The sequence below is a fragment of the Carcharodon carcharias genome, chromosome 3 (genome assembly GCF_017639515.1).
Source record: "Carcharodon carcharias isolate sCarCar2 chromosome 3, sCarCar2.pri, whole genome shotgun sequence".
Taxonomy (NCBI): domain Eukaryota; kingdom Metazoa; phylum Chordata; class Chondrichthyes; order Lamniformes; family Lamnidae; genus Carcharodon; species Carcharodon carcharias.
Window position 1 is genome coordinate 111,852,478 of NC_054469.1, and position 72,089 is coordinate 111,924,566.

The following is a 72,089-nucleotide window of genomic DNA, read 5'->3' on the forward strand; positions in this document are numbered from 1 at the left end:
GAATAATTCATGGTGAAGGGGACACAGGTGAGATGGGAGAAAAACAATGCTGTATGGGTATGTTGTTAAATAAGGCAAAGAGAAGGAAATTCTGCACACAATCCAGTCACAGTCTGTAAACAAATTATATGGTATCCCAATGTTTGTAAGAATCAGATAGGCCTCATCTTAGCCATATTCCTTGCCTGATTTGTTGCATGTTAGATGCCATTCTGTACATTGTACAACCAGCCCACAAGTTTTCCTCTGGAACTGCAAGCTTTGGGTTGGCCAGCAGGGGGAACAAGCAAGCTATGAGATAGACGTGGGTCAAGGGGTGAATTTCCTTGAAGAGTTTTGCATCACTATTGCACATTTGAAATCATTTTTGCACATGTCATTGCCATGCCGAGGGAGTCACAGGTACATCTGATGAGACTGCATATTCGCATACCAATTGGTTTAATCATTGGCTTAAATTTATGTAAAATGCGTGCAAGCAACTAAACAGCCGGAAACTTCTGTTCAGGCTTTAAAAAGAGAGATCGACCTGCACTCTTCAGTAGCAAATGTAGGACAGACAGGAACAATATTTGGCTCTTACATTTCACTCTCAAAAAGCTTCAATATACAACTTATCAGTAATGTAGAATTCTGAACACTCAAGGACCTCGTGAGCCCAAAGGGCACAGCGTGGTACCTAGAGAAGGAACAGGAACTTTAAAGGCACAAACCTCCAAGTCCTTCTTGAGGAAATTGCAGGAAGGATATATGATAAGTTACAGGTGGTTGCCACAAAGCCTTCCAGGAAGCTAACTTGTACTGCTGTGGCTCAGTGGGTAGCATTCTTGCCTCTAAGTTTAAAGGTTGTGGGTTCAAGCTCTGTTCTAGTGACTTTAACATAAAACTGTAGGCTGACACTCCAGCACTATACTAAGGCAGTAGGTGCTGTTGTTAGGATGAGATGTAAAACAGAGGCTACATTTGCCATGTCAAGTAGATGTCAAAGATCCCATGGTGTTATATCCTAGATCAGCACCTGAAGTATTGTAATCTGCAAGGCTATGGACCAGGTGCTGGAAAGTGGAATTAGTACAGGCAACTTTTTTTTTTCTTTTTGGCGAGGGCAGACACAATGGGCCGAATGGCCTCTTTCTGTGCCATAACTTTTCTGTGGTCCTATGGGTCATTTTAAAGAAGAGCAGGGAGTTATCTCTGTTGTCCTGGCTAATATTTATCCCTCAAGCAACATTATTAAAACAGATCATCTGGTCATCATTGTAGTTTGTGGGACCTTTTTATGTGCAAATTAGCTATTATGTTTTCTATATTACAACAGTGACTACACTTCAAAATTACTTCATTGGCTGCAAAGTGATTTGGGATGTCTTGAGGCTGTAAAAGGTGCTATAAAAATGTAAGTTCTTTCTTTCTTTGTAGATGTAGGTAACGTTGCCACTGACTGCCAACTCCTTCACCCCCAGCACTGCACAGCACAGCTACAAAAAGTTCAACAACCTCACCAGAGCTGGCAAGGTAACATGGAGCAATCTCTCCTTTCTTCCTTGCCCACCCTGGACACCAAAATTTTCTGCACCTTCTTATAGCAGCACTTTCACAGTGCCGTCTGGTCAAAGGGCAAGGAGGAGGGTTTTAATTTAGGATCCTGGACCATGGCTAGACAGCTGTCCTGAAGCCAATTACATGGATTAACAATCCTGAAGTCCCTTCCTTCAATTTAAAAGCCTCAGACACCTGAAATACCTTACTTCAGCGCTTTCATGCTATTTTACACACACTTCTGAACTGTTAGATTCAATCTTCATGCAGGACAAAATGACCTTCAGCCAGAGGCAGGCTGCAGGAAGGGGCACCCCCACCGTTAAACTTCTCACCCTAGTCAAGGAAAGGCTATGGAGGAAGTGGGGTCTTACTCAGTTCTTGCGGTAAGAGATGACTAAATTGGCAGCAGCTTGTGAAACACTTCGCAGACATAACCTCATAATGCTGACTGATTTTTAGCTTTCTCTCTCCTTCACTGCAGGTCCACCACAGCAGTGGTGGGCTGAAGAGAAGGAGGAACTGAAGTATTATTTTGCCTTTGTCACATTTAGCACATAACGTGAATCAAAACACCTTCTCCAAATAGCACCATGATCCTGCCTCATCTTTCTCTGCCTGAATCCTTGCCAAATCACTCCCTGTTTCATTTGTTCCTTTACTCCCTGGTGTCAGTTCAGATATTTCCACCTGGAGACAATTAGGTATCATTAATGAAGATGTAGCATCAGGTATTTTCCGAGGCACAAGGGACTGCGAGAAGTGGGAAATCAGTGAAGATGTGCCACCTTCCCAGTCTAAGCTGGTACGAAGGCTGCCAAATTGTTCAGCGCATTGAGACTCAGAATTTATGGGTACTCACTTGAAAAGGATATTTAAGGAATTTTGTAGTGGGCTCTGAGGTTAATCCCAGCTTTTTCAACACTGATTCACCATCAGTAATGCAACTGAGCTGGTGTGTGGCATTTATGGTGAAAAATAAAAATCTAATTGACTTACAAGAACATAAGAAATAGGAGCAGGAGTAGGTCATTTGGCCCCTCAAGGCTGCTCTGCTATTCAATAAGGCCAGGGCTGATCTGATTGTGGCCTTTAGTTCACTTTCCTGTCTGCACCCTCAAAACCCTTGACTTCCTTGTAGATCAAAAATTTGTCTAACTCAGCCTTGAATGAATGACCCAGCCTCCACTGTTCTCTGGGCCAAATAATTCCAAAGACTAATAACTCACTCAGAAGAAATTCCTCCTCATCGCTGTCTTAAATAGGAGACCCAATTGTGAAACTGTTGTCCCCTGATTCCCTCATGCCAAGGCCCCTCATAATTTTCTATGTTTGAATATGATCATGAGAACATAAGAACTAGGAGCAGGAGTAGGCAATTCAGCCCCTTGAGCCTGCCCCGCCATTCAATACGATTATGGCTGATCTTATTTCAGCCTCAGCTCCAATTTCCTGCCCTCTCCTCATAACCTTTCAACCCGTTACTAATTAAAAATCTGTCTATCTATCTCCTTAAATTTATTCAGCATCCCGGCATCCATTGCACTCTGAGGTAGTGAATTCCACAGATTCACGACCCTTTGAGAAAAGTAATTCCTCCTCATCTCTGATTTAGCCTAAAACTGTGGTCTCTTGTTCTAGAATGCCCCACAAGGGGAAACATCCACTCCACGTTTACTTTGTCTATCCCCTTTAGCATCTTATATACCTCAATTAGATCTCCTCTCATCTTTCTAAACTCTAGCGAGTATAGACCTAAACTGCTCAATCTCTCCTCATAAAACAAGCCCCACACCTCTGGAATCAATCTAGTGAACCTCCTCTGAACTGCCTCCAGTGCAACTACATCCTTCCTCAAGAAAGGGGACCAAAACTGTGCACAGTACTCCAGGTGCAGTCTCACCAATGCCTTGTACAGTTGCAACAACACTTCCCTATTTTTATACTCTATTCCTTTAGCAATAAATGCCAAAATTCCACTTGCCTTCCTTTTTACCTGCTGTACCTGCATACTAGCTTTCAGCGATTCATGCATGAGGACCCCAGATCCCTCTGCACTGAAGCATTCTGAAGTTTCTCTCCATTTAAATAATAAGTCGTCTTTTTATTCTTCCAACAAAATGGATAACCTCACACTTTTCCACATTAAACTCCACCTGCCAAATTTTGGCTCATTCACCTATCCTGTCCATATCCATTTTTTAATTTCTTATTTCTTCATTGCAACTTACTTTCCCAACTATTTTGGCATCATCTGCAAATTTAGCTATAGTACCTTTTATCCCTGAATCCAAGTCATTGATATAAATTGTAAATAGTTGGGGCCCAAGGACCAAACCCTGTGGCACGCCACTAGTTATAGCTTGCCATCCAGAATAAGACCCATTTATCCCAACTCTCTGCTTTCTGTTGGTTAGCCAATCCTCTATCCAGGCTAATATATTACCCCTAACTCCGTGTGATCTTATCTTGTGTATTAATCTTTTGTGCAGCACCTTATCAAAGGCCTTCTGGAAGTCCAGATATACTACATCTACAGGATCCCCATTATCCACTTTGCTTGTCACATCTTCAAAGAGCTCTAGCAAATTAGTCAAATCTCTCATTCTTCTAAACTCCAATGATTATAGGTCCAACCTGCTCAACCTTTCATCATCAGAATCAACCTCGTGAACCTCGTCTGAACTTCTTCAAGTGCAAGTATATCCCTCTGAAAATAAGGAGACCAAAACCATAAGCAGTACTTGAGAGTAGTCAACAGCCTGACATAGTCATACGCAAGGAATCAGAACTTACAGAAAATGTTCCTGACGCCACTGTCCTGCCAGAGTAGTATACAGTCAGGAAGGAGCTCCCCTGGGAGTCCTCAATATTGACTCCGGACCCCATGAACTCTCATGGCATCAGGTCAAACATGGGCAAGGAAACCTCCTGATTGCCAATGACAACACGCCCGCCCCCTCAGTTGATAAAGCACTGAGGATGGCAATGGCACAGAGTTTTCTCTTAGTTAGGGTCTTAAATGTCCATCAATAATCGTGGCTCAGCAATATGGCTACTGGCTGAGCTGGCCGAGTCCTGGAGGATGTAGCCATTAGACTGGGTCTTCGGCAGATGGTGAGAGAACCAACAAAAGTGACAAACCTACTAATTCTTACCAATCTACCTGTTGCAGATGCATCTGTCCATGGCAGTATCAGTAGGAGTAACAACCACAGGGTCCTTTTGGCGACAAAGGCCCGTCTTTACTTTAAGGATATCATCCTTGTGTGGCAGTAACACCATGCTAATGGAGTTGATTTAGAACAGATATAGCAACACAAAACTGGGTATCCATGAGGTTCTGTGGGTCATCAGCAGCAACGGAATTGTACTCAACCACAATCTGTAACCTCATGACCCGGCATATCCCCCACTCTACCATTACAACCAAGCCAGGGGATCAACACTGGTTCGATGAAGAGTGCAGAAGTGCATGCCAGGAGCAGTACCAGGCATACCTAAAAATTAGGTGTCAGCCTGGTGAAGCTACAACACAGAACTATATGCTTGCCAAACAGCGTAAGCAGCATGCAATAGAGAGAGCTAAGTGATCCCACATCCAAAAGATCAAATCTAAGCTCTGCAGTCCTGCCACAGCCAGTCATGAATGGTGGTGGACAATTAAACAATTAACCAGAGGAGGAGGCTCCACAAAAACTCTCATCCTAAATGATGGGAGATCCTAGCACATCAGTGCAAAAGGCAAGGCTGAAGCAATTGCAACCATCTTCAGCCAGAAGTGCTGAGTGGATGATCCATCCCAGCCTCTTACTGAGGTCCCCAGCATCACAGATGCCAGTCTCCTCCCAATACAATTCACTCCACATAATATCAAGAAACAGCACTGGAAACTGCAAAGGCTATGGGCCCTGACAACATTCCAGAAATAATACTGAAGACTTGTGTTCCATAAATAACCATGCACCTTAATAATGGTGTTCCAGTGCAGCTATAACACAGGTACCAACCCGGCAATGTGTAAAATTGCCCAATTATGCCCTGTCCACAAACAACAGGACAAATGCAACCCATCCAATTACCGCCCCCTCATCTACTGTCAATCATCAGCAATGTGATGGAATACGTCATCGACAGTGCTATCAGGTGGCAATTACTGAGCTATAACCTGCTCACTGATGCTCAGTTTGGGCTCCACCATGACCACTCAGCTCCTGAATTCATTACAGCCTTAGTCCAAACATGGACAAAAGAGCTGAACTCCAGAGGTGAGTTGAGCATGACTGCGCTTGATATCAAGGCAGCACTTGACTGAATGTGGCATCAAGGAGCCCTAGCAAAACTGGAGTCAATGGGAATCGAGGGAAAACTCTCAACTGGTTGGAGTCATACCTAGCACAAAGTAATATGGCTGTGGATGTTGGAGGTCAGTCATCTCGGTCCCAGGATATCTCTGTAGGTTACAAACATATGAACAGGTAGCAGGAGTAGACCACTCAGCCCTTCAGGCCTGCTCCACCATTCAATATTATCATGGCTGATCTGATTGTAACCTCCCGCCCACCCCTGATAACCTTTCACCCCCTTTGTTAATCAAGAATCTACCTAGATTTGCCATAGAAATACTCAAAGACTCTGCATCCTCTGCCTTTTGAGGAAAAGAATTCCCAAGACCCACGACCCTCTGAGGGAAAAAAATTCTCCTAACCTCTGTCTTAAATGAGTGACCCCTTATTTTTAAAGTGACCCTTAGTTCTAGATCCTCCGACAAGAGGAAACATCCTCTCCATATCCACTCTTTCAAGACCCCTCAGGATCTTAAAGGTTTCAATCAAGTCACCTCTTATTCTTCTAAACTCCAGTAGGTACAAGCCTTACCTGTCCAACCTTTCTTCATAAGACAACCTGCTCATTTCTGGTATTTGCCCAATAAACCTTCTCTGAATTGCTTCTAACACATCTTTCTTTAAATAAGGAGACCAATACTGTACACAGTATTCCAGATGTGGTCTCCCCAGCGCCCTGTACAACTAAAGCATAACCTCCCAACTTTTGCATTCATTTCCCCTTGCAATAAATGATAACATTCTTTAAGCTTTCCTAATTACTTGCTGTACCTGCTAATATGCCTTTTGTTATTCATGCGCTAGGACCCAGATCCCTCTGAATCTCAGAGCTCTGTAATCTCTCACCATTTAGATAATATGCTTATTTTTTATTCTTCCTGCCAAAAGAACAATTTCACATTTGCACACTTTACATTCTATTAGCCAGGTCTTTGCCTACTCACTTAACCAATCTATGTGCTTTTGTAACCTCCTTATGCCCACTTCACAACTTACTTACTTACCTATCTATCTTTGTGTCATCAGCAAATTTAGCAACCATACCATCTATCCCTTCATTGAAGTCCTCAAGTTAATGCCCTTCAATGGATTCATCAATTACCTTCCCTCCATACTAAGATCAGAAGTGAGGATGTTCGGTGATGATTCCTTAACAAGAATTTTCTTATTCTGTGGTTTAGTATAGGGTCCAAATCCATACATTTTGTGGTGCCTGTGCTAGTACGGGGTTAAGAAAAGGGCAACCTTTTTGGGCAAGTCAAGGAATAAAAAGGACAACTTTTTCCGAGTTTTGTCATATTGGCCCATAACTTCTGGTGGAGTGACAACTGAGTCGGGTTGCCACTCCAATCCTAGTTTCTTACCTTAAAATGAAGCTGCTCCAACTTGCCCAACCTTCTGACTCAAGCCAGGCGAGGCCAGTCCAGCGCATTGAGTTCCTGAGGCCTACATTCGAGCTCTAGCTGCCGTAAAACAAGTAAGTTTAAAGGTCTAGCCACTTTGACAAGCCAGGGAAAAGCTAAGTATATAAGGTAAGTGGGTAGGGAGTCAGGTCAGGTCAGGTCAAGGGGGGTGGGGTGGTTAGGGGACAGTAGTGGAGGGGTGGGGAGTCCCGTGGGGAGTCTGGGGAGTAGTCAAGGGAGTAGTAGTGGGGGAGTGGGGGTGTCCTCCTGGATGTAGTCAGTAGCGGATAGTCGGGGGGTTGGGGGAGGCCTGTGGGAGGTAGGGGTGGTTCAGGGCTATAGTTACCCAGGAGCTACAAGTGGTTTTAATTCTTTTAACTTTTTTCTGGGTAACTATTGATGTAACACAGTTGGAACCATCCGAAGCTTGTGATTTAAATTGCATTTTCGGATGGTTCCCAGTGCAGGGCAATTGCCCAAAGGAAGTTTGAACTTCTCAGGCAATTGCTATGCAATCCTTACCTGGGAACATCTGGCAGTAAAGAATGAAATGCAGAGTGGAGGGGTGGAAGAGGAGAATGAAAAACTAAAAAAAAAGATACAGATTTTAGAATGGGATTGTCAGCAGTGTTACAGCATCAGAACATTATGACTTTACAAGCAGGGAATGTTATGCATGAGTTGCAGGAGTTAAAGCAATCATTAAAATGGTGTCTGCAGGAAAACATGGGTCTCAGTCAGGAATAGGAAGATGTATGTGGGCACTATGAGAATTGAGTAAACGGTCTCACAGCGAGACAGATAATAGCTCATGTAAAGTAAAGATTGAGCTGTTGAAAAAAAACAGAAAAACAACAGGTGATAGTTTCAGCAGACTACTAGGTCCCAGAGATAAAAACAAAACAACTGCGGATGCTGGAAATCCAAAACAAAAACGGAATTACCTGGAAAAACTCAGCAGGTCTGACAGCATCGGCAGAGAAGAAAAGAGTTGACGTTTCGAGTCCTCATGACCCGTTCTGTCGAAGGGTCATGAGGACTCGAAACGTCAACTCTTTTCTTCTCCGCCGATGCTGCCAGACCTGCTGAGTTTTTCCAGGTAATTCTGTTTTTGACTAGGTCCCAGGGTTCAGCTGGTGAGACAAGTGATTTGGAAGATAGTGCAGATAGTATGGAGATAGAGTCCTTCTCCTTCAATGGCTTCAGCTCCAATAGCAGTTGTACAGACGCAGCATGAGATGAATCCTCATGGAGGAATAGTGGAATGTCAGATGACTTTGAACAGTTTGACACCTAAAGCATTTCAGGCTTATGTTCAGGAGATAGGAACTATTAAGTCAGGGACTTGTCCGATAGTGTTTTATACTCAGGATCAGTATTTCAGGCTGAGACACCCAGAGTTAGAGGAAGAGGATTGTAAGAGAATAATTTTTGCAGCTTGCAATTTAGGATTTAAGATGGGACCTCACCCTGAAATATATTGAAGAACAACAAATGAAGTATTGGACACAGTTCTTAAAGGTTTATGTCTTGAGAAGATGGATATTAATGAAAATATGAGGTCTTGTAAACAGACTAAAGGAACATTCAGGAGCATTTGCCCGATGATTCAATGGGTTCTATATCTTATCACAGTGACACCCTCATCCCACACTGGCAGCAGGGCTTGACCAGAGTCCTTTCAAGAGTGCTTTTCTTAAGTAGATCAGGCCAGAGTTAAGGGCAGTTTTAGGCTATGCCATTAGTAGCAGAACTCCATGGGTTACAATTGAGGACTATGTGGAGAGAGCTTGGGATATGGTAAAAGACAATATCGAGGTTAAAAGACCTATCTCTACTGTAGAAGGACTGACAGAAGTTCCAACATTTTCAGGTAAACCTTGGATATCATGTTATATTTGCCAGAGAGCAGTACACATGGCGAGGGAGCGTAGAGAGGTTAAGCAGGCAACAATAGAGAGATCGCCCGAGAGGAGACCATTCCGTGACCTCTTCCATACACTTCACAGTCAGTGTCCGTGCTGAAGGTATAAGCACTGGATCAAAAGTGAATTGATTGGCTAATGAAATTGTTGATTTAAGTGGTAAGGTTAAGAAACTGGTAGCTGTTGTGGCTATGCAGATCCAGACACAAAGGGGCAAAAGCTTTCCAGTGTGTGCAGTTACCACACAGTCCTTGACAGACTCAAAGCAGCAGGCTGTAGGGTTAGAAGTGAGCCTTGCTTGGTTGGAAATGAGGCTCTAACATGATGTGAACAGACGACTGGATAAATTACCCGGGTAATTTTGGCTAAAGTACTAGGGGGTCAAACTCAAATTATACTTGTTGACACCAAGTATATGTTCCGCCATTACCATCGTCCTCACCTCATTCCCTGAACATCTAGCGGGAATGGGAAAGGGCCCAAATTTTCACAGTATTCAGATTAAATTAAACAGGTTTAATAGAGAAGAAGTGAGTGTTTATGAAGGAAATGCCTTGATCCTTAAACTGAATCATCTTACTGAATCATCAATATTTAAGAATACTGTTCATGGAAAAGGGAAAGTGGACAACGATGTGTTAAAGCTATATCAAGCTATTGATGTTAACTAAGGCAGCATTTGGAAAAGTATGGGAACTAAGGAACTGGCTGAGATTTCTGATGTTCATTCAGTTTTTGCAATTTAAAAGGCTTTAGCATGTGAAGTTCCTTGCCATTCAGATAGCCGAGTCCAAGAGGTAATTAAAGAGAACTTGTTAGTTTTTGCTAGGAGTAAACACGATTGTGGGAAGTTGCACGGTGAAGAAATAATTACCAACTTTGTTATTCTTTTCTCATACAGTACCAGAGCAAGTATTCCCTTTTTGGAAGAGGTGATAGAGTCACTCCTTAAGCAGGGCATATTAAGGCAGGGCGCTTTTGTGACCAATTCATCCATAATGGGCAGGGAGAAAGCCAGACAATTCTTGAAGATTGTTGATCGACTACAGAGGGTTAAATAAGGTAATGCCTAAATGCACACCCATTGTTAGAGAGGCATCCACATTGCTTTCTGAAATACCAGCAAGAACTCAAGTATTTTCTATGCTGCATATCACATATGGATTCTAGAGCATACCAGCAGCAAAGGGATTAGCATGAGTTTGAATTCACATTTGAGGATGATAGCAGGACGGTGATCCTGCAAGGGTTTCATAATGTTCCTATCATTTTTCACAAGAGAATGACAGAAATTCTGAGATCCTTTCCACAGCCAAAATGTTTGTTGCAGTAAATGGATGATTTACTCTTAACCATTGAAACAGTTGATGAACATCTTAATAAACGAGTTGTCTTTGTTATTGAAGGCAGGTTTGAAAGCTAACCCCAAGAAGGTTCAGCTGTTGCAGGGAAAAAGTTGTCTTCCTGGGAGTACCGATATTGTCACATGGTCTGAGTCCAAATAGTCACAAGGTAGACGTCATTCAGCAATTGCCTTTGCCAATATCCAAATCTGTACTTGGTTCAGCTTTGGGATTGAGTCACCAATGCTGCTTTATTCTGGGTTTTGCAGAGATGGCCAAACCTCTCTATAGGCTCCTTAAAGGCAAGGAAGACCAGGTATTGTCTTCATGGACAGCAGAATACACTAATGCAGTGGAGAAGTTAAAAGTAGTAATTATTCAGGTTACCAGTTTAATAGTGCCAGATCCAGAGCAGTCATTTCATTTGGAAATAGCTTCCACAGAGGAAAGTATAATGGTAATATTGGGACAGGACTTTGCAGGCAACAGGCATGCAGTAGCTTATGTCTCTCACATCCTACCCCCTGTCCCTACAGAGCAGTCTTATTCGATTTGTGACCAATATTTGTTTGCTATCTTTTGGGCAGTATACTATTCTACTTATATCACTGGCTTACAGAAAGTCCATTCACTTCGTCCTCCTTTGAATTTATTGATAAAGCCAGGAGACATTTTAGTATTGTCATAGAGAATGAGTAAATGAACACTAGAATTACTTCAGAGACTAAGATGTGATCCCACCCTTCTTCCAGTAATGATGGTGTATGAAGGCCATTTTCACAAGTGTCCTTTACCATCAATTAATTTTGAATAGCATCCAGTTCTTCGAACTCCTATTGAAGATGTTTATATCGATGGTTCGTTCTACCATGTCAAGGGAGTTTCTCACACAGGACTTGCTGTGGTATTGCCTGAATCTATCCCAAAGTTCAAGTGTCTTTGTCATTCTTCTCAGTTTGCAGAATTCATGGCTTTACTTAATGTAATTAAAGAAACTGTGGTTAATCTGATAGTGCCTATGTTATTAATGCCATACTGACTCTTCCTCATTTATAATAACATTTTATTGTTCCTCAGAAGGTAAATCTTTGGTCCATGGACCCTGTCTTCATTTCCTTTGGCATGTTTTGAAAGAGAGAAAGATGCTGTGCTACATAGGGAACCTCGCAGCACACAGGCAGGATGGCTCTAAGCATACACAGGGTAACAATGCAGCTGATATATAGGAGCTAAGGAAGCAGCTATATCTGGAGATTTGTTGCCAGAGTTAGAGTATAATAACTCATAGTCATTGAAATGTAGAAGATACAACAACTCTTGTTTCAGTCATTGAGCCTGCAATATATTTGGGGTCTCTTCAGTGTGAAAATGACCCATATCAGGTAGTTATTCATTGGCATTTGCCTGCACTTACTTCATGGGCTCACGAAAGTATTTACTACATTTATCGCTTAAAGCTTTTAAGGTCTTATTTTGTGACTCATCGTTTGTAAGGGCTATATTCTGTAACAACAAGGAGCAGAGAAGAAGGGCCCTAGAGTAATTGATATTATTTGATATTAAGTATCTTCCAAAAGGTTTAATTTAATTTAAAGGAATAAGTCATGGCAGGAGAGCTTAAAGCCGTGGTGTGCTCCTCCTGCTCTATGTGGGAAGCCAGGAACATTTCCAGTGCTTGAGACTAGCATGTGTGCGGGAAGTGTCTTCAGCTGCAGCTCCTGGAAGCCCAGGTTTTGGATTTGGAGCGGCGGCTGGGGACACTGTGGAGCATCTGAGAGGTGGACAGTATCATGGATAGCATGTATAGAGAGGTGGTCACGCCGCAGGCCAAGAGTCCACAGGCACGAAGGGAATGGGTGACCACCAGGCAGAGCAAGAGGACTAAGCAGGCAGTGCAGGAATCTCCTGTGACTATTCCCCTGCAGAACAGATATACCGCTTTGGATACTGTTGGAGGGAATGGCCTCTCAGGGGAAAGTAGGAACAGCCAAATTCATTGCACCATAGTTGGCTCTGCTGCACAGGGGAGGAGTGAAAAGTGTGAGAGTGCAATAGTTATAGGGGATTCAATTGTAAGGGGAATGGATGGGCGTTTCTGTGGTCACAAACGAGACTCCAGGATGGTATGTTGCCTCTCTGGTGCTAGGGCCAAGGATGTCTCAGAGTAGCTACAGGACATTCTGAAGGGGGAGGCTGAACAGCCAGTGGTTGTGGTACACATTGGTACAAATGACATAGGTCAAAAAAGGGATGAGGTCCTAAAAGCAGAATATAGGGAGTTAGGAAGTAAGTTGAAAAGTAGGACCTCAAAGATGATCTCAGGGTTAATACCAGTGCCACGTGCTAGTCAGAGTAGAAATAGCAGGATATATCGGATGAATACGTGGCTGAAGAGATGGTGTGAGGGGAAGGGTTTCAGATTCCTGGGACATTGGGACTGGTTCTGGGGGACCAGTACAAACTGGTCGGGTTACACCTGGGCAGGACTGGGACTGATGTCCTCAAGGGAATATTTGCTAGAATGGTTGGGGAGGGTTTAAACTAAGATGGCAGGGGGATGGGAACCTATGCAAGGAGTCAGAGGAAGGGGAATCAAGGACAAGAACAAAAGACAGAAAGGGGAATAAGAAAAGTGACAGGTAGAGAAATCAAGGGCAAGAAAAATAGTGGGAACGGGACAAGTAATGTTAAAAAGACAAGCCTTAAGGTTTTGTGCATTAACGTGAGGAGCATTCACAATAAAATGGATGAATTAACCACGCAAATAGATGTAAAGAAGTGTGATATAGTCTGGATTACGGAGACATGGCTGCAGGGTGAACAGGGATGGGAACTGAACATCCAGGGATTTTCGTTATTTGGGAAGGAGAGACTAAAAGGAAAAGGCAGTGGAGTTGCATTACTGGTTTAAGAGGAAATTAACACAATAGTGAGGAAAGATATTAGCTCTAATGATGTGGAATCTGTCTGGGTAGAGCTGAGAAACACTAAGGTGCAGAAAACATTAGTGGGGGTTGTATATAGATCCCCAAAATGTTGTGGTGATGTTGGGAGTGGCATTAAACAGGAAATTAGAGATGCATGCTGTAAAGAAACATCTGTAACTTTGGGTGACTTTAATCTGCATATAGATTGGGCAAATCAAATTAGTAATAATACCATAGAGGAGAAATTCCTGGAGTGTATGCAGGATGTTTTTCTGGACCAATCCATTGAGGAACCAACTAGATAACAGGCCAATCTAGACTGGGTATTGTGTAATGAGCAAGGAATAATTGACAATGTAGTTGTGCGAAGCCCCTTGGGGATAAGCGACCATAATATGATAGAATTCTTCATCAAGATGGAGAGTGACATAGTTGATTCTGAGACTAAGGTCCTGAATCTTAATAAAGGAAACTACGATGGTATGAGACGCAAGTTGGCTATGATGGATTGGAAAATGTTACTTAAAGAGATGATGGTGGATAGGCAATGGCAAACATTCAAAGAGCGCATGGGTGAACTGCAACAATTGTTTATTCCTGTCTGGCACAAAACTAAAACAGAAAAGGTGGCCAAACCATAGCTTACAAGGTAAATTAGAGACAGTATTAGATCCAAGGAAGAGGCATACAAATTGGCCAGAAAAAACAACAGATCTGAGGATTGGGAGCAGTTTATAATTCAGCAAAGGAGGACCAAGGGATTGATTAAGAAGGGGAAAATAGAGTATGAGATTAAGCTTGCGGGGAACATAAAAACTGACTGTAAAAGTTTCTATAGGTATGCGAAGAGAAAAAGATTTGTGAAGACAACTGTAGGTCCCTTACAGCCAGAAATAGGGGAATTTATAATGGGGAACAAAGAAATGGCTGACCAACTAAATACATAACAAGAACAAAAATAGCTGGAAAAACTCAGCAGGTCTGACAGCATCTGCGGAGAGGAATACAGTTAATGTTTTGAGCCCATATGAATCTTCATGACTTGAAACGTTAACTGTATTCTTCTCCGCAGATGCTGTCAGACCTGCTGAGTTTTTCCAGCTATTTTTGTTTTTGTTTCAGATTTCCAGCATCCACAGTATTTTCCTTTTAACTAAAGACATACTTTGGTTCTGTCTTGAAGGGTTCTCAAATTTCTCACATTTTTCAGATCATCAACAAGGATATGACTTTTGGATGTTTATGGCAGAGGACCCAACTGCTGAGTTAAGTGTAGAACCCTGCAGACAGGAGGCGAGGCCCATGAAGGCCTAGGACTGGACATGCCCAGGCTTGTTGATTGCAGTGTGGATTGTTGCCTGTAACCAGACAACCAGAGGAGACAGAATACGCATTCTTCCCTTTAAAACAATCAATCCAGAGAAAGACTTCATCTTACACAAAACTAAAGCCCATCAAAATCTTGCATAAATAATTGCTACTAACTACTAAGGCAGGAAGACAGCAATCAATGCAATTATGCAAACCTATCAATACTCCACATATACAATGGCTTTCAATTCAATACTAGTTACGGGGACAGGAAGACAGCGATAAACATCATGCAAGCCCATTAAAAACAACGAGACAACAATCACCTGAAGAAGCCCAGATCAGACAAAGAACTAACCTTGATTTGGTTTCAGATAAGAAATTTGAAAAAACAGTATAACTGGGCCACCAGTTACGAAGGTGAGGCAGACATAGGAGGGTGAGTGGTTTTTGGAGCAGTTGAAGCAGAGTTTAAGCAGGGAGCTGAGCCAAGTAGAGGGAGGAGAGCTGGAGGTTTGCAGGCCCGCAGGCAACATCACAGTGAGGGGCACGGGGTGGCAGGCTCAACGGAAGACAACAAGACTGCAACTGCAGCCCTCCACGAAGATCGACCACCCACAACCGCGTCCACCACCCAACTGAAGAACCTTCACTGATTCCACAGACCAGGACCACGTGGGGATGGCATGCCCCAGAGGACACAAAGAGCGTAACCCAAAACTGCAACCGGCTTACCTGGCTGGATTTCAAACGGTCAAGGAACCCTGGTTGGTGAGCATGATCCCTGACCTCTCCTAGTTCAATTTAGTTAGGTTTTAGGGGTGGGACAATGGTAAGGGGATTAGTAGTATGATTTTCCCTCGTTATGCCTTGTGTTCCCCATTCTTAACTAAGTGTACTTTGTAGTTCTGTATAATCTCAGTGTAATCCTAATGTTATAAATTCATTTGTGACTTCAAAAACTCAGATTTTTTCTTGCACCAAAACCAGTTGTCTGCTGCACTTTGTCACAACCCCCAAATAAGTCCAAGGTCTAGAACCCAGGCAGTGGGAGCGATTGGGACCACTCAGAAGTCAGAGGTGAAGCTAACCTCACACCACCACCCCCTAAGTAATGGTGACTGTGGCAGAACCTTGGCAAAAGGGATGCGATGCAGTGGACACTGATTTGGAAGAGAGAAATGTAATGGAAGAGAGGATTTCAAATGTGTTCAGTAAGGTGAATATGGAAAAAAAATGGGTCACTACTCTGTTAAAGGCTTGGCACCCGGTAGATGTTGCAGCTAAATGGACAGAAAGGAAGAATCATAAAAACTCCATAGAAAAGGCAGTTTAGATGATGTGCTTCAAGAGACAGATCCAGCTTTTGGACAGACTCGTTGAAGCACAGGCAGCTGAGATTCGGGAGTCAGCCCTGGAAGTCCAAACAAAGGCCCTAGCAGGGGAGAATTTACTGAGGGCATTGCAGGCTCTGAACCAGGAAAGGGTGCAGTTAGTGGGGGAGCATAAGACCCAGCAGGAATATTTACAGTGTCAGGTCACCGAGGCCAAGAACAATAAGCTGGGGTTGCGGGAAAAGAAAGCCCGCCGAGCAAGACAAGTAAGAGAGCAGGAGGAGAAAATAAAAGGCTTACAGGCAGCCTATAAGATAGTGAGTGCACAGGGGTTTGAGGATGCAGACCATGGCCCCTGCCAGAAGCAGATAGAGAGTCTGAACCTTGCTCTAAGGACGGCAAAAGGCATGGTGTGCCTCATAAGCCCTAATGCAGCCCTGGTCAACTTCACAGGGAACCTAGGAGGAGACTTCAGACACCACAGGTAGTGCCAAGGGACTACCTGGTTGAGGAGCAGGAGGGCCCACGACCACCACCCGAAGCGCCAAGCTTTAGCAAAATCTGGCAAGAGGGGGGAGGGGGGGGCTGGAATTAAGGGCAGAAGCTGAGGAGGAAAACCCCCAGCAAGAAAGGCTGGGACCAGGGCCTATGTACGTAGCCAGACAGCAAAGGTTCGGCCCACGCGCTGATAACGGGGATGAGGGATCCCTCCAAAACCAGTCTGTAGTTCCCCACAGCACCCAACAGCTTAGGGCCATGGTAGGCCATTTAAGTAAACTTGCGGCAAATGGGGATCCCTCGGTCCACTTCAGGGAATTGGAACAAGCAGCAAGCATCAACGAGTGCAATGATGCTGAACAGGCCAAAATGCTGCTATTCTCCCTGGAGAGTAAGCTCCTCCAGTCCCTCCCTGACCAATGTAAGATGGGACAGTGTGATTATGGGGAGCTCAAGGAGGAAGTTCTTGAGGCCATGGGGATGAATGAGGGAAGTCCTTTCTCCTGAGTGGAAAAAACAGTGCAGCTCATAGGAGAACCCCCACAGGCTTTTGCAGACAGGTTGTGGCCGGAATATAGGAGTGTGTGCAGTGGGATGCCTGACCGGGCTAACCTGGACTAGGATCAGTGGGCCCACTAGCTCCGTTGCCTGGTGGCAAACAGCTTGTCACAGGTCAGGGCCGCGGCAGGAATGTGGTTTGACCCAAAGAACCCCCTGACTCACAGTGATCAGACAATTGACCATAGCTCACCGTAATGGTAAAGGAACTGATGCATACCCACCTAAAGGGAAAGTGCATGAAATGAAACCCGGCCAGGGTAGGAAGGAGTGGCAACAGGAAGGGAATAACCCTTCCAGCACAAAGCTCAACTGTTATGGGTGTGGGAAGAATGGACACTAGAGGGATGAGTGTAAGAATCCTTGGAAACATAACAAGGGAAAGAATTCCTCAATCCCAGCCTAAAAGGCAGAGACCGAAATCCCTCCCGCCACGGTCGAGTCATTTTTGGATGCCATGAGAACCCTATTGATTAGCCCAGGGAAGGTAGCAGCCACCACCGGCACGCTGACCCCCATCAGCCCCATCTAACCCACAACCCTGACTACAGCCATCACAGCCTGTTTACCTGTGTTCCCTTACCTACGACTTATGGAAGAGACCCCTCATTGAGATGGAGGTAGAAGAGGTAAAGGGGACCTATCTGTTGGACACGGGAGCATCATGTATCGTGATCCATTCAGCTAACCCCACCACCTCACCTCTATCTAACGGGGTCCCATACAGTCTGTCGGGATTCACAGGTAAAGAACAGACTGGCTCATTTTTCATCCCGCTGTCCATTCGTTTAGGAACACTTCGCTCTAAGTGAACCTGTATCCTAATGAAGTGGGAAGTGGAGGGTGGAAAAGGGGTCCTGGGAGCTGACTTTATTGTAGGCCACGGGATCCTAGTGGATTTGAGGAATCACGGCCTCTGGGGGAAAAACCAGGAAAGGAAGGCGGACTAGTAGTCATCCCAGGGAAACAGGGAAGGGGACCCTGTGCACCATGAAGCCTAAAGAGGGTTATAACCTCTAACTCATGGTCAGTAATACCCCAAGGGAGTTCCAGGCATTTATGTGAGCCCACCTAGCCACATTTGCCACACACAAACATGACTATGGGAGGGTCAATGGGTTCGAGGTCAGTGTAGATGGGGACCCTATGGCCCGACCACAAAAGCAATATAAATTCCCCAGGGAAGCGGAGCCAGATATGGAAGCAGCCATGCCCTCCTGAGTGCAACAGGGGATCCTGAGACCGATAGCCACCCACGTGAACTCTCCACTGTAGCCAGTTAGAAAACCGGACAACTCCTGGAAGGCCACAGTGGATTATCGGACGCTCAATAGTAACATCCCAGCCTGTGCACCCACAGTAGCAGCAGTTGCCAACCTGATAGGAAGTATCCCAGCATCCGTGACCACTTTCACGGTGCTGGATATCTCCAATGGGCTTTGGCCCATCCCTTTAAGGAGAGAAGATCAGTACAAGTTTGCCTTTACCTTTAACGGGCAACAGTGCATCTGGAACTGTCTGCCTCAGGGCTTCCACAATAGCCCCAGCATTTTGCACCAATGCATGGCAAACAGTTTAAAGGGCTTCAGCCAGCCCAGGCGGCTGGTACAATATGTGGATGACCTGCTCCTATTCACCAATTCGAGAGAGGAGCGTGGCCCACTTCTGGCTGAACTGCTGGAACTGCTCGGACAGGCAGGTTTTAAAGTGAACCCAAAGAAAGCGCAGATCGTCCAGCACGAGGTGAAATTCCTGGGCCTGACAATGCGCGCTGGAGAAAGGGCCATAGATAAAGCTAGACGGGAAGTAATACAGGAGTTACCAGTCCCCAACACAGTCACGGGAGTGGGATCGTTTCTAGGGCTAACCGGGTACTGCAGAGACTTCGTTGAGGACTATGCGGCCACAGCAGCCCCTCTGCTCCGACTCCTGCATAAGGGAGTGGAGTGGGTTTGGGATGAGGGGTGCCAGGCAGCATTTGTCAGGTTCAAGAAAGATCTGCAGACCCCTCCAGCTCTTGGGGCCATAGATGGAGGGAAAGAGTTCTTCCTGGAGGCAGCAGCCAGTGGGGACAGCCTGAGTGCTGTGCTGCTCCAAGAGCGGCATGGCAAGCTGAGACTGGTGATCATCTTCAGAGATTCGATAGACTCTGGAACAGTTCCTATAGATTGGAGGGTAGCTAATGAAATCCACTATTTAAAAAGGGAGGCAGAGAGAAAACGGAATTATGAACCAGTCAGCCTGATGTCGGTAGTGGGAAAATTCTACAGTCCGTTATAAAAGATTTAATAGCTGAGCACTTGGAAAACAGTGGCAGAATCGGACAGAGTCAGTATGGATTTACGAAAGGGAAATCATGCTTGACAAATCTACTGGAATTTTTCGAGGATGTGACTAGTAGAGTTGACGAGGGGGAGCCAGTGGATGTGACTTATTTGGACGTTCAGAAGGCTTTCGACAAAGTCCCACATAAGAGATGAGCGTGTAAAATTAAAGTGCATGGGATTGGGGGTAGTGTATTGAGATGGATAGAAAACTGGTTGGCAGACAGGAAACAAAGAATAGGAATAAATGGGTCTTTTTCCAAATGGCAGGCAGTGACTAGTGGGTTACCGCAGGGATCGGTGTTGGGACCCCAGCTGTTCACAATATATATTAATGTTTTAGATGAGGGAACTGAATGTAATATCTCCAAATTTGCAGATGACACAAAGGTGGGTGGGAGGGTGAGCTGTGAGGAGGATGCAGAGATACTTCAATGTGATTTGGACAAGCTGAGTGAGTGGGCAAATGCATGGCAGATGCAATACAATGTGGATAAATGTGAGGTTATCCACTTTGGTAACAAAAACAGGAGGGCAGATTATTATCTGAATGGCTATAAATTGAGAGAGGGGAATATGCAACGAGACCTGGGTGTCCTTGTACACCAGTTGCTGAAGATAAGCATGCAGGTGCAGCAGGCGGTAAAGAAGGCAAATGGTATGTTGACCTTCATAATGAGAGGATTCAAGTAAGGAGCAGGGATTCTTGCTGTAATTATACAGGGCCTTGGTGAGACCACACCTGGAATATTGTGTGCAGTTTTGGTCTCCTTACCTGAGGAAGGATGTTCTTCCATAGAGAGAGTGCAGCAAAGGTTTACTAAACTGATTCCTTTGTTGGCGGGACTGACATAAGAGGAGAGATTGAATCGGTTAGGATTATATTCGCTGGAGTTCAGAAGAATGAGGGGGGATCTCATAGAAAGCTATAAAATTCTAACAGGCCTAAACAGGGTAGATGCAGGAAGGATGTCCCCAAAGGCAAGGGAGTCCAGAACCAGAGGTCACAGTCTGAGGATACGGGGATAGACCATTTAGGACTAAGATGAGGAGAAATTTCTTCATCCAGAGAGTGATGAGCCAGTGGAATTCGCTAGCACAGAAAGCAATTGAGGCCAAAACATTGTATGTTTTCAAGAAGGAGTTAGATATAGCCCTTGGGGCAAACGGGATCAAAGGAAATGGGGAGAAAGCGGGAGCAGGCTATTGAGTTGGATGATCAGCCATGATCATAATGAATGGCGGAGCAGGCTCAAAGGGCCGAAAGGCCCACTCTTGCTCCTATTTTCTATATTTCTATGTCACCCAAGAAATTTTGTTTGCACTTGTGGTTATTGACCAGTTTATTAATTGGATAAAGGTAGTTTCTTGTCATTCAAATAGTGCACTCACTGCTGCAAAGGTATTGTTCCATGATGTGTTGTGCAGGTAGGGACTTCCTGTACAGGTCGACATTGACCATAGGGAACTCACTTTAAAGGGGAAGTATTTTCTAAATTACAAGAATTGATGGGAATTTGTCATAAGTTGCATATATCGCATCACCCACTTCTGGGATTGTTGCATGTAGTAATAGAACATTAAAGAAAATGTTGAAAAAGCTACATGGGACTAATTCCACTCAATGAGTAGACGTATTATCCCTTTGTTTGATGCTGATCAGGTCTCACCTCATAGGACTACACAGCATGTCACCTTATCAGACTATGACTGGCGGGTTAATGAGGTTGCCGAGTCATTTGGCATTGACTGGTACAACTCCTCTTAAGCATCAGTTGTGTGACTCTAAATGGTTGGAACAGACTATAGAGTATATGCGGGATGTTAATGAATTTGTTGCAAGGAATATTGAAAACCTAAAGACCAAGCTAAAAGGTATTTTGATAAAAAGGTCAGGCCTTTTGAATATCAAATTGGAGATAGAATAATGGTTATGAATTACAGTAAGAAAGAAAATGCTTTTGATGCCAAATGGAAGGATCCATTCCCAATAGTTTAAGTTGGATCCAGCAGTATATCTTATAATGGGGAAATAAGAAATTGACAAGAGGGTATCATAAATCAGATCAAAATTGCACTTTGATCTTTTTCATTTGATGTGAAGGTTTCAAGATCCAAAGCTTTGAAGAAACAAAAACAGACTTAGATGTACGTTTGTAATGAGTATTTAAAGGGGGAGGGAATTGTCTCTCAGCCTCGAGGTGTGGAATTCTTCACTTCATTGGCACATTCGTGTAATTAATAAGGCTTAAGTTATCAAATTGTATTGTACATAAGCTCAGTTGATGAAAAGTTTAAATTTATATGTATTATTGGAATAATTTATGACTAATTCCTGACTTTACGGTCAGGAAGGTGGCCAAAGCACCAGCTATTTCAGGACATTCAGTCAAAAGATACAAGCTATTGTCAGCGGTTGGAAGGCTGCAAAGCTGATTGGCTAGGTTGTGGGGAGGCTTGGAGAGCTTTTCCATTGGTCAAGAGTTGCAAATGTTTGGTTAGAGGTTGCTTGTGTTGACAGTTGCACAGACACTTAGGTTAAAAGTGGTAAAAATACCTGCAAAAATGACATAAAGATAGGAGTGCATCACTGAGCACTTTGCACTTGCTAGGGGATAGCATTCCTTACTTGAGGGCATTTTTTGGGAGAGAAAGTTAGGAGTTAGTAATAGAGCAGTTTCTAGGAAGTTAGCACTTGTACAGGATATTGCCAGTCAACCAGTAACTGTCATGGTTTGGGGGTTGCAGTAAGAAACCAGAAGTGATGAAAATAATTGCCACAGGTTGGGGATTGCCCTAATAATCTACTATTTGAGCTAAATGTAATTGCCTTAAGGGAAAGTGAATAGTCTTTGTTCGGAAGTTGCTCTCAGCTTGAGAGAAAAAGAGAGAGGGAGAGAACGTATCAGCATCAGCTGTGAAGTGCGTCGCTTGAGAGAGAGAAACATTCAGCAAGCAGCTGTGAAATGTGCAACTTCAGCAGTTAAGGTAGGCTGAAAGCTACAGCAGTTAAGGTAGACTGGGAAACTAGAGATAAAGTTTTAAAGCTGAAAAGTATTTTATATGTACATTTGAGTTAAGGTGACTCAGTTAAAATCCCAAAGGATGTTGTGAGTCAAGAGACCAGGTTCAAGGGACCAAGATGAGAAGACCCCAGAAGTCTCGGGATCCACGAAAAGACAAACTGACATGCTTTTTGACATGAACTTGTGTAACATGCATTCCTCAACTAGTGGAACGTTAAGTATTAATCTTTGTTCAATAAATCTTGTTAGTTTGCATTCTAAATTAGTGATGGTCCTTTTTGCCAATGAGCTTATTCATTAATAAGAATTTTCCTACTATGGGGTTTAGTGTACAGTCTAAATCCCTACAAAAGTGGATGCTTCAGAGGGTGCAGCATCACATGCTTGCTCTGACCCCAGCACCAGCACAGGTACGCCCACCCCCGTGGGTATGTGCGACGTGACTATAATGGATAGACACAAAAGGTAAGGGCACATCACAGTCACATGAACAGCTGTCAAAGACTGAGATGGAGCAGGTCTTTGGCAGTCGGAGGAGTTTTGAAGGTGACCTGGATGCTGAGCCCCAGACTAATGATGAGCCTCTGGAGTCGTCCGTCAGGCAGCAGATGCTGGACGTCAGTGCGAGGTATGTGGAGATGTGGCAGAGATGCCAGACGGGTTGCATGGTCTGGCACTGACATTAGAGGAGCAATGAGTACTGCGATGATCTGCTCACTATGGCTTCCTCCATAGACAGACTGGTGACAGCCATGGAGGGCCAAACCCAGCAGATCACTGATGTGATACTGGGTATGTGTTCTGACTTGCACTCCACCACCTTGTCTTTGATCTCCCGTTCGAGAGATGAGGAGCCTGGAGTCACAGCCAATTCCTGGTCACTGTCAGGTATTCAGGGAGGGCCAAATGGAACTCATGGCAGAGGAAAAGCTGACAATGCCATCGTGAGACACCTCTCGTTCATCCCTCTGCCATTGGCACAGATGCCTCCGAATGCCATAGCAACTGCTGAAGCACCTGCCATTGCACAGTGCCTCTCTTATTTGTGAGATTTGAACTTTGATATGAGTTATTGTATACAGAAATGATTGTTATTTTTCTGGCTGCATTTGCTCATTATATCTGTGTGAAAGTATGGGCATAGATTTATTTGATGCTGTTATGCGATTCTGGGATTTTTGCACACCCTTCCGAATGATGTTATTTGGCTGAGTAACATTGTACACACGTGGCACTGGTGTTCATGTCATGGAGTACCAGCGCCCCCTGAGTGGAGAAGATGCTAATGGCCATAAAGGTGATATTGAGTTGGAGAAACTTAGCTAATGGAATCTTCTGATGCTCAGATCTTCCCATATTTCATGGGAATCCAGACCCTTCCTTGGGCCGGCTTGGCCAGTTGCTTTCTGGGCTCACCCTTCTCTTCCTCTGACTCCTCATGAGAGGCCCAGGCTGTGTCCCTCAATTCCTCATCTGGCTAGGGCGTATTGGAGTGACCCACCTGATCTATCCAGGCATTGGAATCTCACCTTTATGGTGGACCTGGTTGATGTGTGGCTTTCGTTGTAATGACGTTCAGGCTCTGTCCTTGGATTTATAATGGAGTCATCAGCCATTTCTTCAGGGAGTATCCTCTGCCTCTGAGCAGCCATCCATCCAAAGTGCCTGGGCCCATAAAGATCCCTGGCACCTGGCAACGTTTGAGGATATATGTGTCATGGCTGCTTCCCAGCTACGTTACACACACCTGCATGATTCTTTGTTTGTGGTCACACACAATCTACACATTTATGAAGAAGTATCCCTTGCAGTTGATGGAAGCACCTAGCTGCCCAGCTGTTGTTTTGATGGGTACAATCAATGACCCCTTGTACCAGTGAGAAACCAGCCATGGCTGCAAAGCCTCTGGCTCTTTCCACTTGACTGTATTGCCTGTTGTAAATGGAATATACTGATATGCATGCCTAAGCATGGGGCCCCGAAGATCTTTATGCACTGATGTGCTGCAGGCTGGGTGATTCCATTGAGGTCTCCACAGGCAGCCTGGAATGAGCCAGAGGTGGAGAAGTTCAAAGTGACTGTCGCTTAAGGCCACAAGCATTGGGATGTGACAGTCTCTCGTGAAAGGCAACGTCTCTGGAGACACTGTTGCTCTGTCTTCTACAGGTCGGACATTTGGACCCTGTAAACTCAGTTCCAGAATACGGCCTTCACCTTTGTCTGCTTGCCTGCAGCCTCCCCTCTGCAACCCCTTGCTCCTCAGCAGCTTGTCCACCTTCCTGCAACTCATGTCACTCATGCTGCTGGCCAGCTGGCCCCCTCCTTCCCCATCTTCACTGGAGGAGGTGCCTCCTACAGAACGTACAACACCCATAGGGGGCTCCATTTCACTCAAGGATGAGTGTAGCATAAACATTTTGCACCTTGCCCTGGGGAATAGCCTTGAATCTGATCAGAGGTGTATGTACAGCAAAACTATCCCAAATAACCAACCCTCAGTAGCCTCTCCTGCTGAGACATTGAGTGGAATTGTACGGTCCTGTTGGTGGTGGGCACCATGGCAAGCAGGGGGGACGACAATTCGGCGTGAGGGGCATAAAACAGTTTCACACCGGCATGAAAGCACAGCAGGATCATTTGATGGTGTCCGCCATGTGGAACGTGAATCCCGCTGGAGGCAGGGTGAATCAATCTGCATCCCGGTAATGGGATGCAAAGTAAAGCCCAACTGGACTCGCCCCCACACCCCCAACTGCCCAATTTACCGTTACACCGACGGGAAAACATGCCAGCCTGAAACACACCTGGACAAGCAAGGTGTGCAAAAACCAGGACTCACTTTTAGGGCCTTGCTCAGATCACGGACATCCGTGGAGAAGATGCTGGAGCCCTACAGCTGGTGAAACACGTGCATCGCATGCTGGCGGGCAGATTCTCATGGACATGGCTCCATTGCAAAGCAACTCTCGGAAGGAGCGAGATCTCTGTTGATGCTTCGGGTCTGCTTCAGAATATCATGGTCTTGGTCATGGGCTGTTATGGATGATTGATGAGAGAGGGGAGAGAAAGGTCCAGGTGTGACTGGGAGAGGAACGTGTACCGGGGTGGGTGTAAGGTTGGGAGGTGGGGAGGTGGGAGCATAGGGGGAGGAGGGTGTAACAGGAGAATACAACAAGTCGGGAGGTAGGTGCAAGGGGGAAGGGAGGTACAAGGGAGGGAGTTTGGAGAGGAACAGGTGTCCGGGGAGAGGAGGGAGTAAGGGTGGAGGGGGGAGTAAGGGTGAAGTGGGGAGTAAGGGCAGGGGGGATGTCCAGGAGAACATGTAAGGGAGTGGTCTGTGGAGTCAATGCCTGCCTCCTGGGGAGCAAAGTGAGGGTGGGCGTGGTAGGAAGGAACGTTGAGTATGAGAGGGGGCAGAAAGAGCCGGTAGTGTGGGAGAGTTAGGGTGCATCAGTGCGATAGAAGGGATGGCAAAAGTGGCTGGTGGAGACTTGGAGGCAGACATGGACCCTGGAGGTGGGAAAGAGGAAGTCAGGAGGGGGTGGGATTTTCAGGAAGGTAGGAAATGTGCACCTGGACATCCTGGTTCAGGTTAGTAGGTGACGGAGGGGAGGTGGGAGGTGGTGCCAGGAGGGGTCGACAATAATGGGGAAAACGACATTGGTGACTTGGGGAGGAGAAAGGGTAGACTGTGATCTGTGAGCTTTAAATATGGCGTTTGGAGTGAGGAAGCGCTGATGTCACAGCATGGTGGGCAAATCTGAGCCTGCACGCCAGCGATCTGGAGTGTTTCCCATGAATGAATTGTTAATGAGGCGGGACGTGCCGGGAAGTAGGCAATATGACACAAAAACTCACCATTGTGGCTGGCAGGTAAAATGACTTTTTCATGTCCGCCACCACACTTAATGAAAATCTGGGACACTCCGCCCATAGACCCACCTCCTGCCCTTTCATTAGTCCCTGAAAAAAAAACTTGATTCCCTCTGGCTGAGTTTTCCAAACACTCACATTGTAGCATGGGCAATGTTTTATGGCAGTCAAATACCTTAATTGGGGTTTAAGTATTAGTTTCAAAATGGCAGGCGGGCTGCATGCCGATTTTGGGGTCTGTCTGCCGACTGTTATTGCAGACCAGCGTAATGACATTGGGTTCACAGCCCTATGTCAGCGTGCCAGACTCAATGCTTCTGTGGGACTACGGCAGTACCGCTTTGGCCATGTAAAATTTCACCCATAAAGTTTCCCCTGCCTGCTTGCCTCCGAGTCAAATTCTCTCTTATTATTGAAGTGATTTCATCCTTACTCACAAAAGTTATTCCCTCCCTTTTACCATTTTCCCCATATTCCCTGTAGACCTAATGACCTGTTATATTTAGCTCCCAGTTTTGTCCATTTTGCAGCTCTGTCTCAGTAATGGCTACAGTGTCATACCCTCCAAGCTGAATTTGCACCTGCGATTGATTCAGTCTCTTCCTTATACTCCACGTGTTTGCATAAAGATCACTTATTTCAATGACCTAAATAACCTGATTTGTCCTTCTGCTCTAATGTTTTACTCACACCTTCTTGCTCCTGGTTTAATTACTTAGCTTTCCCTTTACCTGCAATGCCTAAAGCTTAAGTTCTGACTGTTAAGCCAGTCTCTTCCCTTTTAATTTTCAACCTATTGGGCCATAACTTCTGGGCTCCAGGGCAGTGTATCTGGGAGCTACCCCAAAGATGCACTGGGAATGCCCCACCCCCTCCCCCGCACCACCCACCCCCCTGGAGGTTCCCAGGTAAAGGTTGTGTGGCATTAGCCCGAGAAGTCCAAACTTCTGATGGGCAATTGTCCTGCACTGGGAACCACCCAAAAAATGTGATTCAAATCCTACTGTCTTACATCGATAGTTACCCAGAAAATGTTAGAAGAATTAAAACCACTTCTAGCTTTTGGGTAACTAATATGCGCAAACCAACACCAACGGCCCCCACCACCCCCCCACCCGAGGGTCTCCCGCCACCCACACCCCCCAACCCCTCCGACTATCCTTCCATGAGGCACACCCCAGCCCCCCTGACTACACCCCCCACTGGACTTCTCATCCCTACAGGACGCCTCCCCACACCCTGACTACCCACCTTATGGGATTCCTCCCATCCCCCCACCGACTAACCCCTCCACCCCGGCACCCCCCAACTCTCGGCTACACCTGCATGGGACTCTTCCCCTCCCCACATGAACCCACAACTCCAAGGCCGACTCTTGATTGCTGACCTGCCCCCAACCCCGCCACAACCAGACCTGGCTGCTGACCTACCCCCCACGCCGCACCACTTCAACGGCCAAACCTGACTGCTGACCTCACGCCACTGCCAGTCAAGCCCAACTCCCCTCCCCGCACTCCCTGTCACGCCACTAGGCCCAACTGCCGACCTCCCTCCCCACCCCCCAACCAGGTCCAACTCCTCTCCGTCCCCCACCATTGGCCAGGCCCAATTCCCCTCACCCCAGCCAGGCCCGACTCCCCGCCCCACACTACCTCCACCCCTGCCAGGCCCAATTGCCAAATTCCATCCCACCCCATCCCCAATGACTCCTGGCCAGGCCCAACATCCCACGCACGATCAGGTCCAACTTACCCCCTCCGCACCACAAGGCTAGACTGCTGACCTGCTCAGACCTGACTCAACCCAGCCCAACCTCACACCCCAAAGCCCACCCACTTACCTTATCCACTTACCCTCTCTTTAGCTTGTCAAAGATCTTTAAAACTGGCTGGACTTTTAAACTTACTTGTTTATGGCAGGTAATGTAAAAAAGGTGCTTGGCTTACTTGCCTGTGGCTGAGCTGCCCTCGACATTAGGCCCCGGGAGTGAGCTGACTACTCAGATCTCACCCAGCCTGAGTCGTAAGGTTGGGTGAGATAAAATCACCTGGAAATCCATGCAAGTACTTTCGAGTGGAGTGGCAATCTGTGGTAATCTGAGGTGCGATATACCTTTAAGAGAATGTGAGCAGATTGACCACGTGATTGTGTTACCCAATTGCTGTGTAGCGCAGACTACAATGTTAGTCCGTAGTTTAGAATAGGGTCCGGTTGGAGAAGCACACATGTTAATGCTGTCTTACCTGTGTTAATAAACCGCATGTGCTTCATCTTACATTGTCCTCTGCGTCTGAAATATCTTGTTTGCCCACTCACTCACCAGTAGATAGGCGTTTAACTGGTACGCTGAGCAAAGTGACCCGACAAAAGGAACATAACAACTGGCGACGAGTCAAAACATAACCAGTTGACGACACTACAGGAAGACGCAGAAACTCAATAGAAGGAAACCAGCCATACTTTGCAAGGCGATTTTAAGTACAACCTTCATCATAGTCGTCGAAGTTATCTCCCTCCAGTACGCCACATTTGGGCTGTATCGAACCGTTTGATCAGACCACCGATGACTGGTCACATTATATTGAACGACTTTTCGATTTTTAGTCTCTTTGGCCAACGACATATCAGGGAAAGAGAAGCGGCAAGCAGTCTTCTTATCAATATGTGGCAATAAAACATATTTCCTAATTTGTAGTCTAATGCCCCAGATTCGAAGAGCTTTGAGAAGTTGGTAAATCTTGTGTAAAGCTACTTTCAGCTGAAACCATTGGTAACAATGCAGCATTTTAAATTTACTTTGAGGTGTCGCGACCCTGAAGAGATAGTCACTTGCTGTGTAGCAGCCTTGAAACAACTGACAGAGCACTGAGAGTTCGGGACGTCGATTAATGACATGTTAAGAGGCCGATTAGTATGTGGGATTAACAAAGACACCATTCAAAAGAGGTTGTTGTCAGAAATGAATTTAGACTTCAGCGAGGTGCTGGAATTCGGGCTCACAATGGAAAGCGCTGTCAGGGATTCAGAAGCAAACAAGGGAGCACAAAATGGCAACATCCTTCACGTCGGGAGGGAAGGACCAGTTAGAAAAGACACGGAAGTGTAGGGCTCCGCAGAAAGGTGGGAAACAGCCACCATTAACAGACCAGCAAAAAGCAATGGTTTAACAGAGAAAACCCACTTTAGTAATGGCAGAAATGGAACCAGACAGCCTGCAAGCAAATGACAATTTAAAAGAATCGAGTGTTTCTACTGCCATCGTGAAAGGTAGAAATCGTGAAATCCATATAATAGAGGAACCAGAAGAAACAGAGTCAGACATTTGCTCACTACACAACTTAAAAATGGGTAAAACAGCCAATCTACGTAAAAGTGGAAGTCAACGGGAAGCCCATCTGAATGGAGGTGGATACAGGGGCATCCAAGGCAGTTATAGGGGAACATACATTCAAATAGCTGCAGAGATAGTGGATGCACTGGTTGTAATCTTCCAAGATTCTGGAAAATTCCCAGAGGATTGGAAAATCCCCAGTGTAACACCCTTATTCAAAAAGGTAGGGAGACAAAATATAGGTAACAATAAGCCAGTTAGCTTAACATCTATCATTGGGAAAATGTTGGAGTACATTATAGAGGAAGTAATAGCAGAGCATTTAGAAATGCATAATATAATCAAGCAGCGTCAGCATGGCTTCAAGAAGGGAAAAACATGCCTGACAAATTTATTAGAATTCTTTGAGGAAGTAACAAACAGGATAGATAAAGGGGAACCAGTAGATGTAATATATTTGAATTTCTAAAAGGTGTTCAATAAGGTACTGTACATAAGGCTACTTAAGAAAATAAAAGCCCATGGTGTTGGAGGTAGTATATTAGCATGGATAAAGGACTGGCTAACTAATAGAAGTCAGAGAATTGGGATATGAGGTAATTTTCAGGATGGCAACCTATGAATGGTGGAGTGCCATAGGGAGCAGTGTTGTGGTCACAATTATTTACAATATATATTAATGATTTGGATGAGGGAGTTTGCAGATAAAACTAAAATAGCTAGGAAGTCAAGTGGTGAGGATGGCACAAAGAGTCTACAGAATGATATAGACAGGTTAAATGAATGGGCAAAAACATAGCAGATGGAATATATGGGAAAGTGTGAGGTTCTGCATGGAGAATAAAGTTGCTGAATATTACATAAATTTGAGGGATTTTGGGGTCCTCGTGCATGAATCCCAAAAAGCTAGCATACAAGTGCAGCAGATAATAGGGAAGGCAAATGGAATGTTGGCCTTTATTTCAAAGGGAATGGAGTATAAAAATAGGGAAGTCTTGCTAAAACTATACAAGGCACTAATTAGACCACACCTAGAATACTGTAAACAGTTTTAGTCCCCTTATCTAAGGAAAGATGTATTGGCATTGGAGGCAGACCAGAGAAGGTTCACTAGGTAGAACCTGGGGATAGAGGGGTTGAGTAGGTTGGGCCTGTACTCATTGGAGTTTAGGAGGATGAGAGGTGACCTTACTGAAACATATAAGATTCTTAGGGGCTTAACAGAGGTTATTTCCCCTTGTGGGAGAGTCTAGGACCAGAGGGCATAATCTCAGAGTAAGGGGGCGCTCATTTAAAACATAGATGAAGAGGAATTTCTTCTCTCAGAGGGTTGTGAATCTGTGAAATTGTTCACCGCAGAGGTCATTAATTATATTCAAGGTTGAGATGGACATATTTTTAATCAGTATGGGAATCAAGGTTCATGGGGAAAAGGCAGGAAAGTGGAGTTGAGGATTATCAGATCAGCCATGATCTCATTGAATGGTGGAGCAGACCGAATGGCCTACTGCTTCTACGTCTTATGGTCTTATGGGTCCGCCTCCACGACATGGGACCTTTTTTGGGCACAATGTTCCTCTTGATTAGAGACACTCACGCAAAGTGGATGGATGTATATGAAGTGAGATCACCCACATCTGCCACCACCATAGACACATTGCGTCAGAGTTTTACGATACACGGGTTACCAGAGATAATAGTGTCTGATAAAGGAACAACATTCACCAGTGGGGATTTCCAAAGATTTACAAGTCTCAAAGACATCACACATGTTAAGACCTCACCGTACCACTCTGCATCCATTGGTTTGGCCGAGAATGCAGTCCACAATGAAAGTCCAGAATGAAAAAAGACTGTATTGCAACTAGATTATCACATTTCCTACTCAGTTATAAGACTACACCCACATGACCACCAGCATTGCCGCTGCAGAGCCATTGATGAAGAAATGTCTCAGGACAAGTTTGACTCTCATAAGGCAGAATTTAGAGGGGAGGGTAGAGAGGTCAAGAGGCCCAGAAAAATGGACACGATTACCGCAATTGTGAAAGAAGCTTCACTGCTGCAGACATAGTTTTTGCAAAGAACTTTGCAGTTGGGCCTAAATGGCTATCAGATGAAGTTAGTGCTGTGGCAAACCCTTTTCCTATCACCTACTGGTCGAAGGTCGGATGATTAGGAGATATGTAGATCATCTCAGGAAAAGGGAAATAGATCTACAAGAAAGGATGCACCAAGCATTCCTGTTGGAATCTACACCACATGGAAGGAAATCCACTTGGTTTGGAAATGCCTAGAGGATCTGTTGAACCTGAGTCGAAGAGACAAACTTACAGGTTCCTGCTGGAGAGCCTAGTGGACAGATAACTCCCAAGAGGAGGCCTCCGATAAACCATCCAAAGTCGTAAAACTATGAAGTTCGAGACGTTTGAAGAAGCCTCCAGAGAAACTGAAGTTGTAAATGGTTTATTCATGTAAATAGTTGATATATTGTAAATATTGTAAATTGTACTTTTGAGTAAAGGGGGAGGGAAGTGGTAATCTGAGGTGCAATACACCTTTAAGAGAATTTGAGCAGATTGACCATGTGACTGTATTACCCAATTTCTGTTGAGTGCGAGCTAAAACATTAATCAGTTGTTTAGAATAAGGTCTGGTTTGAGAAGCACACAAGTTTTAGTGCTATCTTACATGTGTAAAAAACAGCATGTGCTTCGTCTTACATTGGTCTCTGTGTCTGCAGTATATTGTTTACCAACTCACTCACCAGGGGATAGGCATGCAACCGTGTTTGCTGATCGAAGTGACTCGACAGAAGGAACATAACACAATCCGACTCAATTGCCACTCCATTGGAAGTTACAGCCAATTGTCTATGCTACCTTTTCCACTAAGCCCTCCTCCCAATTATAAATATAAAGTCCTTGTGACTGCCCTGTTTACCCTTTCCACCAGTAGCCTGGTCCCAGCCTGGTTCAATGGGGGCCTATCCCAGCCATATAGGTCCTTCCTGTCCCAGTACTGATGCCAGGGGTTCCATTTCATCGGACATTCTTTCCCACACCACTCCTTCTGGCACTTTTCATCTCCTTAATTTGCTTATCCCAAGCAAATTTGCATGTGATTCAGATAATAATGCAGAGATTTGAAGTCCTGTCTTTTAATTTAGCTCCTAATTCCGGGTCCTCTCCAAGATCTCTTGCCTACTCTTTCCTATGTTGTTGTCTGAACATGGATCATAATGACTGGACCTTCCTCCTCTCCAATATCCTTTCACGATGGTTTGAAATGTCCCTCAGCCTGAAACCAGGTAGGCTGCAATCTCTTAATCCTGCTTACAAAGGATGCTACTATCCTTCTAATAACTGAACCCTCTACTATAACATCGTTACACTTCTCCTTCTCCTTCTCTCACCTTTGGACAGCCTCTTGCTCCAAGTACCATGGTCCACATTCTGGCTGTCCTTCCAATGGATTTTATCCTTATGCTAACAAGTACCAAATACATTGAACCTGTTAGATGGGATTGGTTTCTGAGGTTCTTCAGTCTCTATCACACCTGTGTTCCCCTTACTTTTCACACTGTGGGTCATGCCAATGCCATTCTGAACCTGTACTTCTCCACAAGATATGACCGAAGTCCATAACAAGCTGTCCAGATATTGCTCCCCCTCCCATACGAGTCGGACAGCCTCCAACTCATGTAGCAGCTCAATGAGCGAGTCCAAGAAATTCGACGTGGAGTATCAACGGCAGTTGTGTTCACTCAGGACAAAGTCCCATGTATTGCAATCCAGAAATACGACCTACTCTGCCATATCTTAGTCTAAATTATTTCGATTATTTATTTCTAGTTTTTATTTTGTCAGTTTTTTTTCTTTTTTTACACACTAATTTGTAAACAAAGAACGAGTGATTGTGCACTTAATTTAAACAAAGAGCGAGTGAACGTAGGCTTAATTTAAAACAGAGAACAGGGTGAGCGTGGACTTCATTTAAAACAAAGAGTGGGAGAGCGTGGACTTTATTTAAAACAGAGAGTGGGTGAGGGTGTGGACTCCAATTAAAACAGAGAATGGGTGAGTATGTGGGCTTTATTTAAAACAGAGAGTGGGTGAGCGTGTCGACTTTACTTAAAACAGAGAGTGGGTGAGTGTGTGGGCTTTATTTAAAACAGGGAGTAGGTGAGCATGTGGACTTTATTTAAAACAGAGAGTGGGTGAGGGTGTGGACTCCAATTAAAACAGAGAATGGGTGAGTATGTGGACTTTATTTAAAACAGAGAGTAGGTGAGCGTGTCGACTTTACTTAAAACAGAGAATGGGTGAGTGTGTGGGCTTTATTTAAAACAGGGAGTAGGTGAGCATGTGGACTTTATTTAAAACAGAGAGTGGGTGAGCGTGTGGACACCAATTAAAACAGAGTGGGTGAGCATGTGGGTTTTACTTAAAACAGAAATTGTGTGAGTGTGTGGACTTTATTTAAACAGCGAGTGGGTGAGCGTGTGGACTTTATTTAAAACAGCGAGTGGGTGAGCTTGTAGACTCTATTTAAAACAGAGTGGGGAGATTTCATTTAAAAAGAACTTGGAAAGCAGCTGATTAGTGAGTTGGATTGATGAGTATTTCTAGCCTTTAGATTAAAATTAAGGTCTATGGTCAGTGCTTAGATCTCTAGTTTTTATTTTCTCTTTCATAAAAATAGTTTGTTAAATAAAAGATCGATACTAGTGTAAATAATTAATTTCAATAAAGTGTAAAGAGCAGGGATACTACAGCAATTAATTAATTAATTAATTAAATAAGATCACGATGACAGGATGGGTGATGTGTTGCTGCTGCAGCATGTGGGTAGTGTTGGACACCAAGGTGATCCAGAGCAAACACATCTGTAGTAAATGTTTGTAGCTCGAGGAACTTTGGGTCCAAGTTAAGGAGCTGGAGTCTGAGCTGCAGACATTGCGTGGCATCAGGGAAAGGGAAAATTCCCTGGACACTTTTGCTCCAGGAGGCGGCACACCCCACAGGTTAGATAATTTGACCTTGGTCTGTGATCAGGGACAGGAGGGTGTGCCTGCAGGTGAGGCAGGTATGGGGACCCAGGGGGTAATGTTCAAGGAGACTTAGCCCCTGAAATTACCCAGTAGTTATGAGGTTCTTGCAAGCTCTGTGGACGAGAGCAGGGACTGCAGGGAGGATGAATGAACTGACCACGGCACCGTGGTACAGAGAGCCATTGATGTGGGGGAAGGAAATAGGAACATAGTAGTGGTGGGGTCAGTATAATTAGGTGGATAGATACTGTTCTCTGCAGCCATGAGCATGAGTCCCAAAGGCTGTGTTGCCTGCCCGGTGCCAGGGTTAAGGACATCTCCTCAGGGCTGGAGAGGAACTTGTATTGGGAGGGGAGGGATCTAGTTGTCATTGTCCACATTCGTACCAATGACCTTGATATGACTAGAAAGAAGGTTCTGCTGAAAGACTTTGAACAGTTAGGAGCTAAATTAAAAAGCAGAACCTCCAAGCTAATAATCTTGGGATTACTACCTGAACCACGGGCAAACTGGCATAGGGTAAAGAAAGTCAAGGAGTTATAAGCGTGGCTCAAAGATTGGTGTGGGAGGAATGGGTTTCAGTTCATGGGGCACTAGTACCAGTACTGGGGTAGAAGGGAGCTGTTCCGTGGGATGGGCTTCATTTGAACCATGCTGGGACCAGTGTCCTGGTGGATCGAATAACTAGGGCTGTAGAGAGGGCTTTAAACTAAATACTGAGGGGGAGAGGGTTCTGAAGAGGGGGTAAGTAGGCTTACAAAGCAAAAGGATATGGCAGTATTGCAGGGCAGCTACTTAGGTAATGATCCCCAGAATGTGACAGGTAGAAACAAAGCAACAAATAGGATCAAAGGGGGAAAAAATGGTAAAAAAGCAAAAATTAATGGCTCTTTACTTAAATGCACGTAGTACTCAGAACAAAATAAATTAACTAATGGCTCAAATGGAGGTTAATGGGTATGATATTATAGCCATTACCCAGACATGGTTACCAGGAGGTCAAAGTTGGGAACTAAATATTCAGGGGTATGTGACTTTTCGAAAGGACAGGCAAGAAGGAAAGGATGGTGGGGTAGCTTTGTTAGTATGAGATGGAATAAGTACTATAAAAAAGCAATATATTAATCATGGGTGACTTTAATCTTCATGTAAATTGGGAAAATCAAATTGGCAGAGATACCCACGAGCAAGAATTCATAGAATGCATTCAGGACTGTTTCCCAGAAAAATATGTTATGGATCCAACCAGGTGTCAGGCTATTTTGGATCTGGTAATGTGTAATGAGGCAAGTTTAATAAATGATCTCTGAGTAAAAGATCCCCTAGGAAACAGCGACCATAACATGGTTGAATTTAGCATTCCGTTTGAGAATGAGAAACTTAGTTCAGAAACAACTGTGCTAAACTTAAATAAGGGTAATTACAAAGGAATGAGGGCAGAGTTGGCTGGGGACTGGGAAAGGAGTTTAGCAGAAAAGGCAGTTGATGAACAATGGCAGACGTTTAAGAAAATAATTCATGACTCACAACAAAGATATAGCCCAATGAGGAAGAAGGATTATAGGAAGGGGATAAACCAACCAAGGAAGTTAAGGATAGTATCAAAGTGAAAGAAAAAACATACAATGTGGCAAAGATTAGTGGCAAGCCAGAGGATTGGGAAAGTCTTAAAAGACAACAGAAGATGAACAAAAAAAATAAAGAGGGAGAAAAGAAACAATGAGGGTAAACTAGCAAGTAATATAAAAATGGACAATAAGAGCTTCTTTAAATATACAAAAAGGAAGAGAGAGGCCAAAGTCAAGATAGGCCCCTTAGAGAATGAAGCTGGGGAAATAATAATGGGGAATCAGGAAATGGCAGAGGAATCCATGAAGATTTTGTCAAATTAATAAATAAATTTTGTTCATTTTATAAACATGTCCCAGCTCATGTGACACTGTCACATGAGGGGACATGCTTAAATGATTAAACCCTTCATGAAACCTCATCCCGCCCTTGGATGAAGTTTCTTGAAAAATGTGAAGGCCGCTTGGGCTCTTCGCCTGCTGCCAACCTTAAGGTTAGACGGGCCACGTTGAGTATTTATTTAATTTGTTTATTAATGGCCTTAACAGGCCTTTGACAGTTCGGCAGGTGCGCAGCCGCCCCCAGCGCATGCCTGCCAAGCGAAAGATCTGAATGATGTGCGGTAACATCTGGACTCATGCCCGACGTCACCGCACGTCATTTTATGAATCAGCATGTTGGGCCCGCCCCCGCACACCGAGCTGAAAGTTCTCATGGTCTTACTAAGCAGTGAACAAAAAATTTAAATAAAAACTCCCTCAACTTCCACTCCAGGCACTGAAAGTTAAAAAAAATCCAACCTTCTTCTCACTCTCCAGAAAATTCCCACTTGCACCCCATTCCTAAATTTAGCACTCTTTTCACCACCTATCTCTCCAATGGCAGATACAGTTTACATATGTAGACCTTTATGAGTCACACCCAAGAGACAACTGCTAACTCAGATTCCTACTTTCCGTAATTAACACCCACAGTTTACTGCTGATTTTCAGTTAACTGCCACTGACAGGAAAATATCTGTTAACTTAGATTGCTTAGCTAGCTTGCAGGTATTTTTTCACAGTCAAATTCTTTATGTCAAATTCTAAATGTTTAACTAAATTTTAGTTTGTGAAATACTTCACAGAGAATTCCCACTTGCATGATATTCCTAATTTTAGCAGTTTGAATGTAATGGAGTTAAACTAAATTAGTGCAGGTCAATATCCACTGATAGACTGAGAAGACTTTAATTTTCCGTGTCTACCTGGCCTATTTTCAGTGATAGTGTTTGAAGTGGGTGCTGTTGACAAGATTTCCTGACAACATAAACCCAATCTGGTATGTCTAGTGATAATTGTCTCATTTGATAATTGACATAGGACAATTTTAGCAAGTGATAATATCTCAGGGGCACTATCTTAAACAATAAACATCCTGTCATATCCACTTTACATCTCTCAGTGAGGCAGGAAGTACTTGGTAGAAACTGTAATTTAAACATCAAACGTCTTTAAACAGATTCTGGCATTGTGCCACATGAAAGGATTTGAAGAGAAGTCATGGCAATAACCTATTCCCCCTCACCTCTGTTATCTTTGATGAGTTAATAAGATAAACCAAAAACATTAAATGGTGACTCAGATTTCTTTGGCATTCTGAGGAATTTATTTTACATTTTTTGCAGTGCATATTCTAATTTATACAAGATCAGAAATTCTTTTTATTCATTTATTGGATGTGGGCTTCGCTGCCTGGGCCAGCATTTATTGCCCATCCCTAATTGCCCTTGAGAAGGTGGTGGTGAGCTGCCATCTTGAACAGCTGCAGTCCATGTGATGTAGGTACACCCACAGTGCTGTTAGAGAGGGAACTCCAGGATTTTGACCCAGCAACAGTGAAGGAACGACGATATATTTCCAAGTCAGGCTGGTGAGTGACTTGAAGGGGAACTTCCAGGTGGTGGCATTCCCATCTACCTGCTGTTCTTGTCCTTCTAGATGGTAGTAGTTATGGATTTGGAAGATGCTGTCTAAGGAGACTTGGTGAATTCCTGCAATGCATCTTGTAGATGATACACACTGCTGCTACTTTGCGTTGGTGGTGTTTGTGGATGTGGTTCCAATGAAGTGGGCTGTTTTGTTCTGGACAGTCTCAAGCTTCTTGAGTGTTTTGGGAGATCCACTCATCCAGGCAAGTGGGGAGTATTCCATCACACTCCTGACTTGTGCCTTGTAGATTGTAGACAGGCTTTGGGGAGTCAGGAGGTGAGTTACTCATCACAGGATTCCTAGCCTCTGACATGTATTTTTACCTCTGTGGAATCATTTAGTGCTCTGTGTATAAGCAAAAGCTTTCCAGGTAGGATATCTCAGTCTGAGTTCTGATGAAAGATAATTGACCTGAAATGTTAACTCTGTTTCTCTCTCCACAGATGCTGTCAGGCTTGCTAAGTATTTCCAGCATTCTCTGTTTGTATTTCAGTGGCCAAATCTTCCGGTCTCCAGGTCATCAAAGGCTGGACATACAACTGGGATGCGCATTGGAACCCTTTGGAATTCCTAATGTGCAAATTTTTGTAGGAATTGCCCAAGAAGCTTCAACTTCCTATGGACAATTCACCTGCTCCTCATGACCCTCTGCGAATGTCCCTGACTCTGAGTTACAGTCAGAGACTTGGGACAGTTCGCTGTACTTACTTGAATAATTACCCAGGAAATGTTTAACAGAGTAAAACCTGGTCTAATACCTGGGTAACTTTACAACTGACACCCCAATCACCCACACCAATATCCCCCCCCCAACTACCCTCCTGACCTCCCAGCTACCCTTCTGAACAGCCAACTACCCTCCCAACCCAAAATGACTACCCTCTGACCTGAAGCGACTACCCCCTGACCTGACTACCCACTTACCGACCTCATCCACCTACCTCCTTCACCCCCTCACCCCCTTTCATTCACTCGCTTACTCACTCACATTCATTCACTCTGCTTCAGGTTGGACATTTAAACTCACCATATGGCAGCTCATAAAAAGAGGGTGTATCTTGTCTTCCCCCGACTACTACGATCTGATGGAGTTCTCCAGGAGAAGGCATCCTCTGGGATATCCAAGTTCAGAAGACCCTGGTAGAAACGCAGAGCAGTGTCGAGTCGGGCAAATTTCCTGATGCAGTGGCATTCCGACAATGATTACTGCTCCTCAGAAGATCCAAACCCAGATATCCAGCATCTGCAGTCTATTGCTTTAGAGAAACCATTTATAAATATATGACTGTTGATTGATGGTTTCTTAACTATTTGACGAGTGGGGCTTTTGATATTCTTATATTCATCATTGTTTAGGGCAAAGTTGGAGATCTATTTGTGTAATCAGCAAAGATGTTCATTATGCCACCTACAAGGACAAGTTTATTAAGTTCTCAGATAAATAATGTCAATTAACCTGGGCAGTGATTTATAGTTTAAGACAGAATATACTTCTGTGTAAAGATCTGGACAATAGATCACATGAATGGTTTCTCTCACAGCTCTAGTCTGTTGGTCTCCTCTCTCTCTTTCTCTTTCTCTCTTGTTTATTGTCTTGTTCCCTGTTCTTGTTTCTGGATAGTCTTTCTCTCCACCACATGCAAAACAGACTGATGATGTCTTTTATTCTGGCTGATTTCCAATTAACCCCTCCCTCAGCTTAATCATCTTCAGCCCTGTGTGCAAGGACACCTTCCTTTACCAACCAGGAACAGTTTATGTGACTGCTACCACATATTTACCGAAGTAATGTCCCACCATATCTCAATGCTTTTATATGTAGTGATTCCTTATCTGGTAGAGAGAGAGACATCTACATTCCATTCTCACACAAACAGTTCCTCACAGGCAACCTTCAAGGCCTTGTCCCTTTGCTGTGAGTAAGCTCTTTTATAACTTGACATAATTTTCCCTAAATCCCTCTACCTTGGTGTCTTTTCTATACTGTGCCCGACTTCTAAGTTTTCCCACTTTACTAATCTACTTAAAATAGTATCTAATAAATTCAAATGTTAGTAAACTACAAGGTTAGATATTAGATAATAAAGTTATATTTGAACAATTAATATTCTTTTAAGCGACCTAATAATCTTGCAAAGATATTTGAGGGAGGCTTAATTCCTGAAACTTTGGGAGCTGCCTCTGAAACCCAGTTCAATGTTGAAACAGATGCTATGTCCTCCATTTATAGAATTTTTTATTTTAGGATTTGGAGGGAGACGTCAATTTTCATCTGCCCTCCTACCTTAAATCCCAGGCAGGATAACTCAACTGAACTGTATTAATACTGGTTCTCATTTCCTGATATAAGTGTAAAATAATGATAAAACCTTACCACAAATAGATCAAAAATTTCATTGATCCAATTGTTTTTCCTTCTTTTAATCTTACCTATTTTCACACTTTGTGAAACTTATACTGTTGAGTGTTAGAGAACAGGAAGCCAGGAATTAAACTGGGAAAGAGAGAGCAGAGAGAAGACTTAAATTGCGAAAGAGCTTTTTTAAAAATTAATTCATGGGAACTTGGCATCCCTAATTGCCCTTATGAAAGTGTGGTGAACTGTCATCTTGAACTGCTGCTGTTGGTGTGGTGAAAGTACTCCCAAAGTAGCTTTACATAGGAAGTCTGAGGATTTTGACCCAGCAATGATTAATAAACGTAATATTTTGGTGTCAAATTTGGAGGGGAGCTTGCCGGTTTTGTGTCCCTAAATGCCAGCTACCCTTGTTTTTCTAGGCAGTAGAGGCCATGGGTTTGGGAGGTGCTGTTGAGGAAGCTTGGTGAATTGCTGCAGTGCATCTTGTAAATGTTACACACTTCAGCCTTGGTGCATTGGTGGTGGAGGGAGTGAATGTTTAAGGTGGTGACTGGGATGTCAATAAAGAGGGCTGTTATATCCTGGATTGTTGAGCACCTTGAATGTGGTTAGAGCTGCACTCATCCAGACAAATGGAAAGTATTCCATAATAAGACTGACTGGTGCCTTAGAGGAGACAATGGATTTTGCACTGAATGTGAGCTGTAAGGCAGAGCATTAACAGATTGGGCTGAATTTGAGAAGGTCAGGGCGCACTGTGTTATTTAACATTAATCCCATGTCAAACTTAAACAAAAGGCTGTCATATTAGAATCAAAGATAATAGCTAATTTTTTCATGTTTTTGTTGTTTTATACATTTTCAGCTATTGTGTGATGGGAAATTTTATTGTATTTTTTGAACACAAATGATCCAGTTGTTTTGAAAGAACTGTAGATTTTGTACATAAGTAAACTTTCAGTTAAATTTCAAATTTTACTCAGTTTCTTTTCCAATTAAGTTTCCTGCCACGCTTTCCTGGAGGAGATGACTTATGTTGGATTGTAGTTGTATGGTCAGCAAGTGCCATCAACACCATTCACAAGTGGCTCTCCATCTGTGAGGCTACAAGATGCCTGTCATCAGTATGGGGGCTCATTGCAGCCAAGTCCAATCCTTTCCTCATGCAACACCTAGAAATACACACTTTCCTTCAAGGCTCACCAGATAGAAACCAGGTGCAGAAATTCCTTCTAGTGGTCTCTAGTGGAGACCAACTTCCATGCCCCCAACTGCCACTCCTGCTGAAATGAACCAGCGCAACACAGACTTGGAACCAGGCCTAAGTCTCTCTGGTTTATATAGCTCGGTAACAAACGGAGTCCGCCATTAAATTCAGATGCTTCTGATAGCTGAACATGCACGAACTTACACAACAAATGCTGCAAGTTATTTTGTTACAAGCACAAAATCTGTCAGTAACAAAATGATTAAGATCTTGGAGATATAGTATGAAACCTGTGTTACCATATTACGGAGGATGTGCTTACAGGCCAACTGACACAGGTAGGTGCCCACCTAGCTTGTTTTAAGGCCTCATAGTTCCCTGCTGGCTTACATCAAGGTGCTTGTCACAAGCTAAAAAGATCATTTTGTCGGTTCTTTAAATTAGGCGTCTTAACAGAAAGCCACAGTAAGGGTGATTGCATGTAGGTCAAAAGAGGGATTGTTTTTCTACAAGTAGCTTTCATTGTGATTTATGTGTGTAGACAGAGGTGTTGCGGTTTTCATCTGCTTTTGCTTGTGGAAGGTATGACCAATAGAAAGGAAACTATTTCAATGACCCATTGGTAAAGGCACCTGGTGCAGTGCTGAGACAGTTCAATATTTGTTTTGAACGTACGAACATACAAGCAAGGAGCAGGAGTAGGCCATTCACCCCCTTGAACCTTCTCTGCCATTTAGTAAGATCATGACTAATGTGGTTTGTATCATCTGAGCTGAGGCATTGATTGGGTGCTACAATTGACACTAGTCCCATGGACTATTGAAGAGATAAAAGTCAGAAAGAGACAAGGTCAGTCAAGAAACCTGCTCTTAATTCCATCAAAGTATGTCTGTGTGGACATCAGTTGAGAGAACAATCGTACTCAGCTGCGTTGTATTCTGTGATTGAATAGCCTCTAAGCACTCACCATCTAAGTTAAGACATAAAATATCACCACTTGAGCAAGTTACAAAATGCCTACTGGCATCCTTGGTACCATCTGCCAGCAAGGTCAGTGTCTTTGGGAGAGGAGGGAAATGAAAATCGAATAGAAGGAAAGAGAGGCTGCAGAAGGTGACAATGCCAGATTGTAGGATAGCAAACAAATTACAATGTTAGTATGAGCTAAATATGAGCTTATGAAGTATAAATCCAAAATGGGAACTTTCTTGTTAAACAAAATGGAATTGAGAGGTCAGGTAACCTTTTCTTTCCTGCCAATACACATGGAACTGCAAAGACCCTGAGCTAATCTGGACAAGTCTTGACTAATCATCAAAATAAAAATGACCCTTCCTGTGGTTAATGGCTGCAAATCTCCACATTGAAGTCTCTGTTTGCATAGGCGGGACCAGAAGACCCCACCGGTGTGAGGGGCCAGAAAATTCCAGCCTTTGACTTGAAAGTTGAAATCCAGAAAATGGGTGCAAAAAGCTCTATTTTATCAAGGTGGTATCTGGATGAGCAATATTCGAATTCCATTGTCTGACAATGGCCCAGCCATCAGAAACTATGAGGACAATGGAAAGAGATGCTTTGGTTACATGACAGAAGATTAGGAGATTTAATAAGGCATTTTATTCTCCAGCAGGGATAGAAACGTATAGACCAGTGAAGGAAAATGACCCTGCCTAAGAAACACCAGTAGGCAGAGACTTGGGTTAACCTTGACCTCTCTACCTGAGGAACTGCACCAGGGTTTCACTATAGGATTTTGCTATTGCAGCTTGACTGGAATGCAACAAGAGGTATTTGCTACCGCGAACTTAAAACAACACTAAATCTGCCTCCATAAACCTCCAAACTATTTTCTTAAGGAGTCAATAAGATAGATTACAGGCCTACATCATTTCAAGCCTTCACCCCAAGGAAAAGCAAGTGTTACAGAACATGTGTTTAGGTCTTAGGATTTCAAGAGGTTTCTACTTTTGTAACCACAATCATTTCTTGAGTGTGTGTGTATCTGATGGCTATGAGAGTGGGTGTAGTCACATATATATTTGGATGTTGAATAATAAACATTTATCTTTTTTTTAAAAACTACAAGAAAACCTATCATTCATCTGTTGCTGTCAGTTACAACACTCAGGGATTAAAACGTTTTTTAAAAACATGCTGTCTTCAGTCAGTTGAAAGGTGGAAAAAAATGAGTACTATCCCTATTATCTCTCACCTGTCTGTAACAGTGTCAACATTGCATCAGGCCTGCCAGTGTGTCATTGAACACTTAGTTCCATCTCAGACCCAACCTTCCAGAAACATAGTGTTTTATTAGATAAATATAAACAGCTCAGAGGACATAAAATGCATTAACTCAAACTGCCAGATGTACTATAGGAATATTAGTCATCATCTCAATTATTGCAGCTTTTTCCTTCCAAAATAGTTGAATTATAGTGAAGTATCATCATAGACAGTCCCAAGTGTGTTTAACAGAGGTTACTAGAAACAAGGCATACAAGAACTTCCAAACATTTATTAATTATATTCAAACATATACAGGGATAGATAAGCACGAGGCCCTTTCCAGAAGTATTTCTCTCCGAGTTCCAGTGACAAACAATCTGACACCACTGATGTATATTAGCTACTAGTATAATAGATATTAACCTTTTATACAACATCTCACCTACCAAGTTTTCCATTCTACTCATTAAATATTTAGACATTTACATATCCTACTCTCCCCTCACCATCCCCACCCCTCACAATCACTTGTGCCGGTGGCTTTAATCTCCAACTATGTTCTTGGCTCTCCTGGAGGACATGTCGAAGAGTGTTTTCCATATTCATCCTGGAACACCCTTGAACCAGTAGACAGAGATTCCTGTTTCTGGTGTGCAGTACAAAGGTGATGAACAGATGTTCTCTTTATCTTCTTTCTTCTTGTAATTCCTTTATAGGTTGTGCTGCTGGCTGCTTTTCCATGAAGGAATGAGGTTTGGTCAGCTTCTGTTAAGGTTTGTATAGCCTTAGTGGGTCTACAATCTTCTGATCCAGTTGTTTTGTTGCCTGGCAAAAGTATCTGTTGCTTAAATACATTCAATGGTCCCTGTGCCTAAAATGAAATGATGTGCAATCTCAACGTCACATTCAAGAATGAATCTGATAGACAAACAGAAGAATGAAAATTATTCTCAGGCAGAGTTGGTGCTACCTTTGTTAATCCTGTGAGATTTGTCTTTCTGCTTGTGGTTCTTTAGTATCTACACACTCTGCTTTCACATCATTGTGAGTTTGCTGTTCACCAGGTATCAGCATTTTGAGAGCTTCAGCCAACAGGGCAACATCTGGAATAGAGCTGAATATCACTTTGGGTTCTGTAATGATACAGAGTTTTACGAAATTAGGTTGTCCTGCTTCCTCTGCTAGATTCAGAGAATTTTACACTTCCTTGTAAATATGAATTGTGTGTGAGGTCAGTAGGTAATATATCAGGAGTTTCAATCACTTCCTCTTCAACCTTGACATCAGGGTTTGGGAAGTCAGCTTTGTGTAGTGCAATTGTCTCACAGGCCATTATCAGAGCTTCTGTTCCTGGTTGCTCTTCATTCAGTGCCTGCACCAGGTTGTTCTGTGTCATCGACGCCCTTACCAGAATAGTCAAGTGGATTGGCACATCTTGGTCACATTCATCAGTAATGTTCTGGTCACACTCGATAGTGGGAGCTTGGTTATCGTCCTCATTCACAGTCTCTTGAATAGTGCAAGGTCTAGAATTTCCTCCTCTGGATGGTCACCGTGGCCAGTCATGGTCTGGTCTCCTTCATCCACCCTCTCATCAAAGGGTAATGCAATTTCCAGAATGTCCTCCTGTGGCTGCAGATTTGGAGATTCCTCTATGGAGACTAGTTCAAACCATTCTGGATTGACTGCAATTGGTGAATGAAGAATTTGCAAAGCTATACGAGATTCTTTGCTTAATAAAGAGCAACCTCGATTATAAATAACGTAGAGAATGTCGGTAAGTTCTCTTCCATTGTCATGAAATGTGGCAGTCATCTGCACTTGGACCTTGAATGATGTGCCCCCGGAACCATGGAGATGAATGGTAGATCGTTTGAGAAACTCAGGCTTCAGCCATTGTACTGCATCAGAAAAAATGGACGCTCCTAATCCGGTGTCTAATTTAAAGATGTTTTTGTGGCTATTGACGATGATATCTGCTCTCTAAAATATCCCTTTGGATTTTGCAACTTCATCCAAGAATGGCACAGGTTCCTCTGTATCTCCTATTTCCTGGACACTGCTTGATCTGATCAGTCTCTCTTTAAATTTTGGAGTGGAAGGCTTTCTGTTGCGGTGTACTGCAGGAATGACACTCTGCGTTTATGGCAGGACACCTTCGCGGCATTCAGGGGAAATGGGAGCACTGGATTATGGAGACGACTGCCCCCTCTTGATTCTATGTGTGCTTTTTAGTAGGTGTACTGGTACCTCTATTGCTCACAAACTAGACTGAGTTAATGGTCTGACTCCAAAAAGGTTCTCTATCACCCCAGAATAAAACTCGGTTCTGCTCCTGTAGCTCAGACTGTCTCGTTAATTGCACTGCCTTGGGTAATGTTAGCTCTTCTCTGGACTGCAGAAAGTCAGATAAGGACATCAAGCACAGACAGTCACTGATGAGTTCATCCTTTAGGATCCCGTTCTCACAAAACTCAGCCAAATGATACATTTATGAAAAGAAATCAATACTCTCTCTGGATCCTTGAGGGCGTCTATTAAATTTCACCTTTTTAAATTCATTTTATAGGATGTGGGCATCGCTGGCTAGACCAGCATTTATTACCCATCCCTAATTGCCCTTGGGAAAGTGGTGGTGAGCTGCCTTCTTGAACCGCTGCAGTCCCTGTGGTGTAGGTACCCCCCGAGTGTTGTTAGGGAGGGAGTTCCAGGACTTTGACCCAGCGACAGTGAAGGAACGGCGATATATTTCCAAGTCAGGGTGGTGAGTGACTTGGAGAGGAACTTCCAGTTGGTGGTATTCCCATCTATCAGCTGCACTTGTCCTTCTAGATGGAAGTGGTCATGGGTTTGGAAGGTGCTGTTGAAGGCACCTTGGTGAATTCCTGCAGCGCATCTTGTAGATGGTACACACTGCTGCTACTGTGCATTGGTGGGAGAGAGTGAATGTTTGTGGATGTGATGCGAATGATGTGGGCTGCTTTGTCCTGAATGGTGTCCAGCTTCTTGAATGTCTGGTCTATTATAACATTCCTTCAAAAAACAAAACACAAATTGAAATCCTTGATAACCACCTCATAGGTTACTGTGCCCTCATTAGCACATGTCTTATTAAAGTGTCACCTCTGCTGCTGCCAATGGAATAGAAGAGTGTGCTGATGTGTACTTTATCAGGCTTCCATGCTAATGCTTAAGCGATCCTATACCTGCTGAATCTGCGATGCCAGTTTTGCCAGTGTGCTGCTTGGTTGGGGTCTTCCACATGGTCAAAGGAGTTGGGTAGAGATAGGACTTTTTCCATGACTGTCTATTGCTTTAATCAATTGTCATGGGACTCCATTGGTGCTTTTCCTTTCAATTCTTTGCCACAGTCATTCCCTCATTGTTTTATTTTAAATGGCTTTCACTTTCCCATCACTGGCAGTTTCACCAGGGACCCTTGCTATTCAATAAGTTTACAGCTACCATCATGAAGTATCGTCATAAACGGTCCCAGGGTGTGTTTTACAGAGATTACTGGAAGCAAGGCATCCAGGATCTTCCAAACATTTATTAACCATATACAAATATATACAGGGATAGATAAGCATGAGGCTCCTTCCAGAAGCATTTCTCTCTGAGTTCCAATGACACACAATCTGACATCAATGATGATGTATGTTAGTTATTAGCATAATAGCTATAATAGCTTTATACGTCAAACAGTTGACTATGAGATGAACAATTCTGAATAGTTAAGTGCAGATGAAAGCTAAATTCAATAGCCACCACAACCAGCCGTGGGGATCACAATGCGGGATTAACCTATACCTGTTGGCTGCAATGCAGGCAGCACATGAACATTTTGCTACCTGCTATTTTAAATTATTTCACTGCACCCAGCCTCACATCCCCATGTCACAGCTTCTACATACACTGCCAACTATTCATCCTTGACAGCTACATCACCCTAACAATCACTGACATACTTCCTTCTTTCCTCTAAGTGAAGGTGGTGGACAACTGGAGGCTGTTAGAGACAAATGGCGCAGGGCATTCACACCTGACCCCCATGGAGGAGATTTTACTGGCCATTAGTGAGACACTCATTGCTGAGGACATAGCTGGCAGAGGCTCTGAGACCATCAAAAATGATGTCATCCCTATACTTAATCCTCCTTCTTATATCCCACTTCCCCTTGTCTTATAATCTTTTCTGATTTAGAAGCTGCAAATAGTACAACCATACTTTTTTTTATTCATTCATGGAATGTGGGCTTCTCTGCCTGGGCCAGCATTTATTGCCCATCCCTAGTTGCCCTTGAGAAGGTGGTGATGAGCTGCCTTCTTGAACCTCTGCAGTCTGTGTGGTATAGGTACACCCACAGTGCTATTAGGAAGGGAGTTCCAGGATTTTGACCCAGCGACAGTGAAGGAACAGCGATATATTTCCAAGTCAAGATGTTGACTGACTTGGAGAGGAACTTCCATTTGGTGGTATTCTCATCTATCGGCTGCCCTTGTCCTTCTAGATGATAGTGGTCGTGGGTTTGGAAGGTGCTGTCGAAGGAGACTTTGATGAATTCCTGCAGTGCATCTTGTAGATGGGTACACACTGCTGCTACTGTGCATTGGTGTTGAAGGGAGTGAATGTTTGTGGATGTGGTGCCAATCAAGCAGACTGCTTTGTCCTGAACAGTGTCCAGCTTCTTGAGTGTTCAGGAGCTGCACTCATCCAGGCAAGTGGAGAGTATTCCATCACATTCCTCACATGTGCCTTGTAGATGGTGGACAGGTTTTAGGGAGTCACGAGGCGAGTTACTCATCGCAGGATTCCGAGCCTCTGATTTGCTGTTGTAGCTAAAGTATTTATATGGCTATAAAAACAAAAAAACTGCAGATGCTGGAAATCCAAAACAAAAACAGAATTACCTGGAAAAACTCAGCAGGTCTGGCTGCATCGGTGGAGAAGAAAAAAGTTGACGTTTCGAGTCCTCATGACCCTTCAACATAACTGATTTTTCTTTACAAGGAGAGGGGTGAAATATAAGCTGGTTTAAGGTGGGGGGTGGGGGGAGAGAGAGAGAAGTGGAGGGGGGGTGTTGTTGTAGGGACAAGCAAGCAGTGATAGGAGCAGATCATCAAAAGATGTCACAGACAAAAGAACAAAAGAACACAGAGGTGTTGAAGTTGGTGATATTATCTAAACGAATGTGCTAATTAAGAATGGATGGTAGGGGCACTCAAGGTACAGCTCTAGTGGGGGTGGGGGGGGGCATAAAAGATTTAAAAATAATGGAAATAGGTGGGAAAAGAAAAACCTATATAAATTATTGGAAATAAAAAACAAAAGGAAGGGGGAAGAAACAGAAAGGGGGTGGGGATGGAGGAGGGAGCTCAAGATCTAAAGTTGTTGAATTCAATATTCAGTCCGGAAGGTTGTAAAGTGCCTAGTCAGAAGATGAGGTGATGTTCCTCCAGTTTGTGCTGGGCTTCACTGGAACAATGCAGCAGGCCAAGGACAGACATGTGGGCAAGAGAGCAGGGTGGAGTGTTAAAATGGCATGTGACGGGGAGGCTTGGGTCATTCTTGTGGACAGACCGCAGGTGTTCTGCAAAGCAGTCGCCTAGTTTACATTTGGTCTCTCCAATGTAGAGGAGACCGCATTGGGAGCAACGAATGCAGTGGACTAAGTTGGAGGAAATGCAAGTGAAATGCTGCTTCACTTGAAAGGAGTGATTGGGCCCTTGGACGGTGAGGAGAAAGGAAGTGGAGGGGCAGGTGTTATATCTTTTGCGTGGGCATGGGGTGATGCCATAGGTGGGGGTTGAGGAGTAGGGGGTGATGGAGGAGTGGACCAGGGTGTTCCGGAGGGAACGATCCCTACGGAATGCCGACGGGGGGGTGAAGGGAAGATGTGTTTGGTGGTGGCATCATGCTGGAGTTGGCAGAAATGACGGAGGATGATCCTTTGAATGCGGAGGCTGATGGGGTGATAAGTGAGGACAAGGGGGACCTTATCATGTTTCTGGGAGGGAGGAGAAAGCGTGAGGGCGTCATCTTCCGACTAGGCACTTTACAGCCTTCCGGACTGAATATTGAATTCAACATCTTTAGGTCTTGAGCTCCCTCCTCCATCCCCACCCCCTTTCTGTTTCTTCCCCCTTCCTTTTGTTTTTTTTCCAATAATTTATATAGATTTTTCTTTTCCCACCTATTTCCATTATTTTTAAATCTTTTATGCCCCCCCACCCCTACTAGAGCTATACCTTGAGTGCCCTACCATCCATTCTTAATTAGCACATTCGTTTAGATAATATCACCAACTTCAACACCTCTGTGTTCTTTTGCTCTTTTGTCTGTAACATCTTTTGATGATCTGCTCCTATCACTGCTTGTTTGTCCCTACAACAACACCCCCCTCCACTTCTCTCCCCCCAACCAACCACCGCCCCCCGCCCCCCACAACCCCCCCCCCCCCACCTTAAACCAGCTTATATTTCACCCCTCTCCTTGTAAAGAAAAATCAGTTATGTTGAAGGGTCATGAGGACTCGAAATGTCAACTCTTTTCTTCTCCGCCGATGCTGCCAGACCTGCTGAGTTTTTCCAGGTAATTCTGTTTTTATTTATATGGCTAGTCCAGTTCGGTTCCTGGTCAATGGTAACCCCCAGGATGTTTATAGTGGGGAATTCAGTGAAGGTAATACCATTGAACATCAAGGGGCATTGGTTGGATTCTCTCTTGTTGGAGATGGTCATTGCCTGACACTTACATGGCGCAAATATTACTTGCCACCTTTTAGCCCAAGCCTGGACATTGCCTAGGTCTTTCTGCATTTGGACGTGGACTGCTTTAGTATCTGAGGAGATGCGAACGGTGCTGAACATCGTGCAATCATCAGTGAACATACCCACTTCTAACCTTATGATGGAAGGAAGGTCATTGATGAAGCAGGTGAAGATGGTTGGGCCAAGGACACTACCCTGAGGAACTACAGCAGTGATGTCCTCGAGCTGAGATGACTGACCTCCATCAACCACAATCACCTTCTTTGTGCTAGGTATGACTTCAACCAGCGGAGAGTTTTCTCCCTGATTCCCGTTGACTTTAGTTTTGCTAGGGCTTCTTGATGCCGCACTCAGTCAAACGTTGCCTTGATATCAAGGGCAGTCACTCTCACCCAACTTGGGAGTTCAGCTCTTTTGTCCATGTTTGAACCAAGGCTGAAATGAGGTCAGGAGCTGAGTGGCCCTGGTGGAACCCAAACTGGGCATCAGTGAGCAGGTTATTGCTAAGCAAGTGCCACTTGGTAGTACTACTGATGACCCCTTCCATTACTTTACTAAGGATGGAGTGTAGACTGATGGGGTGATAATTGACTGGGTTGAATTTGTCCTGCTTTTTGTGTACAGGACATACCTGGGCAATTTTTCACATAACCAGGCAGATGCCAGTATTGTAGCTGTACTGGAACAGCTTGAATAGGGGCGTGGCAAGTTCTGGAGCCCAAGTCTTCACTACTATTGCCGAAATATTATCAGGGCCCACAGCCTTTGCATTATGCAGTGCCTTCAGCCATTTCTTGATATCACATGGAGTGAATCGAATTGGCTGAAGACTGGCATCTGTGTTGCTAGAGACCTCCGGAGGAGGCTGAGATGGATCATCCACTCGGCACTTCTGGCTGAAGATCGTTGCAAATGCTCCACTTTTGTAACTTTTGCACTGATGTCCTGGGCTTCTCCATCATTGAGGATGGGGACACTTGTGGATCCTTCTTCTCCAGTGAGTTGTTTAATTGTCTATCACCATTCACCACTGGATATGGCAGGACTGCAGAGCTTAGATCTGATCTGTTGGTTGTGGGATCACTTAGCTCTGTCTATTACTTGCTGCTTATTCAAGTAGTCCTGTGGTGTAGCTTCACCTGGTTGACATGTCATTTTTAGGTATGGCTAGTGCTGCTCCTGGCATGCCCTCCTGCAATCTTCATTGAACCAGGGTTGATCCCCTGGCTTGATGGTATTGGCAGAGTTGGGGTTATGCCGGGCCATAAAGTTACAGATTGTGTTTGAGTACAGTTCTGCTGCTGCTGATGGCCCACAGCACCTCATGGATGCCCAGTCTTGAGTTGATAGATATGTTCAAAATCTATCTAGCACAGTGATAATGCCACACAACACGATATAGGGTATTCTCAATGTGAAGGCAGGATTTCATCTCTGCAATGACTGTGCGGTAATCATTCCTACCAATACTGTCATGGACAGATGCATCTGCGCAGGCAGGTTGGTTAGGATGAGGTCAAGTATGTTTTTCGCTCTTGTTGGCTCCCTCCCCAACTGCCGCAGACCCAGTCTAGCAGCTATGTCATTCATGACTCGGCCAGTAGTGGTGCTACTGAGCCACTCTTGGTGATGGACTTTGAAGTCCCCCACCCAGAGTACATTCAGCACCCTTGCCACCCTCAATACCTCCTCAGTTCCAGTGCCTAGGTGGATGCTGGGTGGTCTGTCCAGTTTCATTCCTTTTCTGTGACTTTGAGTGGCTTGCAAGTCCATTTCAGAGGCCAGACCAGAAAGATTTCCTTCCCTAAGGACATTGGCGTCATGGTCACCTTTTAATTCCAGATTTTTTATTGAATTCAAATTCCACCATCTGCCATGGCAGGAATTGAACCCTGGTCTCTGGAGCATTAGTCTGGTCTCTGGATTACTAGTCCAGCAACATTACCACTACGTCATCGCCTCCCCATTTCTTATTCCCTATCCCCTCAAGGTCATCCCCTGCTTTAACCGACCTCCCCCCCCCCCGACCTCTTGGACCCAACCCACAAACCCTCTCACAGCCCCTTGCTGACACCCCCACCCCAAACTTCGCTGAACTCCCTGGTGTGGTGGGGCTGCCTGTATTTCCAGCAGTGGCCACTGCTCCCAACTGGTACTGTTGGGATTACAGAGCTGCCAGCCATCCAATTGGCAGAATTTCCTACCAAGATAGGGGCAGAAGTCTTGTCTAAAAGCAATTAACATTGCTCCCAGCATTAAATCGCTGCGGTGCAGCTGTGGGGAACATGGGTGAGCTCCCCCCGGATTTTTTAGCCAGAGGGGGAGGGGGGAACCGCGGCACCTCATAGAATCTGGCCCTATAAGGAGACCAGATGAGATCCTGGGCTATATAACCAGAAGGAGAGAGTACAAATCTCAGCAAGTGTGTTTGAGCATACCCAATTTAATTGCTCTGCCACTGGGAGCTGTGCCTGGGTCCAAAGTTCTGGGATTCCCTCCCTAAATATCCTCATCTCCCACCTCTTTTCTCTCCTTTAAGAAGCTCCTTAAAACCTAGCTGTTTGACCAAGCTTTTGATCATTTGCCCTAATATCACCCTATATTGCTTGGTATCAAACTTGGCTTTATAAAGCTTCTATGAAGCACTTGGGTGCTCTATTTTGTTAAGGGCACTCTATAAATACATTTTTTGCTGTTTCTGTTGTACAAGATGCTAGTCTAGTGCCCCCTGAGTACTGAATAGCTTCTGGTCAGTGTCCTGAGGAGGGCATCCAGGTGTTGGTGTGGTGCAGCAAAGAACAGCTTCATTGGATAGTTGAAATTAGGCACCTGAGGAATGAGGAAAGGATGGAGGAGTTGGGAATGTTATATTGGCAAAGAGGAGGGTCATGATTGATTTTATATACAAATGTGCAATATACAAGATTCTAAGGGATACAGGCAAGAAATATCTAACTTGGTGCTGGATTCTACAACAAGAGTATCCAATTAAAACTGCTCCCAGCATTAAATCGCTGTGGGGCAGCCGCAAGGATCATGGGTGGGCTCCCCCAGACTTTTTAGTCAGTGGGGAATGGGGACTGCGGCACCCCATAGAATCCAGCCCTATAAAGAGACCAGATGAGATCCTGGGCTATATAACCAGAAGAAGAGAGTACAAATCTCTTTGGATTTAATTACTTTATACCGAAAGTGGCAAATGTTCAGAATGGGCTGCCAAGGGAAGGCAGTGAGGGTTGATTGTTTCAACAAATTTGATAAAAAATTGAACAAGTACCTGGAGAAAAGTACTAAAGAGTTATGAGAGGTATCATAGGCTATATTCCCTGGACACTGAGACCGCAGTGGTCTTTTCTGGTTGCATACATCCATCCTAACTTCCTCTGAGCAGTGTGAGACCATATATATCTAAGATGCGTTACATTACTTTGGCTCTGCATTAGCTGTACAGGGTTTGTCATCCCACACTAGAGAGTGATATACAGCTAGAAATACACATATGACTCATACATCTCAGACCCCACCTGCTTCCAGAAACGCACATCTTTTAATGCATGAATACAAACAATTCATTGTACATTAAAAAAAATTAACAATCTTCATTAAATCAATCTACCAGATGTACTACAGGTATATTATACATCATACAGGGTACCCCATTCTCACTACAATCGCCAGCCCTCAGGTCAGTGGTATGATAATAGCAGCCTTCATGCTGGTGATTAGCTGGATTCCTGTGACGTATTCACAGATAATGTGAGAATGTGTTGTTACTTTTTTACCTTATTTGCTGGTTGGTTACCACAGTTGGTTTGCAGGAAGTCACTGCCATAGCTAGATCAAAGCAACAAGCATCCCTGTGGGGGTCAGCACGTCATTTATTTGACTGCAGCGCAATGCTATCAAATTGATGAGCTGAGATCTTTTTTTCCAACGTAACCACACAAAGCGTAGTATTTTATAGCAATGTCATTACGTTATAAATGGGTCAGGAAAGGTTATTTTTAGCAGCAATAGCAGATCACAGAATTTATTCCTCTTATTATCTAAAGGCCTCTTCTTTCATTTTCTGAAGGTGATGATAGCTTTTGTGTTTGTTTTATGTGTCTTGCAGTTATTCAGAAACATATCTTTAGAAATGTTTTCAGCACAAACTTTATGTTGTGGGTTTTAACTTCCTGAAAGAAACCACAATGATTGCTTAACGCCAGACATTTTTAACATTACTACATTGCAACTGGGATTGCCAAATCTGATTGGATGGCTGGCATTCCTGGAGATCTCTTCACATGACACCTGATCATCTGGCATCTGTAAATATTACTGCATTTACTCTGTAAAAGTAGGCTCCCCTCAAATTAAGTATCTTCACTGGTGATTTTGTGTGAGGAATTGTTATCGAATCATAGAATGACAGAATGGTACAGTACAGAGGAGACCATTTGTTCCATCATGTCTCTGCCAGCTCTTTGGTAGAGCTATAACACTCATCTGCTCTTTCCCAATAGCCCTTATCAAATTTTCAACTATTTTTCAAATTCACTTTTAAATATTACTATTTAGTCTGCTTCTACCACCCTTTCAAGCAGTGCATTCCAAATCACAACAACTCACTGCGTAAAAAAATGTTTCCTTATGTCATTTCCAATCCTTTGGCCAATCACCTTAAATCTGTATTTATATTTGTATTTGTTCATGGGATGTGAGTTTCACTGCTAGGCTGGCAATTATTGCCCCTCCCTAATTGTCCTTGAACAGGTGGTGATGAGCGGCCCTCTTATATCATTGCAGTCCATGTGGTGAAGGCATTCCCACAGTGCTGTTAGGGAGAGAGTTCCAGGATTTCGACCCAGCAGCGGTGAAGGAACGGTGATATATTTCCAAGTCAAGATGGTGAGTGACTTGGAGGGGAATTTCCAGGTGGTGGCGTTCCCATCTATGTACTGCCCTTGTCCTTCTAAATGGTAGTGGTTGTGAGTTTGGAAGGTGCTGTGTAAGGAGCCTTGGTGGATTCCTGCAGCACATCTTGCAGATGGTACACACTGCTGCTACTGTGCGTCGGTGGTGGAGGGAGTGAATGTTGGTGGATGGGGTGCCAATCAAGCGGGCTGCTTTGTCCTGGATGATGTCAAGCTCCTTGAGTGTTGTTGGAGCTGCACTCATCCAGGTGAGTGGAGAGTATTCCATCACACTCCTGACTTGTGCCTTGTAGATGGTGGACGGGCTTTAGGGAGTCAGGAGGTGAATTATGCGGCACAATTCCTAGCCTCTGCTGTGCTCTTGTAGCCACAATATTTATATGGTGTGGTAACTGGACGCATAGCCACACCCTCCTGCCAATCACAGGTCATGTGATGTACTGTGGGGGCTTCAACCAGTGAGCTCTTAGCGTAGGCAATCCACAGGGCAGGGCTATTCCGATGAGAGATCTGATCGAGCGTGCAAGCACTGAAAATGGCTCTGTAATAAAGTTTACCTGTTTCTTAACAAAACCAGTCTGCTCCATAGAGTCACTGCATTTGGCAATGAGGGTAAAATCAACTTCAACCCTGAACCTTGCCTTGTTACCGTGAGTAAATCGAATTTTAAAAAAGCTTCTCACCAGTCATGCCACTGTTTGGAAAAATCGACACATATGATGCTAATATTAAAGATTGGAGCTAGTATGTTGAATGCCTTGGATTTTACTTTGGAGTAAATGGAATAACTGCCGAAGAAAAGCAGGAATCGATCCTCTTAAGTATATGCGGCAGTAAAGCATATAACTTAATTTGTAACTTGACTGCCCCGAGCGCACCCAATTCCAAGTCACAAAGCGAATTATTGGACCTAATGAAAACAGACTTCCACCCGAAGCCGTCCATGATAACGCAATATTTTAAATTCAGTTCAAGAGTTCGGGCATCAGAAGAGTCCATTGCAACCGATGTAGCAAACCTCAAGCAGTTAACAGAATACTTCGACTTCTGAGAGGTTTAAACGATATGCTGCAGGACTGATTGGTATGTGGAGTCAAGGACGCCGCCATTCAGCACTGATTGCTTGCCGAGTTCGACCTAGAAATCTCCTTCACCATGGAGTGCTGCGAGAAACTCGCAGGCTTTACAACACATGGATAAAATGCCGTACTTCATGTTTGGCGGTAACCTGATGCTGAGTGAAAGCTGGACCTGCAGAATTAAAGTGCAATTCAATGGCTACTGTGAGAAGCATTAAGTACCCTAACAGAAATGCTTCATCATCAGTTTCACGACAAAAGCTGTGGAGGTGACCACAAAGCAGATACCTATAAATTCAAACAGGCAGAATGCCATTATTGTCATAGGAAGGGTCACATGGTTAGGCAATGCTGGCAAAGTTGAAGCAATCTGCAAAACAGCAAACGAACATGACAGAAGCAAAGACTGAAGCAGCTGCTCCTGATGTTTACTCATTATATAATGTGATTGCTAAGACAGCCTATTATGGTGAGTACATGTGAATGAGAAGCCCCTGAAAATGGAAGTGGATACTGGTACCTCAATTACAGCGGTAGGAGACCACTCTTTCAGGTACCTTAATGAAGAAAGACAACCAATAAACTTGGAGCAGACAACCACTAAATTAAGAACATACCAGGGGAATCTGTTCAAGTAAAGCACATAGCCACTGCCCCAGTCGCTTACAAGTTAGCCCAACTGCTGTTATAATAATGAAAGGAGAGGGACCCAGTCTTTTAGGTCAGGATTGGCTACAGAAGATCAAACGTTGGTCTGAGATATTTCACCTGAAATCAGATGGAATTTCAGAACTTCGAAGGAAATACAACATGGGTTTTTGGAATTAGGGAAGTTTAAAGGCATGCAGGCCAAGATACATGTTGATCCTCAGGCAACACCACATTTCTTTGAGGCCAGGCCTATGCCTTACACATTGAAAGAAAAGGTGGATGCAGAGCTGTGCCAATTAGAAAAACTGGGTATCATTCAACCTGTCCAATTCTTGAAATGGGCAGCACCCATAGTTCCAGTGGTTAAGTCTGACCATTTGTGGAGACTATAAATTGATTGTAAACAAGGGAGCAAAACTAGGCAAGTACCCCATTCCAAGGATAGATGACTTATATGCCAAGCTGGCTGGAAGCAAGTCCTATACAAAATTGGATATGGGCCATGTCTACCAACAATTAGGACTGGATAGCACATTGAGAGAATGCGTGACTGTCAACACACATAAAGATCTCTATCAGTACACTCGTCTGCCCTTTGGAGTCTCGTCTTCGTGCGCTATCTTCCAAAGAATAATGGAAAGCCTTTTGCAAGGACTCCCTCGCGTGGTAGTATATTTGGATGATGTTCTGATCACTGGGTGAACCAAGGTTGAACGCTTGGCCTACCTGGACGGCTGCTAAGAAGGTTCATGGAAGCCTGTGTACAGATAAAGAAGGAAATATGCAAATTTCAAGCACCAGAAGTTACTTACCTGAGTTACAGGGTGGACGCCATGGGTTTGCATCTGATAGAAGATAAAATTCAGGCAATAAAAGATGCATCATCAACATCCAATGTAACCAAACTCAAGTCCTTCCTGGGTATGATAAACTACCATAGCCGCTTCTTTCTCAACCTGTCAACTGTTTTGGCACCATTACACTTGCTGATAAAAAAGCACCATCGTTGGTCATGGGGTTCACAACAGGAAGAAGCCTTTGTGAAAGCCAAGAAATTTCTGCATTCGCCATGTTTATTGGTACATATTGACTGCACAACGTTCAGCACCATTCGTGACTCCTCAGGCACTTAAGCAGTCCATGTCCAAATGCAGCAAAACCTGGACAATATCCAGGCTTGGGCTGACAAGTGGCAAGTAATATTCATGTCATACAAATGTCAGGCAATGACCATTTCCAACAAGAGAGAATCTAACTATCACCCCTTGATGTTCAATGGCATTACCATCACTGAATCACCCACTATCAATATCCTGGGGGTTACTATTGATCAGAAACAGAACTGGACTAGTCATATAAATACTGCGGTTACAAGAGCAGGTCAGAGGCTAGGAATCCTGTGACAAGTAATTCATTTACACTAAATCCTAATCACCCATCTGCCCATGTTCACTGATCTACACTAACTCCAGATCTGGCAAAAGCTTGATTTTAAAATTCTCTTTGTTTTCAAATGAATTGAATGGATTTTTTAGCTGGTTTGAAAATGATGCATTTACGGAACATGTGATTCTACAGCACATTTCACTTTATGATTGAGAAGGACCTCATGTTATGATCAACAAATAGGAGGCAGAGAAACAACTCAAGAAGTGAGTCCATGTGAAGGGTTCTCAAAATTCCCACATTTTTCATATCATCAACAAGGATATGACTTTTGGACTTTTACCTGAAACCAGACAATGAGAGGAGACAGAATACACATTCTTCCCTTTAGAACAATCAACACAAAACTAAAGCCCATCAAAATCTTGCATAAATAATCGCTACTAACTTCGGGGGCAGGAAGACCACAATCAATGCAATTATGCGAACCCATCAATACTCCATATATACAATGGCTTTAAGTTCAAGACAAGTTACGGGGGCAGGAAGACAATGAAAAACATCATGCGAGCCCATTAAAACAACGAGACAACAATCACCTAGGGAAGCCCACCAAAATCAAACAAAGAACTAATCTTGATTTGGATTGAGATAAGAAATTAAAAAAAAACAGTATAACTGGGCCAGCAGATCTGAGTGTGAGCAGTTTTGAAAGCAATTTGTTTTTGGGCAGTGAGGATTTTAAGCAGGGAGCTGAGCCAAGCGGAGGAAGGAGATCTGGAAGTCTGCAGGCCCGCAGGCAACATCACGGCGAGGGGCATGGGGTGGCAGGCTCAACCGAAGACAACAAGGCTGCAACCACGGCCCTCCACAAAGATCGACCACCCACAACCACGCCCTCCATCCAACTGAAGAACCTTTGCAGATTCCACAGACCAGGACCACGTGGGGATGGCACGCCCCAGAGGACACAAAGAGCATACCCCAAAACTGCAACCGGCTTACCTGGCTGGATTTCGAATGGTCAAGGAACCCTGGTTGGTGAGCATGATCCCTGACCTCTCCTAGTTCAATTTAGTTAGGTTTTGGGGTAGGACAAGGGTAAGGGGATTAGTAGTATGATTTTCCCTCATTATGCCATGTGTTCCCCATTCTTAACTAAGTGTACTTTGTAGGTCTGTATAATATCAGTGTAATCCTAATGTTATAAGTTCATTTGTGACTTCAATAAACTCAGTTTTATTCTTGCACCAAAACCAGTTGTCTGCTGCACTTTGTCACAACCCATAAAATAAGTCCAAGGTCTAGAACCCAGGGAGTGGGAGCGATTCGAATCACTCAGAAGTCAGAGGTGGAGCTGACACACACCACCACTCCCTACACATGGAAAGCATGCAGTCCAGATCAGGGGAAAAATTCATAAGGTCATCAATTGGCAGTTTCTTTCTCTCTGGTCTTTTAGAAATCATTTGACATGAATACTGTTCCCTGCTGTTGGAAATCAGCCTTATCTTTTGCACTGATGTTCTGGGCTCCTCCATCCTTGAGGATGGAATATTTTTGCAGCCTCCTTCTCCAGTCAATTGTTTATTCATCCACCAGAAATCCACAACTGCATATGGCAGAACTGCAGAGCTTAGATCTGATCCGTTGATTGTTGAATTGCTTATCCTTGTCTATCACTTGTTGCTTATGCTGTTTGGCACACAAGTAGTCCTGTATTGTAGCTTCACCAGGTTGATACCTCATTTTTAGTTACACCTGGTGCTGCTCCTGACATGCCCTTTTGCACTCTTCTTTGAACCAGGGTTGATCCCCTGACTTGGTAGTAATGTTAGAGTGGGGGATATACTGGGCCACAAGGTTACAGGTTGTGATTGAGTACAATTCTGCTACTGTTGATGGCCCACAGTGTCTCATGATTGCCCAGTCTTGCGTTGCTGGATCTGTTCAAAATCTATCCCAATTAGCATGGTGATAGTGCCACATAACACGATGGTGGGTATCCTCAGTGTGAAGGAGGGACTTCATCTCCACAAGGACCATACAGTGGTCATGCCTACTGATACGGTCATGGACAGATGCATCTACGGCTGGCAAGTTGATGAGAATGAGGTCAAGTATGTTTTTCCCTCTTGTTGGTTCCCTCACCACCTGGCGCATACCCAGTCCAGCAGCTATATCCTTTAGGATTCGGCTAGCTCGGTCCATAGTGGTGCTACTGAGCCACTCTTGGTGATGGAAATTGAAATCCCCACCCAGAGTACATTCTGCATCCTTGCCACCCTCAGTGCTTCCTCCAAGTGGAGTTCAACATGGAGAAGTACTGATTTATCAGTTGAGGTGAGCGGTACATGGTAATCAGCAGGAAATTTCCTTGCCCAAGTTTGACCTGATGCCATGAGGCTTTATGGGGTCCAGAGTCATGTTGAGGACTACCAGGGCAACTCCCTCCTGACTGTGTAGTATTGTGCCACTACTTCTGCTGGGTCTGTCCTGCCTGTGGGACAGGACATACCCAGGGATGGTGATGGTATGTCTGGGACATTATCTGTAAGGTATGATTCTGTGAGTATGACTATGTCAGACTGTTGCTTGACTAGTCTGTGAGTTAATGCCAATTTTGGCAAAAACCTCCAGATGTTAATAAGGAGGACTTTGCAGGTTCGACAGGGCTGAGTTTGCCATTGTCGTTTCTGGTGCATAGGTAGATGTTGGGGTTGGTCCGTCCAGTTTCATTTCTTATTGAATTTGTAGCAGTTTGATACAACTGAGTGGCTTGCTCAGCCATTTCAGGGGCAGTTAACAGTCAACCACATTACTGTGGGTTTGGAGTCACATGTAGGCCAACTAAGGACAGCAGATTTCCTTCGCTAAAGGGCATTATTGAACCAGATGGGTTTTTTTTAACGACGATCAACATGGTTTCATGGTCATCAATAAACTTGGTCATCAATAAACTTTTAATTCCCAAAATTTTATTGAATTCAAATTTGCCTTGTTGGGATTTGAACCTGGGTCCTTAAAGCATCACGCGGGGTCTCTGGATTATTAGTCCAGCAATACCACCACCATCACCTCCCCACCTCATTACTGACCCTTTTGCCACTGTGTTGTGAATGGTGGCCGAGTTGGTACTATAGATAGAGTTGATCAGCAAACACTTCTTAGATGAAAACTTCAAGTTTATTTACAAGGTACTCAACAGCAACAACATTTGTGCTTTCAACTCAAACTCTATCTCTACACAAACAACTACTAACTACTGACTACTGAGGTAGCCCGCACTACTCTCTCATTGGGTATTAAAGATCATGTGATTTCCTTTAACAAGCACTATTCTTAAAGGTATATTACACACTAATTAAAACCATAATAACCACACACTGGAAACATTTTCCTTTTGTTAACCTAATCAAAACCATTCATGATTTTGAAAACCTCTATTAAATCTGCTTAACCTACTCTGCTTTAATAAGCATAAATCTAGCTTCTCCTGTTCCCCAACCTAACTAAAGACCCTCATCCCTAATACCATCCTAAAAATCTCTTCCACACCATCCCCAATCCCTTGCCAACCTTTCTCAAATTATACTATTCTCAAGGGACAAAGATCATGGAAATCAGGGAAATAGGCACACTTTTAAAGGCACAAGTTGACATCAACTGATCTATTTTTTGACTGATCGAATCTTCTGTGCCACTATTGTCAAGCTTTGTTGCACTGCACTTAACTCTATAAATAATGGAAATCTTGCAGCAAATTGTCTCTGTTACTATTCCTATTGGCTGTTACATTCCCTCATGCTCTCTCTGTCTCACTCAACTACTCAATTACTCTTCATAGCTCCCATCATCTTGTTCCATACAATGTATAGGCTGAAACCCTCATTCATTGCCCCTGGGGAATGCCTATTTCCTGGGAGCAGATGTCAAGAAAAAAGGGCATGGAACCATTTCACTGCATAACTCACATTATTCCAAGAGTTTTTGGAAGGTTGCAGCTGAGCCTTTATATAGATAAAGACTCATTACAGCATTGGAAATGAGGGACTATTTGCCTGGATCATCATTGGCAATTCCCTCATTCGCCAATTTTTCTGGCTGAACCAGGCTGGTTACAACCTTGGCCTCTTAAAACCGAGAACAAAAAGAGACGGGTCAGGAAGGATTTCTACATTAAATTGAGGGCAATGATTCAAGTGATGGACAATCTCAATGAAATTATGTTGGCTGCAATTGGCTGAACATTTTAATTCTTTTGCTTCTCCTTTTTTTTGTGTTTTACTTAAAATTGATTGTAAAACTTACATTAATTCAGCCTCTGGCTGTGGTGTAAATTGATTTTAACTAATCATTGAGAAAACATATATTCCCATTTACACCTCCCCTTGAACCACCCTTGTTTCTTTATGTATCCCATTACCATTCTGTTTTGCCTTGTACCATCATCGCTTTTGTCATTTAATCTCCCTAATCTTCCACCATGTCACAGACCTTCCCTTTGTTCTTTTTCCCCTCCCCTTTCCCTACCTCTGTGCTTACTTAAAACTTGTTACACCTCAAATTCTTTCCAGTTCTGACGATAGATCACTGACCTGAAATATTAGGCAGAACTGTAACTTCCAAGGTGGTGGGGGTTTGGATGCATGCAGGGAGTTAACTCCTTGAAAAATGCCAGCATGTCAGAAGCTCAACATGACCCCGCCCACTTCTGCGGTTTAGCAGGTTGCATTCCAAGGTGAGCACATGTGGAGCCAATGGATCGGTCATTTAAATATTTGAATAATCAATTACTTGAGTCTAGAATCCAGAATCCTAGCTTTAATGGGCAGGGAACAGTTTCCCAAGTTGTGTGGAGCTTGTCAGGGCCTAAAAAGTGAGACCATGTTTGTGAACAGTCTGGTTCAGCCAGAAAAATTGGCCAATGAGGAGATTGCCAATGAACCTGACAAGCTGGGAAGTCTTTAAGCAGTAAAGCTGCCGATCTGCTGCCATGCCTATGGGAAAGGCTTGTGCTCACAGCACTTGTTCAGAGAGCCAGATTTCAATTTTTTTCAAAGTCATTGCACTTACCCTGGACTTTGCTCCCCTTGATCTTATCTTCCCTGATCTCAGCCTTCACTACATCATGGGAGCAGCTTATTCAGCTCTACCTTGGACCTCTAATGAAGAACAAGAAGAGCAGAAACACCAACAGCACTAGTAGCAGAAGGAGTAGCAACAACAGCAAAGCAGCTGCATTCTCTGCCACCACCTGTCACCCACAGGACAGATGCGATGGACACAGTGTTCCAGCTCGAAGGAGATAATATCACCCAGTACAGGGTACAGAGGCAGAGGATCAGCTTTTTTGGCATGACCAATCAGTGCCTCAATAGCCTAAGGCTTTCACGGTTGTTGCTGGTATCTGCAGGCACCTGGAACAGGGGGGGCCAGGTGGGCACACAATGCCAGTGCCTATCTGGATCACAAAAGTCCTGAATTTCTTTGCCTCCAGCTCCTTCCATGGATCTCCTGGTGAATCTATCCGGGAATCTGAATCACAACTTCAGTAAAACAATGACTTGCTCAATAATTGTCCTTGTGCTCAAGTGAATCTTGTTGTACTTTTCCTGTGCATCAGTGATCTGCCTCCTCTCAGGTGTTATAAGAGGGTCTTTAGAGGGTCAACATCTCACAGGTGACCAATGCCATGTTTGCCAAGGCCACCACAGTGAAGCTAGTCAAAGACAGAGCACGGTCACATTTACTGCAGTGACTGGATTCCCACAGGTCCAGCGAGTGATTGACTGCACACATGCAGCAGTCAAGTGCCCTCAGATTAGCCTAGTGTACCAATCAGAAGGGATTCCACTGCATCAATATTCAGCTAGTTTGTGATCTCCAAAATGTTGACTGTACAAGATTTCCTGGAAGCTGCCATGATTCCTTCGTTCTGTGCCAGTCACATCTCTCACAGGTTTTCACACCTCCATAGAGTAATCAGGTGGCCCCTTGGGACAAGACTACCCTCTAAAGACCCTCTTATAACACCTGAGAGGAGGCAGATCACTGATGCACAGGAAAAGTACAACAAGATTCACTTGAGCACAAGGACAATTATTGAGCAAGTCATTGTTTTACTCAAGTTGTGATTCAGATTCCCGGATAGATCTGGGGATCACACTTCAGTTTCCTTATTTGAAAAAGGATATGGTTGCATTAGAAATAATTCAGAGAATGTTCACTCAACTCATTCCTGGGATGAAGGACTTATCTTATGAGGAAAGGTTATACAGGTTAGGCTTGTACCCTTTGGAGTTTAGACGAATGAGAGGTGATCCTATTGAAACATATAAGATCCTGAGGGGACTTGATAGGGTGGATAACGGGTGGATGTTTTCTCTTGTGGGGGAAGCTAGAACTAGTAACACAGTTTAAGAATAAGGGGTCTCCCTTTTAAAAGGGAGATGAGGAGAATTTTTTTCTCTCAGACCCTCATTAGTCTGTGGGATTCTCTTCCTCAGAAAACAATGGAGGCTGGCCATTGAATTTATTCAAGGCTAAGTTAGATTTAAGGGACTGAAGGGTTATGAGGGCAGCCATGAAAGTGGAGGTGAGAACTCAATCAGATCAGCCACGATCTTATTGAATGGCACAGCAGGCACGAAGGACCAAATGGCCTATTCCTGCTCCTAAATCATATGTTCCTATGCAACCTCAGCAAGGATGTCCAGAATGGGAGTGAACGTGGTGCCTTGCCCGACATGGCGCGGCAGGGAGGAATGGAACCGCAGAAGAAGAAAGGTGCAGATCACTCGGCATTCTCCAGAATGGGAAGGAGGAAGAAGAGATTAACTGTACCACCATGCCATCATCCAAAGTCTAATCCTCCACTGCAGCCAGGGTGCTACAACTGCAGGTCCACGCCTGGTTCTCTGTCTTTCCCTGCAGCAGTGCATCGCTCTTTCTGCAGCCTTCAGAAAAAATACAAGGGTCCCTTTAAATGAAGATCCTTCCAATGATGGTGCGATCTCTGATCACACCCGAACTCTGTGATTGGTCAGGAAACCTGGAGCAGGATGTTAATGCTGTGGTCAGTTCAAATAAGATTCTGTCCATTAACTCTGTTTCTCTCTCCACAAAGATCATAAGACCATAAGGAGCATAAGTAGACCATTTGGCCCATTGAGTCTGCTTTGCCATTCAATGAGACCATGGCTGATCTGATAATCCTCAACTCCACTTTCCTGCCTTTTCCCCATAACCCTTGATTCATTTACTGATTAAAAATCTGTCTATCTCAGCCTTGACTATATTTAACGACCCAGCTTCTACAGCCCTCTGTGGTAAAGAATTCCACAGATTCACTACTCACTGAGAGAAGAAATTCCTCTCATCCCTGTTTTAAATGGGTGGCCCTTACTCTGAGATTATGCCCTCTGGTCCTAGACTCTCCCACAAGGGGAAACAAGTAACTCTCAGCATCTACCCTGTCAAGCCCCCTATGAACCTTATATGTTCCAATAAGGTCGCCTCTTATTCTTCTAAATTCCAATGAGTACAGGCCCAACCTACTCAACCTCTCCTCACAAGAAAATCCCTCCATACCTGGGATCAACCTAGTGAACCTTCTCTGGACTGCCTTCAATGCCAGTATATCTTTCCTTAGATAAGGGGACCAAAGCTGTTCACATTACTCTAGGTGTGATCTAACCATTGCCTGGTATAGTTTTAGCAAGACTTCCCTAATTTTATACTCCATTCTCTTTGAAATAAAGGACAACATTCCATTTGCCTTCCCCATTACCTGTGAACTTGTATGCTAGCTTTTTGTGATTCATGCAGGAGGACCCCCAAATCCCTCTGTGCTGTAGCTTTCTTCAGTCTTTCCCCATTTATATAGTATTCAGCTCCTCTATTCTTCCTGCCAAAGTGCATAACCTCACATTTTCCCACATTATATTCTATCTGCCAAGTTTTTGCCCACTTACTTAACCTCTCTATATCCTCAGTAGACTCCTTGGGCAGAATTTTATGGCCCCGTTTCGGAGAGGACAGGGCCATAAAATGCGGCAGGCAGTTGTAAATGCCCCATTGTGTCATCCTCACCACTTGCCGTCCCAACTATTTTTGTGTCATCCACAAACTTGGTGATAAAACATTTACTCAGGCTTCCTGAACCTGCAGCGTATCTCCGGTAATTTCTGTTCTTGCTTCAGGTACTCAAGATGCTGGGTGACTTCTCAGGCAAATGTCTGTGGTAGCTTTTTCTGCCATATCTACAAAAACAACAAAAGGAAAACTGTTTGAACTTACAACACAGAAACTCTATGTTGGTGTTTACCTTTCATGCGAGCAAATACTTCTAATCAGAGTTCCTATATTCCTTTATCCACTGAGGGGAGGAAGAATGTGTGTGAGTTAGTCTACACATCCTTCTTCCCTATCTTGTGCCTCCTCCTGTAAGTCTCTCCCCAGAATCTGCAGGGCTCATTTCTCAAATGCAGTAAGGGTAACCAATTGTTGATGGATCCCCTCCAGATGTGATCATGTGCTGCCTTCTCCTTCAGAAAAAGAAGTGAAGATAGATCAAGTGAGAAGTTACAAATGAAATCTACCTAACCCCCTGCAGGAAGTTGGCTATCCCAGATGGCATGGATGCCAGAAAATGTGCAGGACCCAACAGCCACTAAATCAGTGACAGGAAAATTATACATATCCAGTTTAATTCAGCAACACATAATAACGCAGATTTTCCAATATATGTGTGGTTAAAGACTGAATAATTAAAAATGGTTTTGCACTGACACAAATGTAAGTGTGCTATTTGGACCTAATTTTGAAGATCAGGTCATTCTGAACTTATGCGCAGCTCCTGATGCCAATTTGTGCATGTTGAAATGAGAGTGCAAATTGCTTTTAACTCAAATTTGAAAGGATGGGGAAAATAAAATTGGTTGATAAAATTTCTAAAAGCCATTGAAAATACTCAAAAGGCATCTCTGCACATTAGCAGACTTTCCCATTGCTGAAATTGTAAGTAATAAGAAATAACAGACAAAATAAAGAAAAGAAAACCTACAGTGCAGGCATGAGCCTATAGGCAAGTGATGGAGCAGCTAAGCATCTCACCAACCATTTGATGCCTGCTGAAGTGAGTGAAGTGATATGAAATAGTTACAAGGAGCATTACCCTATACCATCAAAACACCATCCTCAAAGGTTAACATCTCACCACTCGTGCAAGATAAAACAATCAGGTTTCAGGCTAAAGCTTTCAACCACTGTGACTGGATGTCATACTGGAAGGAGTCCTTGTAGCAGATGGTACAACTCTGATGGCCCAGCTCTGTGAGACTTCCCACGGTCATTGCTGGACAGGGGCTGTAGATTTGGATTAAGGTATCTTGGTAAATCAGTCAGGGTACAGCTGTTAATGATTTTCTTGGCATGCCTTTTCTTATGTTGTGTCACTAAAAGCATGATATAGGGAAGAACTTTTCCTATGGCGGGTGGGCTAGGTGGGAGCAGGCGGGGGCAGGGGCAGACTCAGAGCCAATCGCCTCCCGCGATCGGCTTCGTGGTGCCATTTTACGCAAGTGGGCCAATTAAGGCCCGCCTAGCGTAACGCATGGCCAGTAGTGCTCAGCGCATGTGCGCAAAAGAGCGCAGCAATCTCCCTGAGGCACAGAACTGCCTCAGGGAGATTGAATGGATTATAAAACTTTTTAATAAATAAAGTAAAAATGTATTTAAACATGTCCCATCATGTGACATTGTCACACGAGCTGGGACATGTTTATGAAGTTTGGAAATTTTATTTAATTATTCTATAAAATCTTCAGGAAACCTCTTCCCGCCCGTTGCTGAAGTATCTTAATGATGCCATTTAGCATACTGTTCCATCTTTCTCTGGGAGTTGAAGACTCTGTATACTCTAATTTTCTGCCACAGTGAAACTTGCAGATGTGAGCTTGCAGATACCGACAGATGATGCAGCTTGACCAAGCTTCCCTTCATTACACATCAAATAGGGGAATTCCCATTGGAATGCATTTAAAGGAAAGCTACATAAGCATATAAGAGAGAAAGGAACAGATGGATATACAATAAGGTCAGATGAAGAGAGGTGGGAGGTGACTTGTTTGGTGCATAAATGCTGGCATAGAGAAATTGGGCTAAAAAATCTAGTTCCCCTCTGCAGATTCAATGCAATTCTATGTATATTTATTATGAACATACAAATTAGCAACAGGAGTAGACCATTCGCCCCCTCGAGCCAGCTCTGCCATTGATACGATCATGGCTGATTTGATTGTGGCCTCAGCTTTCCTGTTCTCCCCCTATACCCTTTGACTCCTTTGTCAGTTAAATCTATCTAATTCAGCCTTAAGAATATTCAATAACCCAGCCTCTGCTGCTCTCCGGGGAAGAGAATTCCACACACCCATTTCATTCTGAGACCAAAAGAAATTCTCCTCGTCTCAGTCTTAAATGGGAGGCTCCTTATTTTTAAACAGCGTTCCCTAGTTCGAGGGCAGAATCATCCCAGATTTGCACTAAGTGCATAGCTGGTGGGTAAAACGATGTCTTATCCGCCAGCCACAATGGCAGTTTTACACACCAAGTCCTCCCAAACGTGCCACACTAATTGCGCATTCCGGGAAACATGCTGTTTCCATGGCGGGCAGGCTCTCATTCGTTTGCCATGCCATCATCTCGCCGCTTCATCATGCCAGGCACCATATTTAAATTCCAGCCGCATGCACACCTCTCAGTGCTTCCAGCCCATGACTCTGCAAAGGAAACATGGCCCCAAAAGGCAAAGAGACTGCATCCCTCGAGCATCTTTTGGATACAGTGGAGGCTCACCGTGATGTCCTCTACCCCACTCTGGCTGCACGATGGGCAGCAACATCACCAATCTGGCTTGGGAGGTGTGGGTGGCTGTGGTCAGCATCAATGCCCTGCAAAAGAGGACAGCCACCCAGTGCCACAAGAGGATGAATGATCTTCTCTGCTCTGCCAGGGTAAGTCACTCTTCTCATCACTCTCAACTCACACATTCACAAACCCAGTACACGTCCTCAGAGCCCTCGCTGTCATGAAGAGATAAAATGTATATAATGTTAATGGAAATTATTTTAAAATTGGAATTGTAGTAAGATCTGTGTCTATGGGTGTGTCTGTGTGTAGCTTAACTGGATTAAACTAGCTAGCCTGGCTGCTTTGACGTATAGTAGTTTGAGATGTTAATATTATAAACCTAAGGAGGAAAAGGTAAAGTTTAAATTTGCATTTGTTGAATAAACAATTCAAAGGAATGGGTAAAATCTTGCACCAAGCAATTACTAATAAAATTGGTGGAATTAAAGGATTTTTGTTAGGAGAGGTAAAATTTAAAAACCTAGTAATAGAATGAAAAACTTACATTCAAAGGAGAAGCTAGGTATAAACAGAAAGGAGTTTGTGTGTGAGTCAGGGGTATTTAGGCTCTAACCAGCCTGTAAGCCTACAACTGTGTCTGCAAAGGAAATAAATTGAAATGAAACTCATTTTGAATTCATAAGGTCAAATGTGCTTTGCCTGGTGTCTGTTTAAAGTCAAGGGGTTATTGTTGCCTTGGGGAAGATTACCTGGGAGTGATTAATTTGGGGATTTGTTTAAAAGTTATTATAGTAGTAATTTGTAGGCATGTGTTTGTGTTTAATTTGTTGTTAACTTAATAAGTATTTAATTTAGTTTTATTTTAAAGAAAACTCTTGAGGCTTGCTGGTTCTATTCCTAAATTCAGAGCTGCATCTCAAACATTCCAATAGAAAATATAGGTAATGACAGTTGTTCAAGTTTCCCTCTGGGATCGAAACAACTCAGCCTTTACCAACTGCTGTGTCATAACACTCCCTCACTGCCAGTTAAAGGGATATCACCATTCATTCTCTCATAAACACCTTAATTGTCTCCATCCTGTTTGTGGGACCACTCACTACTACTACAGGCATACTTATCATCTGGCCTGGCAGGCAACCTGTTACACCCTCTCCCTCTCTATTCATGCATGGCAAGCTGGCACATAACAAGTGGGGAAGATTGCAGACTGGTGGAGAGATGCCTAAAATCCAGATCCTAACGGACTTTGAAAACAGCGAGACCCAGCTGGCCAATGAGGATCTGGAGTGTTCCTGTGCTGACGGTGAGGTCAGCGCTGCTCTACCAGATGAGGATCCAGCAGTGCAACATCCATCAGAAAACCATGCCGTAAGTGATGTGTCCTCTTTCACAGGCCACTGCCATGCACTCATTATCCCCCCTTGCTTTCACAGGCACATTTGCCAAACAGCCGACAGAGTCCATGACCCAGGGCCTCCATTCAAGGCCCAAAGAAACCTCTGAAAAGGAATCTGAAGGCACCCTCCCTGAAGACCCATCACAGCGCTCACCCACACCCTCCACCAGCGCAGAGATACACACCTTGGTGGATTCTAGCTTCAGCGTAGCCTCGGAATCACAATCTGATGAGCACATCGCACTTTCTGATCCACAGCAGGTGGCAGCAGGGACTTCCCAGGTGTCCGGTAATCGGAGGACTGCTGGAAGCCAGAAATTTGCTAAGCCCTAGTCAAAGGGCTGCTGTACTCCTCAGATTGCAAGCCACGATGGAGGAGTTCATCTGCCTTCAGGATGTGGTGATAGTGCCGGCAAGCCAACTCACCAAGGTCCACAGTGGTAGGATGGCGGCTGCCATAGAGACTTTGGTCCAGGACATTGGTCCTGCACTGCTGCACGGGCTCAATTACATTGCTGATGCCATAGTTGGCCTCCAACAGTATGTACATGAGAGGGGTGCTGGGCAGCTTGATCTCATTCCAGCTACTCCTTCTCCTCCTCAAGGAGTCAGCCAGCGGCCCTGGGCACCCATAAGGAGGAGGGTCAACAGGTGAACACCCTGGAGCCATTCAGCCAGGTGACTCCGCAAGTGTCCCGATCATCCAAATCCCCTCTTCGTGTGACCCCAGCAGCTCCAGCTCCACAGCTCGAGGAGGGTGCCATTGCCACACAACAGGATCCTGAAAGCAGGCCTGGCCCCTCCAGGTCTTGGCCATTCAGAGGACACCCGCCAAGGTCATCACAGGTCATAGCAGTCAGCAGGCTGCCTCCATCTCCACTGTGGATGTC